The sequence below is a fragment of the Struthio camelus genome, chromosome 1 (genome assembly GCF_040807025.1).
Source record: "Struthio camelus isolate bStrCam1 chromosome 1, bStrCam1.hap1, whole genome shotgun sequence".
Taxonomy (NCBI): Eukaryota; Metazoa; Chordata; class Aves; order Struthioniformes; family Struthionidae; genus Struthio; species Struthio camelus.
This window is the reverse complement of record NC_090942.1, coordinates 132,534,694-132,605,807: the sequence shown is the minus strand read 5'-3', so window position 1 is coordinate 132,605,807 and position 71,114 is coordinate 132,534,694.

Genomic DNA, 71,114 nt, shown 5'->3' with positions numbered 1-71,114 from the left:
AGCAAATGCGGGGATGCCTCAACACTCCTGCCAGCAACACTTCTTCCTGGAGAACACAAACAGGGCTCCTTCGCACCAATTAAGGCCGTGCCTGACCTCACACTCACGGCTAGGGTTAGGGTTAGGCTTAGGAGGGAGAGGAAGGGTAGAGCAACCCGGGCAGTGCGGCTCCAAAGCACACCCCAAAGCAAATGCGGGGATGCCTCAACACTCCTGCCAGCAACACTTCTTCCTGGAGAACACAAACAGGGCTCCTTCGCACCAATTAAGGCCGTGCCTGACCTCACACTCACGGCTAGGCTTAGGGTTAGGGTTAGGAGGGAGAGGAAGGGTAGAGCAACCCGGGCACTGCGGCTGCAAAGGACACCCCAAAGCAAATGCGGTGACGCCTCAACACCCCTGCCACCACCTCTTCTTGATTCAGAAGACGAGCAGGGCTCGTGTGCCCCGATTCAGGCTGCGCCTGACCTCACACTCACGGCTAGGTTTAGAATTAGGGTTAGGGTTAGGGTTAGGAGGGAGAGGAAGGGTAGAGCAACCCGGGCAGTGCGGCTGCAAAGGACACCCCAAAGCAAATGCGGGGATGCCTCAACTCCCCTTTAACCACCTCTTCTTGATTCAGAAGATGAACAGGGCTCGTGCGCCCCGATTCAGGCTGTGCCTGACCTCACACTCACGCTTAAGGTTACGCTTAGGGTTAGGGTTAGGGTTAGGAGGGAGAGGAAGAGTAAAGTAACCCGGGCAGTGCGGCTGCAAAGGACACCCCAAAGCAAATGCGGGGATGCCTCAACACCCCTGCAACCACCTCTTCTTCCTGGAGAACACAAACAGGGCTCCTTCGCACCAATTAAGGCCGTGCCTGACCTCACACTCACGGCTAGGGTTAGGGTAAGGCTTAGGAGGGAGAGGAAGGGTAGAGCAACCCGGGCAGTGCGGCTCCAAAGCACACCCCAAAGCAAATGCGGGGATGCCTCAACACTCCTGCCACCACCTCTTCTTGATTCAGAAGATGAACAGGGCTCGTGCGCCCCGATTCAGGCCGTGCCTGACCTCACACTCATGCTTAGGGTTAGGGTTACGCTTAGTGTTAGGGTTAGGGTTAGGAGGGAGAGGAAGGGTAGAGCAACCCGGGCAGTGCGGCTCCAAAGCACACCCCAAAGCAAATGCGGGGATGCCTCAACACCCCTGCAACCACCTCTTCTTCCTGGAGAACACAAACAGGGCTCCTTCGCACCAAGTAAGGCCGTGCCTGACCTCACACTCACGGCTACGGTTAGGGTTAGGGTTAGGAGGGAGAGGAAGGGTAGAGCAACCCGGGCAGTGCGGCTGCAAAGGACACCCCAAAGCAAATGTGGGGATGCCTCCACACCCCTGCAACAACCTCTTCCTGATTCAAAAGATGAACAGGGCTCCTTCGCACCGATTCAGGCCGTGCCTGACCTCACACTCATGCTTACGGTTAGGGTTAGGGCTAGGGTTAGGAGGGAGAGGAAGGGTAGAGCAACCCGGGCAGTGCGGCTGCAAAGGACACCCCAAAGCAAATGCGGGGATGCCTCCACACTCCTGCCACCACCTCTTCTTGATTCAGAAGATGGACAGGGCTCGTGCGCCCCGATTCAGGCTGTGCCTGACCTCACACTCACGCTTAGGGTTACGCTTAGGGTTAGGGTTAGGGTTAGGGTTAGGAGGGAGAGGAAGGGTAGAGCAACCCGGGCAGTGCGGCTGCAAAGGACACCCCAAAGCAAATGCGGGGATGCCTCAACACTCCTGCAACCACCACTTCTTCCTGGAGAACACAAAAAGGGCTCCTTCGCAGCGATTCAGGCCGGGCCTGACATCACACTCACGGCTAGAGTTAAGGTTAGGGTTAGGGTTAGGGTTAGGAGGGAGAGGAAGGGTAGAGCAACCCGGGCAGTGCGGCTGCAAAGGACACCCCAAAGCAAATGCGGGGATGCCTCAACACCCCTGATACCACCACTTCTTCCTGGAGAAGACAAACAGGGCTCCTTCGCACCGATTCAGGCCGTGACCGACCTCACACTCACGCTTAGGATTACGCTTAGGGTTACGGTTAGGGTTAGGGTTAGGAGGGAGAGGAAGGGTAGAGCAACCCGGGCAGTGCGGCTGCAAAGGACACCCCAAAGCAAATGCGGGGATGCCTCAACACCCCTGCCAACACCTCTTCTTGATTCAGAAGATGGACAGGGCTCGTGCGCCCCGATTCAGGCCCTGCCTGACCTCACACTCATGCTTACGGTTAGGGTTAGGGTTAGGAAGGAGAGGAGGGGTAGAGCAACCCGGGCAGAGCGGCTGCAAAGGACACGCCAAAGGAAATATGGGGCTACCTCAACACCCCTGCCACCACCACTTCCTAATTCACAAGACAAACAGGGCTCGTGTGCTCTGGTTTGGGCCGTACCTGAGATCAGTGTCAGGCTGCGGGTTAGGGTTAGGGTTAGGGTTAGGGTTAGAGTTAGGGTTAGGGTTATGAGGGAGAGGAAGGGTAGAGCAACCCGGGCAGTGCGGCTGCAAAGGACACCCCAAAGCAAATGCGGGGATGCCTCAACACCCCTGATACCACCACTTCTTCCTGGAGAAGACAAACAGGGCTCCTTCGCACCGATTCAGGCCGTGACCGACCTCACACTCATGCTTAGGATTACGCTTAGGGTTAGGGTTAGGGTTAGGAGGGAGAGGAAGGGTAGAGCAACCCGGGCAGTGCGGCTGCAAAGGACACCGCAAAGTAAATGCGGGGATGCCTCAACACCCCTGCAACCACCTCTTCTTGATTCAGACGATGAACAGGGCTCGTGCGCCCCGATTCAGGCCGCGCCTGACCTCACACTCACGCTTACGGTTAGGGTTAGGGTTAGGAGGGAGAGGAAGGGTAGAGCAACCCGGGCAGAGCGGCTGCAAAGGACACGCCAAAGGAAATATGGGGATGCCTCAACACCCCTGCCACCACCACTTCCTAATTCACAAGACAAACAGGGCTCGTGTGCTCTGGTTTGGGCCGTACCTGAGATCAGTGTCAGGTTGCGGGTTAGGGTTAGGGTTAGGGTTAGGGTTATGAGGGAGAGGAAGGGTAGAGCAACCCGGGCAGTGCGGCTGCAAAGGACACCCCAAAGCAAATGCGGGGATGCCTCCACACTCCTCCCAGCACCACTTCTTTCTGCAGAAGAGGAACAGGGCTCCTTCACACCGATTCAGGCCGTGACTGACCTCACACTCACGCTTTGGGTTAGGGTTAGGCTTAGGGTTAGGGTTAGGGTTAGGGTTAGGAGGGAGAGGAAGGGTAGAGCAACCCGGGCAATGCGGCTGCAAAGGACACCCCAAAGCAAATGCGGGGATGCCTCAACACCCCTGCAACCACCACTTCCTATTTCAGAAGATGAATAGGGCTCGTCCGTCCCAATTCAGGTTGTGCCTGACCTCACATTCACGCTTAGGGTTACGCTTAGGGTTAGGGTTAGGGTTAGGAGGGAGAGGAAGGGTAGAGCAACCCGGGCAGTGCGGCTGCAAAGGACACCCCAAAGCAAATGCGGGGATGCCTCAACACTCCTGCAACCACCACTTCTTCCTGGAGAACACAAACAGGGCTCCTTCGCACCAATTAAGGCCGTGCCTGACCTCACACTCACGGCTAGGGTTAGGGTTAGGGTTAGGGGGGAGAGGAAGGGTAGAGCAACCCGGGCAGTGCGGCTGCAAAGGACACCCCAAAGCAAATGCGGGGATGCCTCCACACTCCTGCCACCACCTCTTCCTGATTCAAAAGATGAACAGGGCTCCTTCGCACCGATTCAGGCCGTGCCTGACCTCACACTCATGCTTACGGTTAGGGTTAGGGTTAGGAGGGAGAGGAAGGGTAGAGCAACCCGGGCAGTGCGGCTGCAAAGGACACCCCAAAGCAAATGCGGGGATGCCTCAACACCCCTGATACCAGCACTTCTTCCTGGAGAAGACAAACAGGGCTCCTTCGCACCGATTCAGGCCGTGACCGACGTCACACTCACGCTTAGGATTACGCTTAGGGTTAGGGTTAGGGTTAGGGTTAGGAGGGAGAGGAAGGGTAGAGCAACCCGGGCAGTGCGGCTGCAAAGGACACCCCAAAGCAAATGTGGGGATGCCTCAACACCCCTGCCACCACCTCTTCTTGATTCAGAAGATGAACAGGGCTCGTGCGCCCCGATTCAGGCCGTGCCTGACCTCACACTCACGCTTAGGGTTACGCTTAGGGTTAGGGTTAGGGTTAGGAGGGAGAGGAAGAGTAAAGTAACCCGGGCAGTGCGGCTGCAAAGGACACCCCAAAGCAAATGCGGGGATGCCTCAACACCCCTGCAACCACCTCTTCTTCCTGGAGAACACAAACAGGGCTCTTTCGCACCAATTAAGGCCGTGCCTGACCTCACACTCACGGCTACGGTTAGGGTTAGGCTTAGGAGGGAGAGGAAGGGTAGAGCAACCCGGGCAGTGCGGCTGCAAAGGACACCACAAAGCAAATGCGGGGATGCCTCAACACTCCTGCCACCACCTCTTCTTGATTCAGAAGATGAACAGGGCTCGTGCGCCCCGATTCAGGCTGCGCCTGACCTCACACTCACGCTTACGGTTAGGTTTAGGGTTAGGGTTAGGGTTAGGGTTAGGAGGGAGAGGAAGGGTAGAGCAACCCGGGCAGTGCGGCTGCAAAGGACACCCCAAAGCAAATGCGGGGATGCCTCAACACTCCTGCAACCACCACTTCTTCCTGGAGAACACAAACAGGGCTCCTTCACACCAATTAAGGCCGTGCCTGATCTCACACTCACGGCTACGGTTAGGGTTAGGGTTAGGAGGGAGAGGAAGGGTAGAGCAACCCGGGCAGTGCGGCTGCAAAGGACACCCCAAAGCAAATGCGGGAACGCCTCCACACTCCTGCCACCACCTCTTCCTGATTCAAAAGATGAACAGGGCTCCTTCGCACCGATTCAGGCCGTGCCTGACCTCACACTCATGCTTACGGTTAGGGTTAGGGTTAGGGTTAGGAGGGAGAGGAAGGGTAGAGCAACCCGGGCAGTGCGGCTGCAAAGGACACCCCAAAGCAAATGCGGGGATGCCTCCACACTCCTGCAACCACCACTTCTTCCTGGAGAACACAAAAAGGGCTCCTTCGCAGCGATTCAGGCCGTGCCTGACATCACACTCACGGCTAGAGTTAAGGTAAGGGTTAGGGTTAGGGTTAGGAGGCAGAGGAAGGGTAGAGCAACCCGGGCAGTGCGGCTGCAAAGGACACCCCAAAGCAAATGCGGGGATGCCTCAACACCCCTGATACCACCTCTTCTTGATTCAGAAGATAGACAGGGCTCGTGCGCCCCGATTCAGGCCGCGCCTGACCTCACACTCATGCTTACGGTTAGGGTTAGGGTTAGGAGGGAGAGGAGGGGTAGAGCAACCCGGGCAGAGCGGCTGCAAAGGACACGCCAAAGGAAATATGGGGCTACCTCAACACACCTGCCACCACCACTTCCTAATTCACAAGACAAACAGGGCTCGTGTGCTCTGGTTTGGGCCGTACCTGAGATCAGTGTCAGGCTGCGGGTTAGGGTTAGGGTTAGGGTTAGAGTTAGGGTTAGGGTTAGGAGGGAGAGGAAGGGTAGAGCAACCCGGGCAGTGCGGCTGCAAAGGACACCCCAAAGCAAATGCGGGGATGCCTCAACACTCCTGCCAGCAACACTTCTTCCTGGAGAACACAAACAGGGCTCCTTCGCACCAATTAAGGCCGTCCCTGACCTCACACTCACGGCTAGGGTTAGGGTTAGGCTTAGGAGGGAGAGGAAGGGTAGAGCAACCCGGGCAGTGCGGCTGCAAAGGACACCCCAAAGCAAATGCGGGGATGCCTCAACACTCCTGCCAGCAACACTTCTTCCTGGAGAACACAAACAGGGCTCCTTCGCACCAATTAAGGCCGTGCCTGACCTCTCACTCACGGCTAGGCTTAGGGTTAGGGTTAGGAGGGAGAGGAAGGGTAGAGCAACCCGGGCAGTGCGGCTGCAAAGGACACCCCAAAGCAAATGCGGTGACGCCTCAACACCCCTGCCACCACCTCTTCTTGATTCAGAAGACGAGCAGGGCTCGTGTGCCCCGATTCAGGCTGCGCCTGACCTCACACTCACGGCTAGGTTTAGAATTAGGGTTAGGGTTAGGGTTAGGAGGGAGAGGAAGGGTAGAGCAACCCGGGCAGTGCGGCTGCAAAGGACACCCCAAAGCAAATGCGGGGATGCCTCAACTCCCCTTCAACCACCTCTTCTTGATTCAGAAGATGAACAGGGCTCGTGCGCCCCGATTCAGGCTGTGCCTGACCTCACACTCACGCTTAAGGTTACGCTTAGGGTTAGGGTTAGGGTTAGGAGGGAGAGGAAGAGTAAAGTAACCCGGGCAGTGCGGCTGCAAAGGACACCCCAAAGCAAATGCGGGGATGCCTCAACACCCCTGCAACCACCTCTTCTTCCTGGAGAACACAAACAGGGCTCCTTCGCACCGATTCAGGCCGTGCCTGACCTCACACTCACGGCTAGGGTTAGGGTAAGGCTTAGGAGGGAGAGGAAGGGTAGAGCAACCCGGGCAGTGCGGCTGCAAAGGACACCCCAAAGCAAATGCGGGGATGCCTCAACACTCCTGCCACCACCTCTTCTTGATTCAGAAGATGAACAGGGCTCGTGCGCCCCGATTCAGGCCGTGCCTGACCTCACACTCATGCTTAGGGTTAGGGTTACGCTTAGTGTTAGGGTTAGGGTTAGGAGGGAGAGGAAGGGTAGAGCAACCCGGGCAGTGCGGCTCCAAAGCACACCCCAAAGCAAATGCGGGGATGCCTCAACATTCCTGCAACCACCTCTTCTTCCTGGAGAACACAAACAGGGCTCCTTCGCACCAATTAAGGCCGTGCCTGACCTCACACTCACGGCTAGGGTTAGGGTTAGGGTTAGGAGGGAGAGGAAGGGTAGAGCAACCCGGGCAGTGCGGCTGCAAAGGACACCCCAAAGCAAATGTGGGGATGCCTCCACACCCCTGCAACAACCTCTTCCTGATTCAAAAGATGAACAGGGCTCCTTCGCACCGATTCAGGCCGTGCCTGACCTCACACTCATGCTTACGGTTAGGGTTAGGGCTAGGGTTAGGAGGGAGAGGAAGGGTAGAGCAACCCGGGCAGTGCGGCTGCAAAGGACACCCCAAAGCAAATGCGGGGATGCCTCCACACTCCTGCCACCACCTCTTCTTGATTCAGAAGATGGACAGGGCTCGTGCGCCCCGATTCAGGCTGTGCCTGACCTCACACTCACGCTTAGGGTTACGCTTAGGGTTAGGGTTAGGGTTAGGGTTAGGAGGGAGAGGAAGGGTAGAGCAACCCGGGCAGTGCGGCTGCAAAGGACACCCCAAAGCAAATGCGGGGATGCCTCAACACTCCTGCAACCACCACTTCTTCCTGGAGAACACAAAAAGGGCTCCTTCGCAGCGATTCAGGCCGGGCCTGACATCACACTCACGGCTAGAGTTAAGGTTAGGGTTAGGGTTAGGGTTAGGAGGGAGAGGAAGGGTAGAGCAACCCGGGCAGTGCGGCTGCAAAGGACACCCCAAAGCAAATGCGGGGATGCCTACACACCCCTGATACCACCACTTCTTCCTGGAGAAGACAAACAGGGCTCCTTCGCACCGATTCAGGCCGTGACCGACCTCACACTCACGCTTAGGATTACGCTTAGGGTTACGGTTAGGGTTAGGGTTAGGAGGGAGAGGAAGGGTAGAGCAACCCGGGCAGTGCGGCTGCAAAGGACACCCCAAAGCAAATGCGGGGATGCCTCAACACCCCTGCCAACACCTCTTCTTGATTCAGAAGATGGACAGGGCTCGTGCGCCCCGATTCAGGCCCTGCCTGACCTCACACTCATGCTTACGGTTAGGGTTAGGGTTAGGAAGGAGAGGAGGGGTAGAGCAACCCGGGCAGAGCGGCTGCAAAGGACACGCCAAAGGAAATATGGGGCTACCTCAACACCCCTGCCACCACCACTTCCTAATTCACAAGACAAACAGGGCTCGTGTGCTCTGGTTTGGGCCGTACCTGAGATCAGTGTCAGGCTGCGGGTTAGGGTTAGGGTTAGGGTTAGAGTTAGGGTTAGGGTTATGAGGGAGAGGAAGGGTAGAGCAACCCGGGCAGTGCGGCTGCAAAGGACACCCCAAAGCAAATGCGGGGATGCCTCAACACCCCTGATACCACCACTTCTTCCTGGAGAAGACAAACAGGGCTCCTTCGCACCGATTCAGGCCGTGACCGACCTCACACTCATGCTTAGGATTACGCTTAGGGTTAGGGTTAGGGTTAGGGTTAGGAGGGAGAGGAAGGGTAGAGCAACCCGGGCAGTGCGGCTGCAAAGGACACCGCAAAGTAAATGCGGGGATGCCTCAACACCCCTGCAACCACCTCTTCTTGATTCAGACGATGAACAGGGCTCGTGCGCCCCGATTCAGGCCGCGCCTGACCTCACACTCACGCTTACGGTTAGGGTTAGGGTTAGGAGGGAGAGGAAGGGTAGAGCAACCCGGGCAGAGCGGCTGCAAAGGACACGCCAAAGGAAATATGGGGCTACCTCAACACCCCTGCCACCACCACTTCCTAATTCACAAGACAAACAGGGCTCGTGTGCTCTGGTTTGGGCCGTACCTGAGATCAGTGTCAGGTTGCGGGTTAGGGTTAGGGTTAGGGTTAGGGTTATGAGGGAGAGGAAGGGTAGAGCAACCCGGGCAGTGCGGCTGCAAAGGACACCCCAAAGCAAATGCGGGGATGCCTCCACACTCCTCCCAGCACCACTTCTTTCTGCAGAAGAGGAACAGGGCTCCTTCACACCGATTCAGGCCGTGACTGACCTCACACTCACGCTTTGGGTTAGGGTTAGGCTTAGGGTTAGGGTTAGGGTTAGGGTTAGGAGGGAGAGGAAGGGTAGAGCAACCCGGGCAATGCGGCTGCAAAGGACACCCCAAAGCAAATGCGGGGATGCCTCAACACCCCTGCAACCACCACTTCCTATTTCAGAAGATGAATAGGGCTCGTCCGTCCCAATTCAGGTTGTGCCTGACCTCACATTCACGCTTAGGGTTACGCTTAGGGTTAGGGTTAGGGTTAGGAGGGAGAGGAAGGGTAGAGCAACCCGGGCAGTGCGGCTGCAAAGGACACCCCAAAGCAAATGCGGGGATGCCTCAACACTCCTGCAACCACCACTTCTTCCTGGAGAACACAAACAGGGCTCCTTCGCACCAATTAAGGCCGTGCCTGACCTCACACTCACGGCTAGGGTTAGGGTTAGGCTTAGGAGGGAGAGGAAGGGTAGAGCAACCCGGGCAGTGCGGCTGCAAAGGACACCCCAAAGCAAATGCGGGGATGCCTCCACACTCCTGCCACCACCTCTTCCTGATTCAAAAGATGAACAGGGCTCCTTCGCACCGATTCAGGCCGTGCCTGACCTCACACTCATGCTTACGGTTAGGGTTAGGGTTAGGAGGGAGAGGAAGGGTAGAGCAACCCGGGCAGTGCGGCTGCAAAGGACACCCCAAAGCAAATGCGGGGATGCCTCAACACTCCTGCAAGCACCACTTCTTCCTGGAGAACACAAAAAGGGCTCCTTCGCACCGATTCAGGCCGTGCCTGACATCACACTCACGGATAGAGTTACGGTTAGGGTTAGGGTTAGGGTTAGGAGGCAGAGGAAGGGTAGAGCAACCCGGGCAGTGCGGTTGCAAAGGACACCCCAAAGCAAATGCGGGGATGCCTCAACACCCCTGATACCACCACTTCTTCCTGGAGAAGACAAACAGGGCTCCTTCGCACCGATTCAGGCCGTGACCGACCTCACACTCACGCTTAGGATTACGCTTAGGGTTAGGGTTAGGGTTAGGGTTAGGAGGGAGAGGAAGGGTAGAGCAACCCGGGCAGTGCGGCTGCAAAGGACACCCCAAAGCAAATGCGGGGATGCCTCAACACCCCTGCAACCACCTCTTCTTCCTGGAGAACACAAACAGGGCTCCTTCGCACCGATTCAGGCCGTGCCTGACCTCACACTCACGGCTAGGGTTAGGGTTAGGGTTAGGAGGGAGAGGAAGGGTAGAGCAACCCGGGCAGTGCGGCTGCAAAGGACACCCCAAAGCAAATGCGGGGATGCCTCAACACTCCTGCCACCACCTCTTCTTGATTCAGAAGATGAACAGGGCTCGTGCGCCCCGATTCAGGCTGCGCCTGACCTCACACTCACGCTTACGGTTAGGTTTAGGGTTAGGGTTAGGGTTAGGGTTAGGAGGGAGAGGAAGGGTAGAGCAACCCGGGCAGTGCGGCTGCAAAGGACACCCCAAAGCAAATGCGGGGATGCCTCAACACTCCTGCAACCACCACTTCTTCCTGGAGAACACAAACAGGGCTCCTTCACACCAATTAAGGCCGTGCCTGATCTCACACTCACGGCTACGGTTAGGGTTAGGGTTAGGAGGGAGAGGAAGGGTAGAGCAACCCGGGCAGTGCGGCTGCAAAGGACACCCCAAAGCAAATGCGGGAACGCCTCCACACTCCTGCCACCACCTCTTCCTGATTCAAAAGATGAACAGGGCTCCTTCGCACCGATTCAGGCCGTGCCTGACCTCACACTCATGCTTACGGTTAGGGTTAGGGTTAGGGTTAGGAGGGAGAGGAAGGGTAGAGCAACCCGGGCAGTGCGGCTGCAAAGGACACCCCAAAGCAAATGCGCGGATGCCTCAACACTCCTGCAACCACCACTTCTTCCTGGAGAACACAAAAAGGGCTCCTTCGCAGCGATTCAGGCCGTGCCTGACATCACACTCACGGCTAGAGTTAAGGTAAGGGTTAGGGTTAGGGTTAGGAGGCAGAGGAAGGGTAGAGCAACCCGGGCAGTGCGGCTGCAAAGGACACCCCAAAGCAAATGCGGGGATGCCTCAACACCCCTGATACCACCTCTTCTTGATTCAGAAGATAGACAGGGCTCGTGCGCTCCGATTCAGGCCCTGCCTGACCTCACACTCATGCTTACGGTTAGGGTTAGGGTTAGGAGGGAGAGGAGGGGTAGAGCAACCCGGGCAGAGCGGCTGCAAAGGACACGCCAAAGGAAATATGGGGCTACCTCAACACCCCTGCCACCACCACTTCCTAATTCACAAGACAAACAGGGCTCGTGTGCTCTGGTTTGGGCCGTACCTGAGATCAGTGTCAGGCTGCGGGTTAGGGTTAGGGTTAGGGTTAGGGTTAGGGTTAGGGTTAGGAGGGAGAGGAAGGGTAGAGCAACCCGGGCAGTGCGGCTGCAAAGGACACCCCAAAGCAAATGCGGGGATGCCTCAACACTCCTGCCAGCAACACTTCTTCCTGGAGAACACAAACATGGCTCCTTCGCACCAATTAAGGCCGTGCCTGACCTCACACTCACGGCTAGGGTTAGGGTTAGGGTTAGGAGGGAGAGGAAGGGTAGAGCAACCCGGGCAGTGCGGCTGCAAAGGACACCCCAAAGCAAATGCGGGGATGCCTCAACACTCCTGCCAGCAACACTTCTTCCTGGAGAACACAAACAGGGCTCCTTCGCACCAATTAAGGCCGTGCCTGACCTCACACTCACGGCTAGGCTTAGGGTTAGGGTTAGGAGGGAGAGGAAGGGTAGAGCAACCCGGGCAGTGCGGCTGCAAAGGACACCCCAAAGCAAATGCGGTGACGCCTCAACACTCCTGCCACCACCTCTTCTTGATTCAGAAGACGAGCAGGGCTCGTGTGCCCCGATTCAGGCTGCGCCTGACCTCACACTCACGGCTAGGTTTAGAATTAGGGTTAGGGTTAGGGTTAGGAGGGAGAGGAAGGGTAGAGCAACCCGGGCAGTGCGGCTGCAAAGGACACCCCAAAGCAAATGCGGGGATGCCTCAACTCCCCTTCAACCACCTCTTCTTGATTCAGAAGATGAACAGGGCTCGTGCGCCCCGATTCAGGCTGTGCCTGACCTCACACTCACGCTTAAGGTTACGCTTAGGGTTAGGGTTAGGGTTAGGAGGGAGAGGAAGAGTAAAGTAACCCGGGCAGTGCGGCTGCAAAGGACACCCCAAAGCAAATGCGGGGATGCCTCAACACCCCTGCAACCACCTCTTCTTCCTGGAGAACACAAACAGGGCTCCTTCGCACCAATTAAGGCCGTGCCTGACCTCACACTCACGGCTAGGGTTAGGGTAAGGCTTAGGAGGGAGAGGAAGGGTAGAGCAACCCGGGCAGTGCGGCTGCAAAGGACACCCCAAAGCAAATGCGGGGATGCCTCAACACTCCTGCCACCACCTCTTCTTGATTCAGAAGATGAACAGGGCTCGTTCGCCCCGATTCAGGCCGTGCCTGACCTCACACTCATGCTTAGGGTTAGGGTTACGCTTAGTGTTAGGGTTAGGGTTAGGAGGGAGAGGAAGGGTAGAGCAACCCGGGCAGTGCGGCTCCAAAGCACACCCCAAAGCAAATGCGGGGATGCCTCAACATTCCTGCAACCACCTCTTCTTCCTGGAGAACACAAACAGGGCTCCTTCGCACCAATTAAGGCCGTGCCTGACCTCACACTCACGGCTACGGTTAGGGTTAGGGTTAGGAGGGAGAGGAAGGGTAGAGCAACCCGGGCAGTGCGGCTGCAAAGGACACCCCAAAGCAAATGCGGGGATGCCTCCACACTCCTGCCACCACCTCTTCTTGATTCAGAAGATGGACAGGGCTCGTGCGCCCCGATTCAGGCTGTGCCTGACCTCACACTCACGCTTAGGGTTACGCTTAGGGTTAGGGTTAGGGTTAGGGTTAGGAGGGAGAGGAAGGGTAGAGCAACCCGGGCAGTGCGGCTGCAAAGGACACCCCAAAGCAAATGCGGGGATGCCTCAACACTCCTGCAACCACCACTTCTTCCTGGAGAACACAAAAAGGGCTCCTTCGCAGCGATTCAGGCCGGGCCTGACATCACACTCACGGCTAGAGTTAAGGTTAGGGTTAGGGTTAGGGTTAGGAGGGAGAGGAAGGGTAGAGCAACCCGGGCAGTGCGGCTGCAAAGGACACCCCAAAGCAAATGCGGGGATGCCTCAACACCCCTGATACCACCACTTCTTCCTGGAGAACACAAACAGGGCTCCTTCGCACCGATTCAGGCCGTGACCGACCTCACACTCACGCTTAGGATTACGCTTAGGGTTACGGTTAGGGTTAGGGTTAGGAGGGAGAGGAAGGGTAGAGCAACCCGGGCAGTGCGGCTGCAAAGGACACCCCAAAGCAAATGCGGGGATGCCTCAACACACCTGCCAACACCTCTTCTTGATTCAGAAGATGGACAGGGCTCGTGCGCCCCGATTCAGGCCCTGCCTGACCTCACACTCATGCTTACGGTTAGGGTTAGGGTTAGGAAGGAGAGGAGGGGTAGAGCAACCCGGGCAGAGCGGCTGCAAAGGACACGCCAAAGGAAATATGGGGCTACCTCAACACCCCTGCCACCACCACTTCCTAATTCACAAGACAAACAGGGCTCGTGTGCTCTGGTTTGGGCCGTACCTGAGATCAGTGTCAGGCTGCGGGTTAGGGTTAGGGTTAGGGTTAGAGTTAGGGTTAGGGTTATGAGGGAGAGGAAGGGTAGAGCAACCCGGGCAGTGCGGCTGCAAAGGACACCCCAAAGCAAATGCGGGGATGCCTCAACACCCCTGATACCACCACTTCTTCCTGGAGAAGACAAACAGGGCTCCTTCGCACCGATTCAGGCCGTGACCGACCTCACACTCATGCTTAGGATTACGCTTAGGGTTAGGGTTAGGGTTAGGGTTAGGAGGGAGAGGAAGGGTAGAGCAACCCGGGCAGTGCGGCTGCAAAGGACACCGCAAAGTAAATGCGGGGATGCCTCAACACCCCTGCAACCACCTCTTCTTGATTCAGACGATGAACAGGGCTCGTGCGCCCCGATTCAGGCCGCGCCTGACCTCACACTCACGCTTACGGTTAGGGTTAGGGTTAGGAGGGAGAGGAAGGGTAGAGCAACCCGGGCAGAGCGGCTGCAAAGGACACGCCAAAGGAAATATGGGGCTACCTCAACACACCTGCCACCACCACTTCCTAATTCACAAGACAAACAGGGCTCGTGTGCACTGGTTTGGGCCGTACCTGAGATCAGTGTCAGGTTGCGGGTTAGGGTTAGGGTTAGGGTTAGGGTTATGAGGGAGAGGAAGGGTAGAGCAACCCGGGCAGTGCGGCTGCAAAGGACACCCCAAAGCAAATGCGGGGATGCCTCCACACTCCTCCCAGCACCACTTCTTTCTGCAGAAGAGGAACAGGGCTCCTTCACACCGATTCAGGCCGTGACTGACCTCACACTCACGCTTTGGGTTAGGGTTAGGCTTAGGGTTAGGGTTAGGGTTAGGGTTAGGAGGGAGAGGAAGGGTAGAGCAACCCGGGCAATGCGGCTGCAAAGGACACCCCAAAGCAAATGCGGGGATGCCTCAACACCCCTGCAACCACCACTTCCTATTTCAGAAGATGAATAGGGCTCGTCCGTCCCAATTCAGGTTGTGCCTGACCTCACACTCACGCTTAGGGTTACGCTTAGGGTTAGGGTTAGGGTTAGGAGGGAGAGGAAGGGTAGAGCAACCCGGGCAGTGCGGCTGCAAAGGACACCCCAAAGCAAATGCGGGGATGCCTCAACACTCCTGCAACCACCACTTCTTCCTGGAGAACACAAACAGGGCTCCTTCGCACCAATTAAGGCCGTGCCTGACCTCACACTCACGGCTACGGTTAGCGTTAGGGTTAGGAGGGAGAGGAAGGGTAGAGCAACCCGGGCAGTGCGGCTGCAAAGGACACCCCAAAGCAAATGCGGGGATGCCTCCACACTCCTGCCACCACCTCTTCCTGATTCAAAAGATGAACAGGGCTCCTTCGCACCGATTCAGGCCGTGCCTGACCTCACACTCATGCTTACGGTTAGGGTTAGGGTTAGGAGGGAGAGGAAGGGTAGAGCAACCCGGGCAGTGCGGCTGCAAAGGACACCCCAAAGCAAATGCGGGGATGCCTCAACACTCCTGCAAGCACCACTTCTTCCTGGAGAACACAAAAAGGGCTCCTTCGCACCGATTCAGGCCGTGCCTGACATCACACTCACGGATAGAGTTACGGTTAGGGTTAGGGTTAGGGTTAGGAGGCAGAGGAAGGGTAGAGCAACCCGGGCAGTGCGGTTGCAAAGGACACCCCAAAGCAAATGCGGGGATGCCTCAACACCCCTGATACCACCACTTCTTCCTGGAGAAGACAAACAGGGCTCCTTCGCACCGATTCAGGCCGTGACCGACCTCACACTCACGCTTAGGATTACGCTTAGGGTTAGGGTTAGGGTTAGGGTTAGGAGGGAGAGGAAGGGTAGAGCAACCCGGGCAGTGCGGCTGCAAAGGACACCCCAAAGCAAATGCGGGGATGCCTCAACACCCCTGCCACCACCTCTTCTTGATTCAGAAGATGGACAGGGCTCGTGCGCCCCGATTCAGGCCCTGCCTGACCTCACACTCATGCTTACGGTTAGGGGTAGGGTTAGGAGGGAGAGGAGGGGTAGAGCAACCCGGGCAGAGCGGCTGCAAAGGACACGCCAAAGGAAATATGGGGCTACCTCAACACCCCTGCCACCACCACTTCCTAATTCACAAGACAAACAGGGCTCGTGTGCTCTGGTTTGGGCCGTACCTGAGATCAGTGTCAGGCTGCGGGTTAGGGTTAGGGTTAGGGTTAGGGTTAGGGTTAGGGTTATGAGGGAGAGGAAGGGTAGAGCAACCCGGGCAGTGCGGCTGCAAAGGACACCCCAAAGCAAATGCGGGGATGCCTCAACACTCCTGCCACCACCACTTCTTCCTGGAGAACACAAACAGGGCTCCTTCGCACCAATTAAGGCCGTGCCTGACCTCACACTCACGGCTAGGGTTAGGGTTAGGGTTAGGAGGGAGAGGAAGGGTAGAGCAACCCGGGCAGTGTGGCTGCAAAGGACACCCCAAAACAAATGCGGGGATGCCTCAACACCCCTGCCACCCCCTCTTCTTGATTCAGAAGATGAACAGGGCTCGTGCGCCCCGATTCAGGCCGTGCCTGACCTCACACTCACGCTTACGGTTACGCTTAGGGTTAGGGTTAGGAGGGAGAGGAAGGGTAGAGCAACCCGGGCAGTGCGGCTGCAAAGGACACCCCAAAGCAAATGCGGGGATGCCTCAACACCCCTGCCACCACCTCTTCTTCCTGGAGAACACAAACAGGGCTCCTTCGCACCAATTAAGGCCGTGCCTGACCTCACACTCACGCTTAGGGTTACGCTTAGGGTTAGGGTTAGGGTTAGGAGGGAGAGGAAGGGTAGAGCAACGCGGGCAGTGCGGCTGCAAAGGACACCCTAAAGCAAATGCGGGGATGCCTCAACACCCCTGCCAACACCTCTTCTTGATTCAGAAGATGAACAGGGCTCGTGCGCCCCGATTCAGGCTGTGCCTGACCTCACACTCACGCTTAGGGTTACGCTTAGGGTTAGGAGGGAGAGGAAGGGTAGAGCAACCCGGGCAGTGCGGCTGCAAAGGACACCCCAAAGGAAATATGGGGCTACCTCAACACCCCTGCCACCACCACTTCCTAATTCATAAGACAAACAGGGCTCGTGTGCTCGGGTTTGGGCCGTACCTGAGATCAGTGTCAGGCGGCGGGTTAGGGTTAGGGTTAGGGTTAGGAGGGAGAGGAAGGGTAGAGCAACCCGGGCAGTGCGGCTGCAAAGGACATCCCAAAGCAAATGCGGGGATGCCTCAACACCCCTGCCACCACCTCTTCTTGATTCAGAAGATGAACAGGGCTCGTGCGCCCCGATTCAGGCTGCGCCTGACCTCACACTCACGCTTAGGGTTAGGGTTAGGGTTAGGGTTAGGAGGGAGAGGAAGGGTAGAGCAACCCGGGCAGTGCGGCTGCAAAGGACACCCCAAAGCAAATGCGAGTTTGCCTCAACACTCCTCCCAGCACTACTTCCTATTTCAGAAGATGAATAGGGCTCGTCCGCCCCAATTCAGGCCGTGCCTGACCTCACACTCACGCTTAGGGTTACGCTTAGGGTTAGGGTTAGGGTTAGGAGGGAGAGGAAGCGTAAAGTAACCCGGGCAGTGCGGCTGCAAAGGACACCCCAAAGCAAATGCGGGGATGCCTCCACACTCCTGCCACCACCTCTTCCTGATTCAAAAGATGAACAGGGCTCCTTCGCACCGATTCAGGCCGTGCCTGACCTCACACTCACGCTTAGGGTTAGGGTTAGGGTTAGGAGGGAGAGGAAGGGTAGAGCAACCCGGGCAGTGCGGCTGCAAAGGACACCCCAAAGCAAATGCGGGGATGCCTCAACACTCATGCCACCACCACTTCTTCCTGGAGGAGAGGAACAGGGCTTCTGTGCCCCGATTCAGGCTGTGCCTGACCTCACACTCACGATTAGGGTTAGGGTTAGGGTTAGGAGGGAGAGGAAGGGTAGAGCAACCCGGGCAGTGCGGCTGCAAAGGACACCCCAAAGCAAATGCGGGGACGCCTCCACACTCCTGCCACCACCTCTTCTTGATTCAGAAGATGAACAGGGCTCGTGCGCTCCGATTCAGGCCGTGCCTGACCTCACACTCACGCTTAGGGTTACGCTTAGGGTTAGGGTTAGGGTTAGGAGGGAGAGGAAGGGTAGAGCAACCCGGGCAGTGTGGCTGCAAAGGACACCCCAAAGCAAATGCGGGGATGCCTCAACACCCCTGCAACCCCCTCTTCTTGATTCAGAAGATGAACAGGGCTCGTGCGCCCCGATTCAGGCCGTGCCTGACCTCACACTCACGCTTACGGTTACGCTTAGGGTTAGGGTTAGGAGGGAGAGGAAGGGTAGAGCAACCCGGGCAGTGCGGCTGCAAAGGACACCCCAAAGCAAATGCGGGGATGCCTCAACACCCCTGCCACCACCTCTTCTTCCTGGAGAACACAAACAGGGCTCCTTCGCACCAATTAAGGCCGTGCCTGACCTCACACTCACGCTTAGGGTTACGCTTAGGGTTAGGGTTAGGGTTAGGAGGGAGAGGAAGGGTAGAGCAACCCGGGCAGTGCGGCTGCAAAGGACACCCCAAAGCAAATGCGGGGATGCCTCCACACTCCTCCCAGCACCTCTTCTTTATTCAGAAGATGAGCAGGGCTCGTGTGCCCCGATTCAGGCTGTGCCTGACCTCACACTCATGCTTAGGGTTAGAGTTAGGGTTAGGGTTAGGGTTAGGGTTAGGAGGGAGATGAAAGGTAGAGCAACCCAGGCAGTGCGGCTGCAAAGGACACCCCAAAGCAAATGTGGGGATGCCTCAACACCCCTGCCAGCACCACTTCTTCCTGGAGAAGAGGAACAGGGGTCCTGTGCCCTGGTTCAGGCCGTGACCGACCTCATACTCACGGCTAGGGTTAGGGTTAGGGTTAGGGTTAGGGTTAGGGTTAGGAGGGAGAGGAAGGGTAGAGCAACCCGGGCAGTGTGGCTGCAAAGGACACCCCAAAGCAAATGCGGGGATGCCTCAAAACTCCTGCCAGCACCACTTCTTCCTGGAGAACACAAACAGGGCTCCTTCGCACCAATTAAGGCCGTGCCTGACCTCACGCTCACGGCTAGGGTTAGGGTTAGGGTTAGGAGGGAGAGGAAGGGTAGAGCAACCCGGGCAGTGCGGCTGCAAAGGACACCCCAAAGCAAATGCGGGGATGCCTCAACACTCCTCCCAGCACCACTTCCTATTTCAGAAGATGAATAGGGCTCGTTCGCCCCGATTCAGGCCCTGCCTGACCTCACACTCACGCTTAGGGTTAGGGTTAGGGTTAGGGTTAGGGTTAGGACGGAGAGGAAGGGTAGAGCAACCCGGGCAGTGCGGCTCCAAAGCACACCCCAAAGCAAATGCGGGGATGCCTCAACACTCCTGCCTCCACCTCTTCCTGATTCAAAAGATGAACAGGGCTCCTTCGCACCGATTAAGGCCGTGCCTGACCTCACACTCTCGCTTAGGGTTAGGGTTAGGGTTAGGAGGGAGAGGAAGGGTAGAGCAACCCGGGCAGTGCGGCTGCAAAGGACACCCCAAAGCAAATGCGGGGATGCCTCAACACTCCTGCCACTACCACTTCTTCCTGGAGAAGAGGAACAGGGCTTCTGTGCCCCGATTCAGGCTGTGCCTGACCTCACACTCACGCTTAGGGTTACGCTTATGGTTAGGGTTAGGGTTAGGGTTAGGGTTAGGAGGGAGAGGAAGGGTAGAGCAACCCGGGCAGTGCGGCTGCAAAGGACACCCCAAAGCAAATGCGGGGATGCCTCAACACCCCTGATACCACCACTTCTTCCTGGAGAAGAGGAACAGGACTCCTTTGCACGGATTCAGGCTGTGACCGACCTCACACTCACGGCTAGGGTTAGGGTTAGGGTTAGGAGGGAAAGGAAGCGTAAAGTAACCCGTGCAGTGCGGCTGCAAAGGACACCCCAAAGGAAATATGGGGCTACCTCAACACTCCTGCCACCACCACTTCCTAATTCACAAGACAAACAGGGCTCGTGTGCACTGGTTTGGGACGTACCTGAGATCAGTGTCAGGCTGCGGGTTAGGGTTAGGGTTAGGGTTAGGAGGGAGAGGAAGGGTAGAGCAACCCGGGCAGTGCGGCTGCAAAGGACACCCCAAAGCAAATGCGGGGACGCCTCAACACTCCTGCCACCACCTCTTCTTGATTCAGAAGATGAACAGGGCTCGTGCGCCCCAATTCAGGTTGTGCCTGACCTCACACTCACGCTTAGGGTTACGCTTAGGGTTAGGGTTAGGCTTAGGAGGGAGAGGAAGGGTAGAGCAACCCGGGCAGTGTGGCTGCAAAGGACACCCCAAAGAAAAGGCGGGGATGCCTCAACACCCCTGCCACTACCTCTTCTTGATTCAGAAGATGAACAGGGCTCGTGCGCCCCGATTCAGGCCGTGCCTGACCTCACACTCACGCTTAGGGTTACGCTTAGGGTTAGGGTTAGGGTTAGGAGGGAGAGGAAGGGTAGAGCAACCCGGGCAGTGCGGCTGCAAAGGACACCCCAAAGCAAATGCGGGGATGCCTCCACACTCCTCCCAGCACCTCTTCTTTATTCAGAAGATGAGCAGGGCTCGTGTGCCCCGATTCAGGCTGTGCCTGACCTCACACTCATGCTTAGGGTTAGAGTTAGGGTTAGGGTTAGGGTTAGGGTTAGGAGGGAGATGAAAGGTAGAGCAACCCAGGCAGTGCGGCTGCAAAGGACACCCCAATGCAAATGCGGGGATGCCTCAACACCCCTGCCAGCACCACTTCTTCCTGGAGAAGAGGAACAGGGGTCCTGTGCCCTGGTTCAGGCTGTGCCTGACCTCACACTCACGATTAGGGTTAGGGTTAGGGTTAGGAGGGAGAGGAAGCGTAAAGTAACCCGGGCAATGCGGCTGCAAAGGACACGCCAAAGGAAATATGAGGACACCTCAACACTCCTGTAACCACCACTTCCTAATTCACAAGACAAACAGGGCTCGTGTGCACTGGTTTGGGCCGTACCTGAGATCAGTGTCAGGCTGCGGGTTAGGGTTAGGGTTAGGGTTAGGAGGGAGAGGAAGGGTAGAGCAACCCGGGCAGTGCGGCTGCAAAGGACACCCCAAAGCAAATGCGGGGACGCCTCCACACTCCTGCCACCACCTCTTCTTGATTCAGAAGATGAACAGGGCTCGTGCGCTCCGATTCAGGCCGTGCCTGACCTCACACTCACGCTTAGGGTTACGCTTAGGGTTAGGGTTAGGGTTAGGAGGGAGAGGAAGGGTAGAGCAACCCGGGCAGTGTGGCTGCAAAGGACACCCCAAAGCAAATGCGGGGATGCCTCAACACCCCTGCCACCCCCTCTTCTTGATTCAGAAGATGAACAGGGCTCGTGCGCCCCGATTCAGGCCGTGCCTGACCTCACACTCACGCTTACGGTTACGCTTAGGGTTAGGGTTAGGAGGGAGAGGAAGGGTAGAGCAACCCGGGCAGTGCGGCTGCAAAGGACACCCCAAAGCAAATGCGGGGATGCCTCAACACCCCTGCCACCACCTCTTCTTCCTGGAGAACACAAACAGGGCTCCTTCGCACCAATTAAGGCCGTGCCTGACCTCACACTCACGCTTAGGGTTACGCTTAGGGTTAGGGTTAGGGTTAGGAGGGAGAGGAAGGGTAGAGCAACCCGGGCAGTGCGGCTGCAAAGGACACCCCAAAGCAAATGCGGGGATGCCTCCACACTCCTCCCAGCACCTCTTCTTTATTCAGAAGATGAGCAGGGCTCGTGTGCCCCGATTCAGGCTGTGCCTGACCTCACACTCATGCTTAGGGTTAGAGTTAGGGTTAGGGTTAGGGTTAGGGATAGGAGGGAGATGAAAGGTAGAGCAACCCGGGCAGTGCGGCTGCAAAGGACACCCCAAAGCAAATGTGGGGATGCCTCAACACCCCTGCCAGCACCACTTCTTCCTGGAGAAGAGGAACAGGGGTCCTGTGCCCTGGTTCAGGCCGTGACCGACCTCACACTCACGGCTAGGGTTAGGGTTAGGGTTAGGGTTAGGGTTAGGGTTAGGAGGGAGAGGAAGGGTAGAGCAACCCGGGCAGTGTGGCTGCAAAGGACACCCCAAAGCAAATGCGGGGATGCCTCAACACTCCTGCCAGCACCACTTCTTCCTGGAGAACACAAACAGGGCTCCTTCGCACCAATTAAGGCCGTGCCTGACCTCACGCTCACGGCTAGGGTTAGGGTTAGGGTTAGGAGGGAGAGGAAGGGTAGAGCAACCCGGGCAGTGCGGCTGCAAAGGACACCCCAAAGCAAATGCGGGGATGCCTCAACACTCCTCCCAGCACCACTTCCTATTTCAGAAGATGAATAGGGCTCGTTCGCCCCGATTCAGGCCCTGCCTGACCTCACACTCACGCTTAGGGTTAGGGTTAGGGTTAGGGTTAGGGTTAGGAGGGAGAGGAAGGGTAGAGCAACCCGGGCAGTGCGGCTGCAAAGGACACCCCAAAGCAAATGCGGGGATGCCTCAACACTCCTGCCTCCACCTCTTCCTGATTCAAAAGATGAACAGGGCTCCTTCGCACCGATTCAGGCCCTGCCTGACCTCACACTCTCGCTTAGGGTTAGGGTTAGGGTTAGGAGGGAGAGGAAGGGTAGAGCAACCCGGGCAGTGCGGCTGCAAAGGACACCCCAAAGCAAATGCGGGGATGCCTCAACACTCCTGCCACTACCACTTCTTCCTGGAGAAGAGGAACAGGGCTTCTGTGCCCCGATTCAGGCTGTGCCTGACCTCACACTCACGCTTAGGGTTACGCTTAGGGTTAGGGTTAGGGTTAGGGTTAGGGTTAGGGTTAGGAGGGAGAGGAAGGGTAGAGCAACCCGGGCAGTGCGGCTGCAAAGGACACCCCAAAGCAAATGCGGGGATGCCTCAACACCCCTGATACCACCACTTCTTCCTGGAGAAGAGGAACAGGGCTCCTTTGCACGGATTCAGGCTGTGACCGACCTCACACTCACGGCTAGGGTTAGGGTTAGGGTTAGGAGGGAAAGGAAGCGTAAAGTAACCCGTGCAGTGCGGCTGCAAAGGACACCCCAAAGGAAATATGGGGCTACCTCAACACTCCTGCCACCACCACTTCCTAATTCACAAGACAAACAGGGCTCGTGTGCACTGGTTTGGGACGTACCTGAGATCAGTGTCAGGCTGCGGGTTAGGGTTAGGGTTAGGGTTAGGAGGGAGAGGAAGGGTAGAGCAACCCGGGCAGTGCGGCTGCAAAGGACACCCCAAAGCAAATGCGGGGACGCCTCAACACTCCTGCCACCACCTCTTCTTGATTCAGAAGATGAACAGGGCTCGTGCGCCCCAATTCAGGTTGTGCCTGACCTCACACTCACGCTTAGGGTTACGCTTAGGGTTAGGGTTAGGCTTAGGAGGGAGAGGAAGGGTAGAGCAACCCGGGCAGTGTGGCTGCAAAGGACACCCCAAAGAAAAGGCGGGGATGCCTCAACACCCCTGCCACTACCTCTTCTTGATTCAGAAGATGAACAGGGCTCGTGCGCCCCGATTCAGGCCGTGCCTGACCTCACACTCACGCTTAGGGTTACGCTTAGGGTTAGGGTTAGGGTTAGGAGGGAGAGGAAGGGTAGAGCAACCCGGGCAGTGCGGCTGCAAAGGACACCCCAAAGCAAATGCGGGGATGCCTCCACACTCCTCCCAGCACCTCTTCTTTATTCAGAAGATGAGCAGGGCTCGTGTGCCCCGATTCAGGCTGTGCCTGACCTCACACTCATGCTTAGGGTTAGAGTTAGGGTTAGGGTTAGGGTTAGGGTTAGGAGGGAGATGAAAGGTAGAGCAACCCAGGCAGTGCGGCTGCAAAGGACACCCCAATGCAAATGCGGGGATGCCTCAACACCCCTGCCAGCACCACTTCTTCCTGGAGAAGAGGAACAGGGGTCCTGTGCCCTGGTTCAGGCCGTGACCGACCTCACACTCACGGCTAGGGTTAGGGTTAGGCTTAGGGTTAGGGTTACGGTTAGGAGGGAGAGGAAGGGTAGAGCAACCCGGGCAGTGCGGCTGCAAAGGACACCCCAAAGCAAATGCGGGGATGCCTCAAAACTCCTGCCAGCACCACTTCTTCCTGGAGAACACAAACAGGGCTCCTTCGCACCAATTAAGGCCGTGCCTGACCTCACGCTCACGGCTAGGGTTAGGGTTAGGGTTAGGAGGGAGAGGAAGGGTAGAGCAACCCGGGCAGTGCGGCTGCAAAGGACACCCCAAAGCAAATGCGGGGATGCCTCAACACTCCTCCCAGCACCACTTCCTATTTCAGAAGATGAATAGGGCTCGTTCGCCCCGATTCAGGCCCTGCCTGACCTCACACTCACGCTTAGGGTTAGGGTTAGGGTTAGGGTTAGGGTTAGGACGGAGAGGAAGGGTAGAGCAACCCGGGCAGTGCGGCTGCAAAGGACACCCCAAAGCAAATGCGGGGATGCCTCAACACTCCTGCCACCACCTCTTCCTGATTCAAAAGATGAACAGGGCTCCTTCGCACCGATTAAGGCCGTGCCTGACCTCACACTCTCGCTTAGGGTTAGGGTTAGGGTTAGGAGGGAGAGGAAGGGTAGAGCAACCCGGGCAGTGCGGCTGCAAAGGACACCCCAAAGCAAATGCGGGGATGCCTCAACACTCCTGCCACCACCACTTCTTCCTGGAGAAGAGGAACAGGGCTTCTGTGCCCCGATTCAGGCTGTGCCTGACCTCACACTCACGCTTAGGGTTACGCTTAGGGTTAGGGTTAGGGTTAGGGTTAGGGTTAGGAGGGAGAGGAAGGGTAGAGCAACCCGGGCAGTGCGGCTGCAAAGGACACCCCAAAGCAAATGCGGGGATGCCTCAACACCCCTGATACCACCACTTCTTCCTGGAGAAGAGGAACAGGGCTCCTTTGCACGGATTCAGGCTGTGACCGACCTCACACTCACGGCTAGGGTTAGGGTTAGGGTTAGGAGGGAAAGGAAGCGTAAAGTAACCCGTGCAGTGCGGCTGCAAAGGACACCCCAAAGGAAATATGGGGCTACCTCAACACTCCTGCCACCACCACTTCCTAATTCACAAGACAAACAGGGCTCGTTTGCACTGGTTTGGGACGTACATGAGATCAGTGTCAGGCTGCGGGTTACGGTTAGGGTTAGGGTTATGAGGGAGAGGAAGGGTAGAGCAACCCGGGCAGTGCGGCTGCAAAGGACACCCCAAAGCAAATGCGGGGACGCCTCAACACTCCTGCCACCACCTCTTCTTGATTCAGAAGATGAACAGGGCTCGTGCGCCCCAATTCAGGTTGTGCCTGACCTCACACTCACGCTTAGGGTTACGCTTAGGGTTAGGGTTAGGCTTAGGAGGGAGAGGAAGGGTAGAGCAACCCGGGCAGTGTGGCTGCAAAGGACACCCCAAAGAAAAGGCGGGGATGCCTCAACACCCCTGCCACTACCTCTTCTTGATTCAGAAGATGAACAGGGCTCGTGCGCCCCGATTCAGGCCGTGCCTGACCTCACACTCACGCTTAGGGTTACGCTTAGGGTTAGGGTTAGGGTTAGGAGGGAGAGGAAGGGTAGAGCAACCCGGGCAGTGCGGCTGCAAAGGACACCCCAAAGCAAATGCGGGGATGCCTCAACACCCCTGCCACCACCTCTTCTTCCTGGAGAACACAAACAGGGCTCCTTCGCACCAATTAAGGCCGTGCCTGACCTCACACTCACGCTTAGGGTTACGCTTAGGGTTAGGGTTAGGGTTAGGAGGGAGAGGAAGGGTAGAGCAACCCGGGCAGTGCGGCTGCAAAGGACACCCCAAAGCAAATGCGGGGATGCCTCCACACTCCTCCCAGCACCTCTTCTTTATTCAGAAGATGAACAGGGCTCGTGTGCCCCGATTCAGGCTGTGCCTGACCTCACACTCATGCTTAGGGTTAGGGTTAGGGTTAGGGTTAGGGTTAGGGTTAGGAGGGAGAGGAAGGGTAGAGCAACCCGGGCAGTGCGGCTGCAAAGGACACCCCAAAGCAAACGCGGGGATGCCTCAACACCCCTGCAACCACCTCTTCTTCCTGGAGAACAGGAACAGGGCTCCTTCGCACCGATTCAGGCCCTGCCTGACCTCACACTCACGGCTAGGGTTAGGCTTAGGGTTAGGAGGGAGAGGAAGGGTAGAGCAACCCGGGCAGTGCGGCTGCAAAGGACACCCCAAAGCAAATGCGGGGATGACTCAACACCCCTGCAACCACCTCTTCTTCCTGGAGAACACAAACAGGGCTCCTTCGCACCAATTAAGGCTGCGCCTGACCTCACACTCACGCTTAGGTTTAGGGTTAGGGTTAGGGTTAGGCTTAGGAGGGAGAGGAAGGGTAGAGCAACCCGGGCAGTGCGGCTGCAAAGGACACCCCAAAGCAAATGCGGGGATGCCTCCACACTCCTGACACCACCTCTTCCTGATTCAAAAGATGAACAGGGCTCCTTCGCACCGATTCAGGCCGTGCCTGACCTCACACTCATGCTTAGGGTTAGGCTTAGGGTTAGGGTTAGGGTTAGGAGGGAGAGGAAGGGTAGAGCAACCCGGGCAGTGCGGCTGCAAAGGACACCCCAAAGCAAATGCGGGGATGCCTCAACACCCCTGCCACCCCCTCTTCTTGATTCAGAAGATGAACAGGGTTCGTGTGTCCCGATTCCGGCCGCGCCTGACCTCACACTCACGCTTACGGTTAGGGTTAGGGTTAGGAGGGAGAGGAAGGGTAGAGCAACCCGGGCAGTGCGGCTGCAAAGGACACCCCAAAGCAAATGCGGGGATGCCTCCACACTCCTGCCACCACCCCTTCTGGATTCAGAAGATGAGCAGGGCTCGTGTGCTCTGCTTTGGGCCGTACCTGAGATCAGTGTCAGGCTGCGGGTTAGGCTTAGGGTTAGGGTTAGGGTTAGGGTTAGGAGGGAGAGGAAGGGTAGAGCAACCCGGGCAGTGCGGCTGCAAAGGACACCCCAAAGTAAATGCGGGGATGCCTCAACACCCCTGCCACCACCACTTCTTCCTGGAGAACAGGAACAGGGCTCCTGTGCCCCGGTTCAGGCCGTAACCGACCTCACACTCACGCTTAGGGTTACGCTTAGGGTTAGGGTTAGGGTTAGGGTGAGGAGGGAGAGGAAGGGTAGAGCAACCCGGGCAGTGCGGCTGCAAAGGACACCCCAAAGCAAATGCGGGGATGCCTCAATATTCCTGCCACCACCTCTTCCTGATTCAAAAGATGAACAGGGCTCCATCGCCCCGATTCAGGCCCTGCCTGACCTCACACTCACGCTTAGGGTTAGGGTTAGGGTTAGGGTTAGGGTTAGGACGGAGAGGAAGGGTAGAGCAACCCGGGCAGTGCGGCTGCAAAGGACACCCCAAAGCAAATGCGGGGATGCCTCAACACTCCTGCCACCACCTCTTCCTGATTCAAAAGATGAACAGGGCTCCTTCGCACCGATTAAGGCCGTGCCTGACCTCACACTCTCGCTTAGGGTTAGGGTTAGGGTTAGGAGGGAGAGGAAGGGTAGAGCAACCCGGGCAGTGCGGCTGCAAAGGACACCCCAAAGCAAATGCGGGGATGCCTCAACACTCCTGCCACCACCACTTCTTCCTGGAGAAGAGGAACAGGGCTTCTGTGCCCCGATTCAGGCTGTGCCTGACCTCACACTCACGCTTAGGGTTACGCTTACCGTTAGGGTTAGGGTTAGGGTTAGGGTTAGGAGGGAGAGGAAGGGTAGAGCAACCCGGGCAGTGCGGCTGCAAAGGACACCCCAAAGCAAATGCGGGGATGCCTCAACACCCCTGATACCACCACTTCTTCCTGGAGAAGAGGAACAGGGCTCCTTTGCACGGATTCAGGCTGTGACCGACCTCACACTCACGGCTAGGGTTAGGGTTAGGGTTAGGAGGGAAAGGAAGCGTAAAGTAACCCGTGCAGTGCGGCTGCAAAGGACACCCCAAAGGAAATATGGGGCTACCTCAACACTCCTGCCACCACCACTTCCTAATTCACAAGACAAACAGGGCTCGTTTGCACTGGTTTGGGACGTACATGAGATCAGTGTCAGGCTGCGGGTTAGGGTTAGGGTTAGGGTTATGAGGGAGAGGAAGGGTAGAGCAACCCGGGCAGTGCGGCTGCAAAGGACACCCCAAAGCAAATGCGGGGACGCCTCAACACTCCTGCCACCACCTCTTCTTGATTCAGAAGATGAACAGGGCTCGTGCGCCCCAATTCAGGTTGTGCCTGACCTCACACTCACGCTTAGGGTTACGCTTAGGGTTAGGGTTAGGCTTAGGAGGGAGAGGAAGGGTAGAGCAACCCGGGCAGTGTGGCTGCAAAGGACACCCCAAAGAAAAGGCGGGGATGCCTCAACACCCCTGCCACTACCTCTTCTTGATTCAGAAGATGAACAGGGCTCGTGCGCCCCGATTCAGGCCGTGCCTGACCTCACACTCACGCTTAGGGTTACGCTTAGGGTTAGGGTTAGGGTTAGGAGGGAGAGGAAGGGTAGAGCAACCCGGGCAGTGCGGCTGCAAAGGACACCCCAAAGCAAATGCGGGGATGCCTCCACACTCCTCCCAGCACCTCTTCTTTATTCAGAAGATGAGCAGGGCTCGTGTGCCCCGATTCAGGCTGTGCCTGACCTCACACTCATGCTTAGGGTTAGGGTTAGGGTTAGGGTTAGGGTTAGGGTTAGGAGGGAGATGAAAGGTAGAGCAACCCAGGCAGTGCGGCTGCAAAGGACACCCCAATGCAAATGCGGGGATGCCTCAACACCCCTGCCAGCACCACTTCTTCCTGGAGAAGAGGAACAGGGGTCCTGTGCCCTGGTTCAGGCCGTGACCGACCTCACACTCACGGCTAGGGTTAGGGTTAGGGTTAGGGTTAGGGTTACGGTTAGGAGGGAGAGGAAGGGTAGAGCAACCCGGGCAGTGTGGCTGCAAAGGACACCCCAAAGCAAATGCGGGGATGCCTCAAAACTCCTGCCAGCACCACTTCTTCCTGGAGAACACAAACAGGGCTCCTTCGCACCAATTAAGGCCGTGCCTGACCTCACGCTCACGGCTAGGGTTAGGGTTAGGGTTAGGAGGGAGAGGAAGGGTAGAGCAACCCGGGCAGTGCGGCTGCAAAGGACACCCCAAAGCAAATGCGGGGATGCCTCAACACTCCTCCCAGCACCACTTCCTATTTCAGAAGATGAATAGGGCTCGTTCGCCCCGATTCAGGCCCTGCCTGACCTCACACTCACGCTTAGGGTTAGGGTTAGGGTTAGGGTTAGGGTTAGGACGGAGAGGAAGGGTAGAGCAACCCGGGCAGTGCGGCTGCAAAGGACACCCCAAAGCAAATGCGGGGATGCCTCAACACTCCTGCCACCACCTCTTCCTGATTCAAAAGATGAACAGGGCTCCTTCGCACCGATTAAGGCCGTGCCTGACCTCACACTCTCGCTTAGGGTTAGGGTTAGGGTTAGGAGGGAGAGGAAGGGTAGAGCAACCCGGGCAGTGCGGCTGCAAAGGACACCCCAAAGCAAATGCGGGGATGCCTCAACACTCCTGCCACCACCACTTCTTCCTGGAGAAGAGGAACAGGGCTTCTGTGCCCCGATTCAGGCTGTGCCTGACCTCACACTCACGCTTAGGGTTACGCTTAGGGTTAGGGTTAGGGTTAGGGTTAGGGTTAGGAGGGAGAGGAAGGGTAGAGCAACCCGGGCAGTGCGGCTGCAAAGGACACCCCAAAGCAAATGCGGGGATGCCTCAACACCCCTGATACCACCACTTCTTCCTGGAGAAGAGGAACAGGGCTCCTTTGCACGGATTCAGGCTGTGACCGACCTCACACTCACGGCTAGGGTTAGGGTTAGGGTTAGGAGGGAAAGGAAGCGTAAAGTAACCCGTGCAGTGCGGCTGCAAAGGACACCCCAAAGGAAATATGGGGCTACCTCAACACTCCTGCCACCACCACTTCCTAATTCACAAGACAAACAGGGCTCGTTTGCACTGGTTTGGGACGTACATGAGATCAGTGTCAGGCTGCGGGTTACGGTTAGGGTTAGGGTTATGAGGGAGAGGAAGGGTAGAGCAACCCGGGCAGTGCGGCTGCAAAGGACACCCCAAAGCAAATGCGGGGACGCCTCAACACTCCTGCCACCACCTCTTCTTGATTCAGAAGATGAACAGGGCTCGTGCGCCCCAATTCAGGTTGTGCCTGACCTCACACTCACGCTTAGGGTTACGCTTAGGGTTAGGGTTAGGCTTAGGAGGGAGAGGAAGGGTAGAGCAACCCGGGCAGTGTGGCTGCAAAGGACACCCCAAAGAAAAGGCGGGGATGCCTCAACACCCCTGCCACTACCTCTTCTTGATTCAGAAGATGAACAGGGCTCGTGCGCCCCGATTCAGGCCGTGCCTGACCTCACACTCACGCTTAGGGTTACGCTTAGGGTTAGGGTTAGGGTTAGGAGGGAGAGGAAGGGTAGAGCAACCCGGGCAGTGCGGCTGCAAAGGACACCCCAAAGCAAATGCGGGGATGCCTCAACACCCCTGCCACCACCTCTTCTTCCTGGAGAACACAAACAGGGCTCCTTCGCACCAATTAAGGCCGTGCCTGACCTCACACTCACGCTTAGGGTTACGCTTAGGGTTAGGGTTAGGGTTAGGAGGGAGAGGAAGGGTAGAGCAACCCGGGCAGTGCGGCTGCAAAGGACACCCCAAAGCAAATGCGGGGATGCCTCCACACTCCTCCCAGCACCTCTTCTTTATTCAGAAGATGAACAGGGCTCGTGTGCCCCGATTCAGGCTGTGCCTGACCTCACACTCATGCTTAGGGTTAGGGTTAGGGTTAGGGTTAGGGTTAGGGTTAGGAGGGAGAGGAAGGGTAGAGCAACCCGGGCAGTGCGGCTGCAAAGGACACCCCAAAGCAAACGCGGGGATGCCTCAACACCCCTGCAACCACCTCTTCTTCCTGGAGAACAGGAACAGGGCTCCTTCGCACCGATTCAGGCCCTGCCTGACCTCACACTCACGGCTAGGGTTAGGGTTAGGGTTAGGAGGGAGAGGAAGGGTAGAGCAACCCGGGCAGTGCGGCTGCAAAGGACACCCCAAAGCAAATGCGGGGATGACTCAACACCCCTGCAACCACCTCTTCTTCCTGGAGAACACAAACAGGGCTCCTTCGCACCAATTAAGGCTGCGCCTGACCTCACACTCACGCTTAGGTTTAGGGTTAGGGTTAGGGTTAGGCTTAGGAGGGAGAGGAAGGGTAGAGCAACCCGGGCAGTGCGGCTGCAAAGGACACCCCAAAGCAAATGCGGGGATGCCTCCACACTCCTGACACCACCTCTTCCTGATTCAAAAGATGAACAGGGCTCCTTCGCACCGATTCAGGCCGTGCCTGACCTCACACTCACGCTTAGGGTTACGCTTAGGGTTAGGGTTAGGGTTAGGAGGGAGAGGAAGGGTAGAGCAACCCGGGCAGTGCGGCTGCAAAGGACACCCCAAAGCAAATGCGGGGATGCCTCAACACCCCTGCCACCCCCTCTTCTTGATTCAGAAGATGAACAGGGTTCGTGTGTCCCGATTCCGGCCGCGCCTGACCTCACACTCACGCTTACGGTTAGGGTTAGGGTTAGGAGGGAGAGGAAGGGTAGAGCAACCCGGGCAGTGCGGCTGCAAAGGACACCCCAAAGCAAATGCGGGGATGCCTCCACACTCCTGCCACCACCCCTTCTGGATTCAGAAGATGAGCAGGGCTCGTGTGCTCTGCTTTGGGCCGTACCTGAGATCAGTGTCAGGCTGCGGGTTAGGCTTAGGGTTAGGGTTAGGGTTAGGGTTAGGAGGGAGAGGAAGGGTAGAGCAACCCGGGCAGTGCGGCTGCAAAGGACACCCCAAAGCAAATGCGGGGATGCCTCAACACCCCTGCCACCACCACTTCTTCCTGGAGAACAGGAACAGGGCTCCTGTGCCCCGGTTCAGGCCGTAACCGACCTCACACTCACGCTTAGGGTTACGCTTAGGGTTAGGGTTAGGGTTAGGGTGAGGAGGGAGAGGAAGGGTAGAGCAACCCGGGCAGTGCGGCTGCAAAGGACACCCCAAAGCAAATGCGGGGATGCCTCAATATTCCTGCCACCACCTCTTCCTGATTCAAAAGATGAACAGGGCTCCATCGCCCCGATTCAGGCCCTGCCTGACCTCACACTCACGCTTAGGGTTAGGGTTAGGGTTAGGGTTAGGGTTAGGACGGAGAGGAAGGGTAGAGCAACCCGGGCAGTGCGGCTGCAAAGGACACCCCAAAGCAAATGCGGGGATGCCTCAACACTCCTGCCACCACCTCTTCCTGATTCAAAAGATGAACAGGGCTCCTTCGCACCGATTAAGGCCGTGCCTGACCTCACACTCTCGCTTAGGGTTAGGGTTAGGGTTAGGAGGGAGAGGAAGGGTAGAGCAACCCGGGCAGTGCGGCTGCAAAGGACACCCCAAAGCAAATGCGGGGATGCCTCAACACTCCTGCCACCACCACTTCTTCCTGGAGAAGAGGAACAGGGCTTCTGTGCCCCGATTCAGGCTGTGCCTGACCTCACACTCACGCTTAGGGTTACGCTTAGGGTTAGGGTTAGGGTTAGGGTTAGGGTTAGGAGGGAGAGGAAGGGTAGAGCAACCCGGGCAGTGCGGCTGCAAAGGACACCCCAAAGCAAATGCGGGGATGCCTCAACACCCCTGATACCACCACTTCTTCCTGGAGAAGAGGAACAGGGCTCCTTTGCACGGATTCAGGCTGTGACCGACTTCACACTCACGGCTAGGGTTAGGGTTAGGGTTAGGAGGGAAAGGAAGCGTAAAGTAACCCGTGCAGAGCGGCTGCAAAGGACACCCCAAAGGAAATATGGGGCTACCTCAACACTCCTGCCACCACCACTTCCTAATTCACAAGACAAACAGGGCTCGTTTGCACTGGTTTGGGACGTACATGAGATCAGTGTCAGGCTGCGGGTTAGGGTTAGGGTTAGGGTTATGAGGGAGAGGAAGGGTAGAGCAACCCGGGCAGTGCGGCTGCAAAGGACACCCCAAAGCAAATGCGGGGACGCCTCAACACTCCTGCCACCACCTCTTCTTGATTCAGAAGATGAACAGGGCTCGTGCGCCCCAATTCAGGTTGTGCCTGACCTCACACTCACGCTTAGGGTTACGCTTAGGGTTAGGGTTAGGCTTAGGAGGGAGAGGAAGGGTAGAGCAACCCGGGCAGTGCGGCTGCAAAGGACACCCCAAAGCAAATGCGGGGATGCCTCAACACCCCTGCCACCACCTCTTCTTCCTGGAGAACACAAACAGGGCTCCTTCGCACCAATTAAGGCCGTGCCTGACCTCACACTCACGCTTAGGGTTACGCTTAGGGTTAGGGTTAGGGTTAGGAGGGAGAGGAAGGGTAGAGCAACCCGGGCAGTGCGGCTGCAAAGGACACCCCAAAGCAAATGCGGGGATGCCTCCACACTCCTCCCAGCACCTCTTCTTTATTCAGAAGATGAACAGGGCTCGTGTGCCCCGATTCAGGCTGTGCCTGACCTCACACTCATGCTTAGGGTTAGGGTTAGGGTTAGGGTTAGGGTTAGGGTTAGGAGGGAGAGGAAGGGTAGAGCAACCCGGGCAGTGCGGCTGCAAAGGACACCCCAAAGCAAACGCGGGGATGCCTCAACACCCCTGCAACCACCTCTTCTTCCTGGAGAACAGGAACAGGGCTCCTTCGCACCGATTCAGGCCCTGCCTGACCTCACACTCACGGCTAGGGTTAGGGTTAGGGTTAGGAGGGAGAGGAAGGGTAGAGCAACCCGGGCAGTGCGGCTGCAAAGGACACCCCAAAGCAAATGCGGGGATGACTCAACACCCCTGCAACCACCTCTTCTTCCTGGAGAACACAAACAGGGCTCCTTCGCACCAATTAAGGCTGCGCCTGACCTCACACTCACGCTTAGGTTTAGGGTTAGGGTTAGGGTTAGGCTTAGGAGGGAGAGGAAGGGTAGAGCAACCCGGGCAGTGCGGCTGCAAAGGACACCCCAAAGCAAATGCGGGGATGCCTCCACACTCCTGACACCACCTCTTCCTGATTCAAAAGATGAACAGGGCTCCTTCGCACCGATTCAGGCCGTGCCTGACCTCACACTCATGCTTAGGGTTACGCTTAGGGTTAGGGTTAGGGTTAGGAGGGAGAGGAAGGGTAGAGCAACCCGGGCAGTGCGGCTGCAAAGGACACCCCAAAGCAAATGCGGGGATGCCTCAACACCCCTGCCACCCCCTCTTCTTGATTCAGAAGATGAACAGGGTTCGTGTGTCCCGATTCCGGCCGCGCCTGACCTCACACTCACGCTTACGGTTAGGGTTAGGGTTAGGAGGGAGAGGAAGGGTAGAGCAACCCGGGCAGTGCGGCTGCAAAGGACACCCCAAAGCAAATGCGGGGATGCCTCCACACTCCTGCCACCACCCCTTCTGGATTCAGAAGATGAGCAGGGCTCGTGTGCTCTGCTTTGGGCCGTACCTGAGATCAGTGTCAGGCTGCGGGTTAGGCTTAGGGTTAGGGTTAGGGTTAGGGTTAGGAGGGAGAGGAAGGGTAGAGCAACCCGGGCAGTGCGGCTGCAAAGGACACCCCAAAGTAAATGCGGGGATGCCTCAACACCCCTGCCACCACCACTTCTTCCTGGAGAACAGGAACAGGGCTCCTGTGCCCCGGTTCAGGCCGTAACCGACCTCACACTCACGCTTAGGGTTACGCTTAGGGTTAGGGTTAGGGTTAGGGTGAGGAGGGAGAGGAAGGGTAGAGCAACCCGGGCAGTGCGGCTGCAAAGGACACCCCAAAGCAAATGCGGGGATGCCTCAATATTCCTGCCACCACCTCTTCCTGATTCAAAAGATGAACAGGGCTCCATCGCACCAATTAAGGCCGTGGCTGACCTCACACTCATGCTTAGGGTTAGGGTTAGGATTAGGAGGGAGAGGAAGGGTAGAGCAACCCGGGCAGTGCGGCTGCAAAGGACACCCTAAAGCAAATGCGCGGATGCCTCCACACTCCTGCCACCACCTCTTCTTTATTCAGAAGATGAGCAGGGCTCGTGCGCCCCGATTCAGGCTGTGCCTGACCTCGCACTCATGCTTAGGGTTAGGGTTAGGGTTAGGGGTAGGGTTAGGAGGGAGATGAAAGGTAGAGCAACCCGGGCAGTGCGGCTGCAAAGGACACCCCAAAGCAAATGCGGGGATGCCTCAACACCCCTGCCAGCACCACTTCTTCCTGGAGAACACAAACAGGGGTCCTGTGCCCTGGTTCAGGCCGTGACCGACCTCACACTCACGGCTAGGGTTAGGTTTAGGGTTAGGGTTAGGGTTAGGGTTAGGAGGGAGAGGAAGGGTAGAGCAACCCGGGCAGTGCGGCTGCAAAGGACACCCCAAAGCAAATGCGGGGATGCCTCAACACTCCTGCCAGCAACACTTCTTCCTGGAGAACACAAACAGGGCTCCTTCGCACCAATTAAGGCCATGCCTGACCTCACACTCACGGCTAGGGTTAGGGTTAGGGTTAGGAGGGAGAGGAAGGGTAGAGCAACCCGGGCAGTGCGGCTGCAAAGGACACCCCAAAGCAAATGCGGGGATGCCTCCACACTCCTGCCACCACCTCTTCCTGATTCAAAAGATGAACAGGGCTCCTTCGCACCGATTCAGGCCGTGCCTGACCTCACACTCATGCTTAGGGTTAGGGTAACGGTTAGGGTTAGGGTTAGGAGGGAGAGGAAGGGTAGAGCAACCCGGGCAGTGCGGCTGCAAAGGACACCCCAAAGCAAATGCGGGGATGCCTCCACACTCCTGCCACCACCCCTTCTGGATTCAGAAGATGAGCAGGGCTCGTGTGCTCTGCTTTGGGCCGTACCTGAGATCAGTGTCAGGCTGCGGGTTAGGCTTAGGGTTAGGGTTAGGGTTAGGAGGGAGAGGAAGCGTAAAGTAACCCGGGTAGTGCGGCTGCAAAGGACACCCAAAAGCAAATGCGGGGATGCCTCAACACCCCTGCAACCACCACTTCTTCCTGGAGAACACAAACAGGGCTCCTTCGCTCCAATTAAGGCCGTGCCTGACCTCACACTCACGCTTAGGGTTAGGGTTAGGGTTAGGAGGGAGAGGAAGGGTAGAGCAACCCGGGCAGTGCGGCTGCAAAGGACACCCCAAAGCAAATGCGGGGATGCCTCCAAACTCCTGCCACCACCTCTTCCTGATTCAAAAGATGAACAGGGCTCCTTCGCACCGATTCAGGCCGTGCCTGACCTCACACTCATGCTGAGGGTTAGGGTTAGGGTTAGGAGGGAGAGGAAGGGTAGAGCAACCCGGGCAGTGCGGCTCCAAAGCACACCCCAAAGCAAATGCGGGGATGCCTCCACACTCCTGCCACCACCTCTTCTTTATTCAGAAGATGAGCAGGGCTCGTGCGCCCCGATTCAGGCTGTGCCTGACCTCACACTCATGCTTAGGGTTAGGGTTAGGGTTAGGGGTAGGGTTAGGAGGGAGATGAAAGGTAGAGCAACGCGGGCAGTGCGGCTGCAAAGGACACCCCAAAGCAAATGCGGGGATGCCTCAACACCCCTGCAACCACCTCTTCTTCCTGGAGAAGACGAACAGGGGTCCTGTGCCCTGGTTCAGGCCGTGACCGACCTCACACTCACGCTTAGGGTTAGGTTTAGGGTTAGGGTTAGGGTTAGGGTTAGGAGGGAGAGGAAGGGTAGAGCAACCCGGGCAGTGCGGCTGCAAAGGACACCCCAAAGCAAATGCGGGGATGCCTCAACACTCCTGCCAGCAACACTTCTTCCTGGAGAACACAAACAGGGCTCCTTCGCACCAATTAAGGCCATGCCTGACCTCACACTCACGGCTAGGGTTAGGGTTAGGCTTAGGAGGGAGAGGAAGGGTAGAGCAACCCGGGCAGTGCGGCTGCAAAGGACACCCCAAAGCAAATGCGGGGACGCCTCAACACTCCTGCCACCACCTCTTCTTGATTCAGAAGATGAACAGGGCTCGTGCGCCCCGATTCAGGCTGCGCCTGACCTCACACTCACGCTTAGGGTTAGGGTTAGGCTTAGGGTTAGGTTTAGGAGGGAGAGGAAGGGTAGAGCAACCCGGGCAGTGCGGCTGCAAAGGACACCCCAAAGCAAATGCGGGGATGCCTCAACACCCCTGATACCACCTCTTCTTGATTCAGAAGATCAACAGCGCTCATGCGCCCTGATTCAGGCCGTGCCTGACCTCACACTCACGGTTAGGGTTACGCTTAGGGTTAGGGTTAGGGTTAGGAGGGAGAGGAAGCGTAAAGTAACCCGGGCAGTGCGGCTGCAAAGGACACCCCAATGCAAATGCGGGGATGCCTCAACACCCCTGCAACCACCACTTCTTCCTGGAGAACACAAACAGGGCTCCTTCGCTCCAATTAAGGCCGTGCCTGACCTCACACTCACGGCTAGGGTTAGGGTTAGGGTTAGGAGGGAGAGGAAGGGTAGAGCAACCCGGGCAGTGCGGCTGAAAAGGACACCCCAAAGCAAATGCGGGGATGCCTCAACACCCCTGCCACCACCACTTCTTCCTGGAGAACACAAACAGGGCTCCTTCGCACCAATTAAGGCCGTGCCTGACCTCACACTCACGGCTAGGGTTAGGGTTAGGGTTAGGGTTAGAAGGGAGAGGAAGGGTAGAGCAACCCGGGCAGTGCGGCTGCAAAGGACACCCCAAAGCAAATGCGGGGATGCCTCCACACTCCTGCCACCACCTCTTTCTGATTCAAAAGATGAACAGGGCTCCTTCGCAACGATTCAGGCTGTGCCTGACCTCACACTCATGCTTACGGTTAGGGTTAGGGTTAGGGTTAGGGTTAGGGTTAGGGTTAGGGTTAGGGTTAGGAGGGAGAGGAAGGGTAGAGCAACCCGGGCAGTGCGGCTGCAAAGGACACCCCAAAGCAAATATGGGGCTACCTCAACACCCCTGCCACCACCACTTCCTAATTCACAAGACAAACAGGGCTCGTGTGCTCGGGTTTGGGCCGTACCAGAGATCAGTGTATGGCTGCGGGTTAGGGTTAGGGTTAGGGTTAGGAGGGAGAGGAAGGGTAGAGCAACCCGGGCAGTGCGGCTGCAAAGGACACCCCAAAGCAAATGCGCGGATGCCTCAACACCCCTGATACCACCACTTCTTCCTGGAGAACACAAAAAGGGCTCCTTCGCACCGATTCAGGCCGTGCCTGACCTCACACTCACGCTTAGGGTTAGGCTTAGGGTTAGGCTTAGGGTTAGGGTTAGGAGGGAGAGGAAGGGTAGAGCAACCCGGGCAGTGCGGCTGCAAAGGACACCCCAAAGCAAATGCGGGGATGCCTCAACACCCCTGCCAACACCTCTTCATCCTGGAGAACACAAACAGGGCTCCTTCGCACCAATTAAGGCCGTACCTGACCTCACACTCACGGCTAGGGTTCGGGTTAGGGTTAGGAGGGAGAGGAAGGGTAGAGCAACCCGGGCAGTGCGGCTGCAAAGGACACCCCAAAGCAAATGCGGGGATGCCTCCACACCCCTGCCAGGACCGCTTCTTCCTGGAGAACAGGAACAGGGCTCCTTCGAACCGATTCAGGCCGTGCCTGACCTCACACTCACGGCTAGAGTTAGGGTTAGGTTTAGGGTTAGGGTTAGGGTTAGGGTTAGGAATGAGAGGAAGGGTTGAGCAACCCGGGCAGTGCGGCTGCAAAGGACACCCCAAAGCAAATGCGGGGATGCCTCAACACCCCTGATACCACCACTTCTTCCTGGAGAAGACAAACAGGGCTCCTTCGCACCGATTCAGGCCGTGACCGACCTCACACTCATGCTTAGGATTACGCTTAGGGTTAGGGTTAGGGTTAGGGTTAGGAGGGAGAGGAAGGGTAGAGCAACCCGGGCAGTGCGGCTGCAAAGGACACCGCAAAGTAAATGCGGGGATGCCTCAACACCCCTGCAACCACCTCTTCTTGATTCAGACGATGAACAGGGCTCGTGCGCCCCGATTCAGGCCGCGCCTGACCTCACACTCACGCTTACGGTTAGGGTTAGGGTTAGGAGGGAGAGGAAGGGTAGAGCAACCCGGGCAGAGCGGCTGCAAAGGACACGCCAAAGGAAATATGGGGCTACCTCAACACACCTGCCACCACCACTTCCTAATTCACAAGACAAACAGGGCTCGTGTGCTCTGGTTTGGGCCGTACCTGAGATCAGTGTCAGGCTGCGGGTTAGGGTTAGGGTTAGGGTTAGGGTTATGAGGGAGAGGAAGGGTAGAGCAACCCGGGCAGTGCGGCTGCAAAGGACACCCCAAAGCAAATGCGGGGATGCCTCCACACTCCTCCCAGCACCACTTCTTTCTGCAGAAGAGGAACAGGGCTCCTTCACACCGATTCAGGCCGTGACTGACCTCACACTCACGCTTTGGGTTAGGGTTAGGCTTAGGGTTAGAGTTAGGGTTAGGGTTAGGAGGGAGAGGAAGGGTAGAGCAACCCGGGCAATGCGGCTGCAAAGGACACCCCAAAGCAAATGCGGGGATGCCTCAACACCCCTGCAACCACCACTTCCTATTTCAGAAGATGAATAGGGCTCGTCCCTCCCAATTCAGGTTGTGCCTGACCTCACACTCACGCTTAGGGTTACGCTTAGGGTTAGGGTTAGGGTTAGGAGGGAGAGGAAGGGTAGAGCAACCCGGGCAGTGCGGCTGCAAAGGACACCCCAAAGCAAATGCGGGGATGCCTCAACACTCCTGCAACCACCTCTTCTTCCTGGAGAACACAAACAGGGCTCCTTCGCACCAAGTAAGGCCGTGCCTGACCTCACACTCACGGCTACGGTTAGGGTTAGGGTTAGGAGGGAGAGGAAGGGTAGAGCAACCCGGGCAGTGCGGCTGCAAAGGACACCCCAAAGCAAATGCGGGGATGCCTCCACACTCCTGCCACCACCTCTTCCTGATTCAAAAGATGAACAGGGCTCCTTCGCACCGATTCAGGCCGTGCCTGACCTCACACTCATGCTTACGGTTAGGGTTAGGGTTAGGAGGGAGAGGAAGGGTAGAGCAACCCGGGCAGTGCGGCTGCAAAGGACACCCCAAAGCAAATGCGGGGATGCCTCAACACTCCTGCAAGCACCACTTCTTCCTGGAGAACACAAAAAGGGCTCCTTCGCACCGATTCAGGCCGTGCCTGACATCACACTCACGGCTAGAGTTAAGGTTAGGGTTAGGGTTAGGGTTAGGAGGCAGAGGAAGGGTAGAGCAACCCGGGCAGTGCGGCTGCAAAGGACACCCCAAAGCAAATGCGGGGATGCCTCAACACCCCTGCCACCACCTCTTCTTGATTCAGAAGATGGACAGGGCTCGTGCGCCCCGATTCAGGCCCTGCCTGACCTCACACTCATGCTTACGGTTAGGGTTAGGGTTAGGAGGGAGAGGAGGGGTAGAGCAACCCGGGCAGAGCGGCTGCAAAGGACACGCCAAAGGAAATATGGGGCTACCTCAACACACCTGCCACCACCACTTCCTAATTCACAAGACAAACAGGGCTCGTGTGCTCTAGTTTGGGCCGTACCTGAGATCAGTGTCAGGCTGCGGGTTAGGGTTAGGGTTAGGGTTAGAGTTAGGGTTAGGGTTATGAGGGAGAGGAAGGGTAGAGCAACCCGGGCAGTGCGGCTGCAAAGGACACCCCAAAGCAAATGCGGGGATGCCTCAACACTCCTGCCAGCAACACTTCTTCCTGGAGAACACAAACAGGGCTCCTTCGCACCGATTCAGGCCGTGCCTGACCTCACACTCACGGCTAGGGTTAGGGTTAGGGTTAGGAGGGAGAGGAAGGGTAGAGCAACCCGGGCAGTGCGGCTGCAAAGGACACCCCAAAGCAAATGCGGGGATGCCTCAACACTCCTGCCACCACCACTTCTTCCTGGAGAACACAAACAGGGCTCCTTCGCACCAATTAAGGCCGTGCCTGACCTCACACTCACGGCTAGGGTTAGGGTTAGGGTTAGGAGGGAGAGGAAGGGTAGAGCAACCCGGGCAGTGCGGCTGCAAAGGACACCCCAAAGCAAATGCGGGGACGCCTCAACACTCCTGCCACCACCTCTTCTTGATTCAGAAGATGAACAGGGCTCGTGTGCCCCGATTCAGGCCGTGCCTGACCTCACACTCACGGCTAGGATTAGAATTAGGGTTAGGGTTAGGGTTAGGAGGGAGAGGAAGGGTAGAGCAACCCGGGCAGTGCGGCTGCAAAGGACACCCCAAAGCAAATGTGGAGATGCCTCAACACCCCTGCAACCACCTCTTCTTGATTCAGAAGATGAACAGGGCTCGTGCGCCCCGATTCAGGCCGTGCCTGACCTCACACTCACGCTTAGGGTTACGCTTAGGGTTAGGGTTAGGGTTAGGAGGGAGAGGAAGAGTAAAGTAACCCGGGCAGTGCGGCTGCAAAGGACACCCCAAAGCAAATGCGGGGATGCCTCAACACCCCTGCCACCACCTCTTCTTGATTCAGAAGATGAACAGGGCTCGTGCGCCCCAATTCAGGCCGCGCCTGACCTCACACTCACGCTTAGGGTTACGCTTAGGGTTAGGGTTAGGGTTAGGAGGGAGAGGAAGGGTAGAGCAACCCGGGCAGTGCGGCTGCAAAGGACACCCCAAAGCAAATATGGGGCTACCTCAACACCCCTGCCACCACCACTTCCTAATATACAAGACAAACAGGGCTCGTGTGCTCGGGTTTGGGCCGTACCAGAGATCAGTGTCAGGCTGCGGGTTAGGGTTAGGGTTAGGAGGGAGAGGAAGGGTAGAGCAACCCGGGCAGTGCGGCTGCAAAGGACACCCCAAAGCAAATGCGGGGATGCCTCAACACCCCTGATACCACCACTTCTTCCTGGAAAACACAAACAGGGCTCCTTCGCACCGATTCAGGCCGTGCCTGACCTCACACTCACGCTTAGGGTTAGGGTTAGGTTTAGGCTTAGGCTTAGGGTTAGGAGGGAGAGGAAGGGTAGAGCAACCCGGGCAGTGCGGCTGCAAAGGACACCCCAAAGCAAATGCGGGGATGCCTCAACACCCCTGCAACCACCACTTCCTATTTCAGAAGATGAATAGGGCTCGTCCGTCCCAATTCAGGTTGTGCCTGACCTCACACTCACGGCTAGGTTTAGAGTTAGGGTTAGGGTTAGGGTTAGGAGGGAGAGGAAGGGTAGAGCAACCCGGGCAGTGCGGCTGCAAAGGACACCCCAAAGCAAACGCGGGGATGCCTCAACACTCCTGCCACCACCTCTTCTTGATTCAGAAGATGAACAGGGCTCGTGCGCCCCGATTCAGGCCGTGCCTGACCTCATACTCACGCTTAGGGTTAGGGTTAGGGTTAGGGTTAGGGTTAGGGTTAGGAGGGAGAGGAAGGGTAGAGCAACCCGGGCAGTGCGGCTGCAGAGGACACCCCAAAGCAAATGCGGGGATGCCTCAACACTCCTGCAAAAACCATTTCTTCCTGGAGAACACAAACAGGGCTCCTTCGCATCGATTCAGGCCGTGCCTGACCTCACACTCACGCTTAGGGTTAGGGTTAGGGTTAGGAGGGAGAGGAAGGGTAGAGCAACCCGGGCAGTGCGGCTGCAAAGGACACCCCAAAGCAAATGCGAGTTTGCCTCAACACTCCTCCCAGCACCACTTCCTATTTCAGAAGATGAATAGGGCTCGTCCGCCCCAATTCAGGCCGTGCCTGACCTCACACTCACGCTTACGGTTACGCTTAGGGTTAGGGTTAGGGTTAGGAGGGAGAGGAAGCGTAAAGTAACCCGGGCAGTGCGGCTGCAAAGGACACCCCAAAGCAAATGCGGGGATGCCTCCACACTCCTGCCACCACCTCTTCCTGATTCAAAAGATGAACAGGGCTCCTTCGCACCGATTCAGGCCGTGCCTGACCTCACACTCACGCTTAGGGTTAGGGTTAGGGTTAGGAGGGAGAGGAAGGGTAGAGCAGCCCGGGCAGTGCGAATGCAAAGGACACCCCAAAGCAAATGCGGGGATGCCTCAACACTCCTGCCACCACCACTTCTTCCTGGAGGAGAGGAACAGGGCTTCTGTACCCCGATTCAGGCTGTGCCTGACCTCACACTCACGATTAGGGTTACGCTTAGGGTTAGGGTTAGGGTTAGGGTTAGGGTTAGGGTTACGCTTAGGGTTAGGGTTAGGGTTAGGGTTAGGGTTAGGAGGGAGAGGAAGGGTAGAGCAACCCGGGCAGTGCGGCTGCAAAGGACACCCCAAAGCAAATACGGGGATGCCTCAACACCCCTGATACCACCACTTCTTCCTGGAGAAGAGGAACAGGGCTCCTTTGCACCTATTCAGGCCGTGACCGACCTCACACTCACGGCTAGGGTTAGGGTTAGGGTTAGGAGGGAGAGGAAGCGTAAAGTAACCCGGGCAGTGCGGCTGCAAAGGACACCCCAAAGCAAATGCGGGGATGCCTCCACACTCCTGCCACCACCTCTTCCTGATTCAAAAGATGAACAGGGCTCCTTCGCACCGATTCAGGCCGTGCCTGACCTCACACTCACGCTTAGGGTTAGGGTTAGGGTTAGGAGGGAGAGGAAGGGTAGAGCAACCCGGGCAGTGCGGCTGCAAAGGACACCCCAAAGCAAATGCGGGGATGCCTCAACACCCCTGCCACCACCCCTTCTGGATTCAGAAGATGAACAGGGCTCGTGCGCCCCAATTCAGGCCGCGCCTGACCTCACACTCACGCTTAGGGTTACGCTTAGGGTTAGGGTTAGGGTTAGGAGGGAGAGGAAGGGTAGAGCAACCCGGGCAGTGCGGCTGCAAAGGACACCCCAAAGCAAATATGGGGCTACCTCAACACCCCTGCCACCACCACTTCCTAATATACAAGACAAACAGGGCTCGTGTGCTCGGGTTTGGGCCGCACCAGAGATCAGTGTCAGGCTGCGGGTTAGGGTTAGGGTTAGGAGGGAGAGGAAGGGTAGAGCAACCCGGGCAGTGCGGCTGCAAAGGACACCCCAAAGCAAATGCGGGGATGCCTCAACACCCCTGATACCACCACTTCTTCCTGGAAAACACAAACAGGGCTCCTTCGCACCGATTCAGGCCGTGCCTGACCTCACACTCACGCTTAGGGTTAGGGTTAGGTTTAGGCTTAGGCTTAGGGTTAGGAGGGAGAGGAAGGGTAGAGCAACCCGGGCAGTGCGGCTGCAAAGGACACCCCAAAGCAAATGCGGGGATGCCTCAACACCCCTGCAACCACCACTTCCTATTTCAGAAGATGAATAGGGCTCGTCCGTCCCAATTCAGGTTGTGCCTGACCTCACACTCACGGCTAGGTTTAGAGTTAGGGTTAGGGTTAGGGTTAGGAGGGAGAGGAAGGGTAGAGCAACCCGGGCAGTGCGGCTGCAAAGGACACCCCAAAGCAAACGCGGGGATGCCTCAACACTCCTGCCACCACCTCTCCCTGATTCAGAAGATGAACAGGGCTCGTGCGCCCCGATTCAGGCCGTGCCTGACCTCATACTCACGCTTAGGGTTAGGGTTAGGGTTAGGGTTAGGGTTAGGGTTAGGAGGGAGAGGAAGGGTAGAGCAACCCGGGCAGTGCGGCTGCAGAGGACACCCCAAAGCAAATGCGGGGATGCCTCAACACTCCTGCAAAAACCATTTCTTCCTGGAGAACACAAACAGGGCTCCTTCGCATCGATTCAGGCCGTGCCTGACCTCACACTCACGCTTAGGGTTAGGGTTAGGGTTAGGAGGGAGAGGAAGGGTAGAGCAACCCGGGCAGTGCGGCTGCAAAGGACACCCCAAAGCAAATGCGAGTTTGCCTCAACACTCCTCCCAGCACCACTTCCTATTTCAGAAGATGAATAGGGCTCGTCCGCCCCAATTCAGGCCGTGCCTGACCTCACACTCACGCTTACGGTTACGCTTAGGGTTAGGGTTAGGGTTAGGAGGGAGAGGAAGCGTAAAGTAACCCGGGCAGTGCGGCTGCAAAGGACACCCCAAAGCAAATGCGGGGATGCCTCCACACTCCTGCCACCACCTCTTCCTGATTCAAAAGATGAACAGGGCTCCTTCGCACCGATTCAGGCCGTGCCTGACCTCACACTCACGCTTAGGGTTAGGGTTAGGGTTAGGAGGGAGAGGAAGGGTAGAGCAGCCCGGGCAGTGCGAATGCAAAGGACACCCCAAAGCAAATGCGGGGATGCCTCAACACTCCTGCCACCACCACTTCTTCCTGGAGGAGAGGAACAGGGCTTCTGTACCCCGATTCAGGCTGTGCCTGACCTCACACTCACGATTAGGGTTACGCTTAGGGTTAGGGTTAGGGTTAGGGTTAGGGTTAGGGTTAGGGTTAGGGTTAGGGTTAGGAGGGAGAGGAAGGGTAGAGCAACCCGGGCAGTGCGGCTGCAAAGGACACCCCAAAGCAAATACGGGGATGCCTCAACACCCCTGATACCACCACTTCTTCCTGGAGAAGAGGAACAGGGCTCCTTTGCACCTATTCAGGCCGTGACCGACCTCACACTCACGGCTAGGGTTAGGGTTAGGGTTAGGAGGGAGAGGAAGCGTAAAGTAACCCGGGCAATGCGGCTGCAAAGGACACGCCAAAGGAAATATGGGGACACCTCAACACTCCTGCCACCACCACTTCCTAATTCACAAGACAAACAGGGCTCGTGTGCACTGGTTTGGGCCGTACCTGAGATCAGTGTCAGGCTGCGGGTTAGGGTTAGGGTTAGGGTTATGAGGGAGAGGAAGGGTAGAGCAACCCGGGCAGTGCGGCTGCAAAGGACACCCCAAAGCAAATGCGGGGACGCCTCAACACTCCTGCCACCACCTCTTCTTGATTCAGAAGATGAACAGGGCTCGTGCGCTCCGATTCAGGCCGTGCCTGACCTCACACTCACGCTTAGGGTTACGCTTAGGGTTAGGGTTAGGGTTAGGAGGGAGAGGAAGGGTAGAGCAACCCGGGCAGTGTGGCTGCAAAGGACACCCCAAAGAAAAGGCGGGGATGCCTCAACACCCCTGCCACCACCTCTTCTTGATTCAGAAGATGAACAGGGCTCGTGCGCCCCGATTCAGGCCGTGCCTGACCTCACACTCACGCTTACGGTTACGCTTACGGTTAGGGTTAGGAGGGAGAGGAAGGGTAGAGCAACCCGGGCAGTGCGGCTGCAAAGGACACCCCAAAGCAAATGCGGGGATGCCTCAACACCCCTGCCACCACCTCTTCTTCCTGGAGAACACAAACAGGGCTCCTTCGCACCAATTAAGGCCGTGCCTGACCTCACACTCACGCTTAGGGTTACGCTTAGGGTTAGGGTTAGGGTTAGGAGGGAGAGGAAGGGTAGAGCAACCCGGGCAGTGCGGCTGCAAAGGACACCCCAAAGCAAATGCGGGGATGCCTCAACACTCCTCCCAGCACCTCTTCTTTATTCAGAAGATGAACAGGGCTCGTGTGCCCCGATTCAGGCTGTGCCTGACCTCACACTCATGCTTAGGGTTAGGGTTAGGGTTAGGGTTAGGGTTAGGAGGGAGAGGAAGGGTAGAGCAACCCGGGCAGTGCGGCTGCAAAGGACACCCCAATGCAAATGCGGGGATGCCTCAACACCCCTGCCAGCACCACTTCTTCCTGGGGAAGAGGAACAGGGGTCCTGTGCCCTGGTTCAGGCCGTGACCGACCTCACACTCACGGCTAGGGTTAGCGTTAGGGTTAGGGTTAGGGTTAGGGTTAGGAGGGAGAGGAAGGGTAGAGCAACCCGGGCAGTGCGGCTGCAAAGGACACCCCAAAGCAAATGCGGGGATGCCTCAACACTCCTGCCAGCAACACTTCTTCCTGGAGAACACAAACAGGGCTCCTTCGCACCAATTAAGGCCGTGCCTGACCTCACACTCACGGCTAGGGTTAGGCTTAGGGTTAGGAGGGAGAGGAAGGGTAGAGCAACCCGGGCAGTGAGGCTGCAAAGGACACCCCAAAGCAAATGCGGGGATGCCTCAACACCCCTGCCAACACCTCTTCATCCTGGAGAACACAAACAGGGCTCCTTCGCACCAATTAAGGCCGTGCTTGACCTCACACTCACGGCTAGGGTTAGGGTTAGGCTTAGCAGGGAGAGGAAGGGTAGAGCAACCCGGGCAGTGCGGCTGCAAAGGACACCCCAAAGCAAATGCGGGGATGCCTCCACACCCCTGCCAGGACCGCTTCTTCCTGGAGAACAGGAACAGGGCTCCTTCGAACCGATTCAGGCCGTGCCTGACCTCACACTCACGGCTAGAGTTAGGGTTAGGTTTAGGGTTAGGGTTAGGGTTAGGGTTAGGAGGGAGAGGAAGGGTAGAGCAACCCGGGCAGTGCGGCTGCAAAGGACACCCCAAAGCAAATGCGGGGATGCCTCAACACCCCTGATACCACCACTTCTTCCTGGAAAACACAAACAGGGCTCCTTCGCACCGATTCAGGCCGTGACCGACCTCACACTCATGCTTAGGATTACGCTTAGGGTTAGGGTTAGGGTTAGGGTTAGGAGGGAGAGGAAGGGTAGAGCAACCCGGGCAGTGCGGCTGCAAAGGACACCGCAAAGTAAATGCGGGGATGCCTCAACACCCCTGCAACCACCTCTTCTTGATTCAGACGATGAACAGGGCTCGTGCGCCCCGATTCAGGCCGCGCCTGACCTCACACTCACGCTTACGGTTAGGGTTAGGGTTAGGAGGGAGAGGAAGGGTAGAGCAACCCGGGCAGAGCGCCTGCAAAGGACACGCCAAAGGAAATATGGGGCTACCTCAACACACCTGCCACCACCACTTCCTAATTCACAAGACAAACAGGGCTCGTGTGCTCTGGTTTGGGCCGTACCTGAGATCAGTGTCAGGTTGCGGGTTAGGGTTAGGGTTAGGGTTAGGGTTATGAGGGAGAGGAAGGGTAGAGCAACCCGGGCAGTGCGGCTGCAAAGGACACCCCAAAGCAAATGCGGGGATGCCTCCACACTCCTCCCAGCACCACTTCTTTCTGCAGAAGAGGAACAGGGCTCCTTCACACCGATTCAGGCCGTGACTGACCTCACACTCACGCTTTGGGTTAGGGTTAGGCTTAGGGTTAGGGTTAGGGTTAGGGTTAGGAGGGAGAGGAAGGGTAGAGCAACCCGGGCAATGCGGCTGCAAAGGACACCCCAAAGCAAATGCGGGGATGCCTCAACACCCCTGCAACCACCACTTCCTATTTCAGAAGATGAATAGGGCTCGTCCCTCCCAATTCAGGTTGTGCCTGACCTCACACTCACGCTTAGGGTTACGCTTAGGGTTAGGGTTAGGGTTAGGAGGGAGAGGAAGGGTAGAGCAACCCGGGCAGTGCGGCTGCAAAGGACACCCCAAAGCAAATGCGGGGATGCCTCCACACTCCTGCCACCACCTCTTCCTGATTCAAAAGATGAACAGGGCTCCTTCGCACCGATTCAGGCCGTGCCTGACCTCACACTCATGCTTAGGGTTAGGGTAACGGTTAGGGTTAGGGTTAGGAGGGAGAGGAAGGGTAGAGCAACCCGGGCAGTGCGGCTGCAAAGGACACCCCAATGCAAATGCGGGGATGCCTCAACACCCCTGCCAGCACCACTTCTTCCTGGGGAAGAGGAACAGGGGTCCTGTGCCCTGGTTCAGGCCGTGACCGACCTCACACTCACGGCTAGGGTTAGGGTTAGGGTTAGGGTTAGGGTTAGGGTTAGGAGGGAGAGGAAGGGTAGAGCAACCCGGGCAGTGCGGCTGCAAAGGACACCCCAAAGCAAATGCGGGGATGCCTCAACACTCCTGCCAGCAACACTTCTTCCTGGAGAACACAAACAGGGCTCCTTCGCACCAATTAAGGCCGTGCCTGACCTCACGCTCACGGCTAGGGTTAGGGTTAGGGTTAGGAGGGAGAGGAAGGGTAGAGCAACCTGGGCAGTGCGGCTGCAAAGGACACCCCAAAGCAAATGCGGGGATGCCTCAACACCCCTGCCAACACCTCTTCATCCTGGAGAACACAAACAGGGCTCCTTCGCACCAATTAAGGCCGTGCCTGACCTCACACTCACGGCTAGGGTTCGGGTTAGGGTTAGGAGGGAGAGGAAGGGTAGAGCAACCCGGGCAGTGCGGCTGCAAAGGACACCCCAAAGCAAATGCGGGGATGCCTCCACACCCCTGCCAGCACCGCTTCTTCGTGGAGAACAGGAACAGGGCTCCTTCGAACCGATTCAGGCCGTGCCTGACCTCACACTCACGGCTAGAGTTAGGGTTAGGTTTAGGGTTAGGGTTACGGTTAGGGTTAGGAATGAGAGGAAGGGTTGAGCAACCCGGGCAGTGCGGCTGCAAAGGACACCCCAAAGCAAATGCGGGGATGCCTCAACACCCCTGATACCACCACTTCTTCCTGGAGAAGTCAAACAGGGCTCCTTCGCACCGATTCAGGCCGTGACCGACCTCACACTCATGCTTAGGATTACGCTTAGGGTTAGGGTTAGGGTTAGGGTTAGGAGGGAGAGGAAGGGTAGAGCAACCCGGGCAGTGCGGCTGCAAAGGACACCGCAAAGTAAATGCGGGGATGCCTCAACACCCCTGCAACCACCTCTTCTTGATTCAGACGATGAACAGGGCTCGTGCGCCCCGATTCAGGCCGCGCCTGACCTCACACTCACGCTTACGGTTAGGGTTAGGGTTAGGAGGGAGAGGAAGGGTAGAGCAACCCGGGCAGAGCGCCTGCAAAGGACACGCCAAAGGAAATATGGGGCTACCTCAACACCCCTGCCACCACCACTTCCTAATTCACAAGACAAACAGGGCTCGTGTGCTCTGGTTTGGGCCGTACCTGAGATCAGTGTCAGGTTGCGGGTTAGGGTTAGGGTTAGGGTTAGGGTTATGAGGGAGAGGAAGGGTAGAGCAACCCGGGCAGTGCGGCTGCAAAGGACACCCCAAAGCAAATGCGGGGATGCCTCCACACTCCTCCCAGCACCACTTCTTTCTGCAGAAGAGGAACAGGGCTCCTTCACACCGATTCAGGCCGTGACTGACCTCACACTCACGCTTTGGGTTAGGGTTAGGCTTAGGGCTAGGGTTAGGGTTAGGGTTAGGAGGGAGAGGAAGGGTAGAGCAACCCGGGCAATGCGGCTGCAAAGGATACCCCAAAGCAAATGCGGGGATGCCTCAACACCCCTGCAACCACCACTTCCTATTTCAGAAGTTGAATAGGGCTCGTCCCTCCCAATTCAGGTTGTGCCTGACCTCACACTCACGCTTAGGGTTACGCTTAGGGTTAGGGTTAGGGTTAGGAGGGAGAGGAAGGGTAGAGCAACCCGGGCAGTGCGGCTGCAAAGGACACCCCAAAGCAAATGCGGGGATGCCTCAACACTCCTGCAACCACCACTTCTTCCTGGAGAACACAAACAGGGCTCCTTCGCACCGATTCAGGCCGTGCCTGACCTCACACTCATGCTTACGGTTAGGGTTAGGGTTAGGAGGGAGAGGAAGGGTACAGCAACCCGGGCAGTGCGGCTGCAAAGGACACCCCAAAGCAAATGCGGGGATGCCTCAACACTCCTGCAAGCACCACTTCTTCCTGGAGAACACAAAAAGGGCTCCTTCGCACCGATTCAGGCCGTGCCTGACATCACACTCACGGCTAGAGTTAAGGTTAGGGTTAGGGTTAGGGTTAGGAGGGAGAGGAAGGGTAGAGCAACCCGGGCAGTGCGGCTGCAAAGGACACCCCAAAGCAAATGCGGGGATGCCTCAACACCCCTGATACCACAACTTCTTCCTGGAGAAGAGGAACAGGGCACCTTCGCACCGATTCAGGCCGTGACCGACCTCACACTCACGCTTAGGATTACGCTTAGGGTTAGGGTTAGGGTTAGGGTTAGGAGGGAGAGGAAGGGTAGAGCAACCCGGGCAGTGCGGCTGCAAAGGACACCCCAAAGCAAATGCGGGGATGCCTCAACACTCCTGCCAGCACCACTTCTTCCTGGAGAACACAAACAGGGCTCCTTCGCACCGATTCAGGCCGTGCCTGACCTCACACTCACGGCTAGGGTTAGGGTTAGGGTTAGGAGGGAGAGGAAGGGTAGAGCAACCCGGGCAGTGCGGCTGCAAAGGACACCCCAAAGCAAATGCGGGGATGCCTCAACACTCCTGCCACCACCACTTCTTCCTGGAGAACACAAACAGGGCTCCTTCGCACCAATTAAGGCCGTGCCTGACCTCACACTCACGGCTAGGGTTAGGGTTAGGGTTAGGAGGGAGAGGAAGGGTAGAGCAACCCGGGCAGTGCGGCTGCAAAGGACACCCCAAAGCAAATGCGGGGACGCCTCAACACTCCTGCCACCACCTCTTCTTGATTCAGAAGATGAACAGGGCTCGTGTGCCCCGATTCAGGCCGTGCCTGACCTCACACTCACGGCTAGGATTAGAATTAGGGTTAGGGTTAGGGTTTGGAGGGAGAGGAAGGGTAGAGCAACCCGGGCAGTGCGGCTGCAAAGGACACCCCAAAGCAAATGTGGAGATGCCTCAACACCCCTGCCACCACCTCTTCTTGATTCAGAAGATGAACAGGGCTCGTGCGCCCCGATTCAGGCCGTGCCTGACCTCACACTCACGCTTAGGGTTACGCTTAGGGTTAGGGTTAGGGTTAGGAGGGAGAGGAAGAGTAGAGCAACCCGGGCAGTGCGGCTGCAAAGGACACCCCAAAGCAAATGCGGGGATGCCTCAACACCCCTGCCACCACCTCTTCTTGATTCAGAAGATGAACAGGGCTCGTGCGCCCCGATTCAGGCCGCGCCTGACCTCACACTCACGCTTAGGGTTACGCTTAGGGTTAGGGTTAGGGTTAGGAGGGAGAGGAAGGGTAGAGCAACCCGGGCAGTGCGGCTGCAAAGGACACCCCAAAGCAAATATGGGGCTACCTCAACACCCCTGCCACCACCACTTCCTAATGTACAAGACAAACAGGGCTCGTGTGCTCGGGTTTGGGCCGTACCAGAGATCAGTGTCAGGCTGCGGGTTAGGGTTAGGGTTAGGAGGGAGAGGAAGGGTAGAGCAACCCGGGCAGTGCGGCTGCAAAGGACACCCCAAAGCAAATGCGGGGATGCCTCAACACCCCTGATACCACCACTTCTTCCTGGAAAACACAAACAGGGCTCCTTCGCACCGATTCAGGCCGTGCCTGACCTCACACTCACGCTTAGGGTTAGGGTTAGGTTTAGGCTTAGGCTTAGGGTTAGGAGGGAGAGGAAGGGTAGAGCAACCCGGGCAGTGCGGCTGCAAAGGACACCCCAAAGCAAATGCGGGGATGCCTCAACACCCCTGCAACCACCACTTCCTATTTCAGAAGATGAATAGGGCTCGTCCGTCCCAATTCAGGTTGTGCCTGAACTCACACTCACGGCTAGGTTTAGAATTAGGGTTAGGGTTAGGGTTAGGAGGGAGAGGAAGGGTAGAGCAACCCGGGCAGTGCGGCTGCAAAGGACACCCCAAAGCAAACGCGGGGATGCCTCCACACTCCTGCCACCACCTCTTCTTGATTCAGAAGATGAACAGGGCTCGTGCGCCCCGATTCAGGCCGTGCCTGACCTCATACTCACGCTTAGGGTTAGGGTTAGGGTTAGGGTTAGGGTTAGGGTTAGGAGGGAGAGGAAGGGTAGAGCAACCCGGGCAGTGCGGCTGCAGAGGACACCCCAAAGCAAATGCGGGGATGCCTCAACACTCCTGCAAAAACCACTTCTTCCTGGAGAACACAAACAGGGCTCCTTCGCATCGATTCAGGCCGTGCCTGACCTCACACTCACGCTTAGGGTTAGGGTTAGGGTTAGGAGGGAGAGGAAGGGTAGAGCAACCCGGGCAGTGCGGCTGCAAAGGACACCCCAAAGCAAGTGCGAGTTTGCCTCAACACTCCTCCCAGCACCACTTCCTATTTCAGAAGATGAATAGGGCTCGTCCGCCCCAATTCAGGCCGTGCCTGACCTCACACTCACGCTTAGGGTTACGCTTAGGGTTAGGGTTAGGGTTAGGAGGGAGAGGAAGCGTAAAGTAACCCGGGCAGTGCGGCTGCAAAGGACACCCCAAAGCAAATGCGGGGATGCCTCCACACTCCTGCCACCACCTCTTCCTGATTCAAAAGATGAACAGGGCTCCTTCGCACCGATTCAGGCCGTGCCTGACCTCACACTCACGCTTAGGGTTAGGGTTAGGGTTAGGAGGGAGAGGAAGGGTAGAGCAGCCCGGGCAGTGCGGCTGCAAAGGACACCCCAAAGCAAATGCGGGGACGCCTCAACACTCCTGCCACCACCACTTCTTCCTGGAGGAGAGGAACAGGGCTTCTGTACCCCGATTCAGGCTGTGCCTGACCTCACACTCACGATTAGGGTTACGCTTAGGGTTAGGGTTAGGGTTAGGGTTAGGGTTAGGGTTAGGGTTAGGAGGGAGAGGAAGGGTAGAGCAACCCGGGCAGTGCGGCTGCAAAGGACACCCCAAAGCAAATACGGGGATGCCTCAACACCCCTGATACCACCACTTCTTCCTGGAGAAGAGGAACAGGGCTCCTTTGCACCTATTCAGGCCGTGACCGACCTCACACTCACGGCTAGGGTTAGGGTTAGGGTTAGGAGGGAGAGGAAGCGTAAAGTAACCCGGGCAATGCGGCTGCAAAGGACACGCCAAAGGAAATATGGGGACACCTCAACACTCCTGCCACCACCACTTCCTAATTCACAAGACAAACAGGGCTCGTGTGCACTGGTTTGGGCCGTACCTGAGATCAGTGTCAGGCTGCGGGTTAGGGTTAGGGTTAGGGTTATGAGGGAGAGGAAGGGTAGAGCAACCCGGGCAGTGCGGCTGCAAAGGACACCCCAAAGCAAATGCGGGGACGCCTCAACACTCCTGCCACCACCTCTTCTTGATTCAGAAGATGAACAGGGCTCGTGCGCCCCGATTCAGGCCGTGCCTGACCTCACACTCACGCTTACGGTTACGCTTACGGTTAGGGTTAGGAGGGAGAGGAAGGGTAGAGCAACCCGGGCAGTGCGGCTGCAAAGGACACCCCAAAGCAAATGCGGGGATGCCTCAACACCCCTGCCACCACCTCTTCTTCCTGGAGAACACAAACAGGGCTCCTTCGCACCAATTAAGGCCGTGCCTGACCTCACACTCACGCTTAGGGTTACGCTTAGGGTTAGGGTTAGGGTTAGGAGGGAGAGGAAGGGTAGAGCAACCCGGGCAGTGCGGCTGCAAAGGACACCCCAAAGCAAATGCGGGGATGCCTCCACACTCCTCCCAGCACCTCTTCTTTATTCAGAAGATGAGCAGGGCTCGTGTGCCCCGATTCAGGCTGTGCCTGACCTCACACTCATGCTTAGGGTTAGGGTTAGGGTTAGGGTTAGGGTTAGGAGGGAGAGGAAGGGTAGAGCAACCCGGGCAGTGCGGCTGCAAAGGACACCCCAATGCAAATGCGGGGATGCCTCAACACCCCTGCCAGCACCACTTCTTCCTGGGGAAGAGGAACAGGGGTCCTGTGCCCTGGTTCAGGCCGTGACCGACCTCACACTCACGGCTAGGGTTAGCGTTAGGGTTAGGGTTAGGGTTAGGAGGGAGAGGAAGGGTAGAGCAACCCGGGCAGTGCGGCTGCAAAGGACACCCCAAAGCAAATGCGGGGATGCCTCAACACTCCTGCCAGCAACACTTCTTCCTGGACAACACAAACAGGGCTCCTTCGCACCAATTAAGGCCGTGCCTGACCTCACGCTCACGGCTAGGGTTAGGGTTAGGGTTAGGAGGGAGAGGAAGGGTAGAGCAACCCGGGCAGTGAGGCTGCAAAGGACACCCCAAAGCAAATGCGGGGATGCCTCAACACCCCTGCCAACACCTCTTCATCCTGGAGAACACAAACAGGGCTCCTTCGCACCAATTAAGGCCGTGCCTGACCTCACACTCACGGCTAGGGTACGGGTTAGGGTTAGGAGGGAGAGGAAGGGTAGAGCAACCCGGGCAGTGCGGCTGCAAAGGACACCCCAAAGCAAATGCGGGGATGCCTCCACACCCCTGCCAGGACCGCTTCTTCCTGGAGAACAGGAACAGGGCTCCTTCGAACCGATTCAGGCCGTGCCTGACCTCACACTCACGGCTAGAGTTAGGGTTAGCTTTAGGGTTAGGGTTAGGATTAGGGTTAGGAATGAGAGGAAGGGTTGAGCAACCTGGGCAGTGCGGCTGCAAAGGACACCCCAAAGCAAATGCGGGGATGCCTCAACACCCCTGATACCACCACTTCTTCCTGGAGAAGACAAACAGGGCTCCTTCGCACCGATTCAGGCCGTGACCGACCTCACACTCATGCTTAGGATTACGCTTAGGGTTAGGGTTAGGGTTAGGGTTAGGAGGGAGAGGAAGGGTAGAGCAACCCGGGCAGTGCGGCTGCAAAGGACACCGCAAAGTAAATGCGGGGATGCCTCAACACCCCTGCAACCACCTCTTCTTGATTCAGACGATGAACAGGGCTCGTGCGCCCCGATTCAGGCCGCGCCTGACCTCACACTCACGCTTACGGTTAGGGTTAGGGTTAGGAGGGAGAGGAAGGGTAGAGCAACCCGGGCAGAGCGCCTGCAAAGGACACGCCAAAGGAAATATGGGGCTACCTCAACACACCTGCCACCACCACTTCCTAATTCACAAGACAAACAGGGCTCGTGTGCTCTGGTTTGGGCCGTACCTGAGATCAGTGTCAGGTTGCGGGTTAGGGTTAGGGTTAGGGTTAGGGTTATGAGGGAGAGGAAGGGTAGAGCAACCCGGGCAGTGCGGCTGCAAAGGACACCCCAAAGCAAATGCGGGGATGCCTCCACACCCCTGCAAGCACCGCTTCTTCCTGGAGAACAGGAACAGGGCTCCTTCGAACCGATTCAGGCCGTGCCTGACCTCACACTCACGGCTAGAGTTAGGGTTAGGTTTAGGGTTAGGGTTAGGGTTAGGGTTAGGAATGAGAGGAAGGGTTGAGCAACCCGGGCAGTGCGGCTGCAAAGGACACCCCAAAGCAAATGCGGGGATGCCTCAACACCCCTGATACCACCACTTCTTCCTGGAGAAGACAAACAGGGCTCCTTCGCACCGATTCAGGCCGTGACCGACCTCACACTCATGCTTAGGATTACGCTTAGGGTTAGGGTTAGGGTTAGGGTTAGGAGGGAGAGGAAGGGTAGAGCAACCCGGGCAGTGCGGCTGCAAAGGACACCGCAAAGTAAATGCGGGGATGCCTCAACACCCCTGCAACCACCTCTTCTTGATTCAGACGATGAACAGGGCTCGTGCGCCCCGATTCAGGCCGCGCCTGACCTCACACTCACGCTTACGGTTAGGGTTAGGGTTAGGAGGGAGAGGAAGGGTAGAGCAACCCGGGCAGAGCGCCTGCAAAGGACACGCCAAAGGAAATATGGGCCTACCTCAACACACCTGCCACCACCACTTCCTAATTCACAAGACAAACAGGGCTCGTGTGCTCTGGTTTGGGCCGTACCTGAGATCAGTGTCAGGTTGCGGGTTAGGGTTAGGGTTAGGGTTAGGGTTATGAGGGAGAGGAAGGGTAGAGCAACCCGGGCAGTGCGGCTGCAAAGGACACCCCAAAGCAAATGCGGGGATGCCTCCACACTCCTCCCAGCACCACTTCTTTCTGCAGAAGAGGAACAGGGCTCCTTCACACCGATTCAGGCCGTGACTGACCTCACACTCACGCTTTGGGTTAGGGTTAGGCTTAGGGTTAGGGTTAGGGTTAGGGTTAGGAGGGAGAGGAAGGGTAGAGCAACCCGGGCAATGCGGCTGCAAAGGACACCCCAAAGCAAATGCGGGGATGCCTCAACACCCCTGCAACCACCACTTCCTATTTCAGAAGATGAATAGGGCTCGTCCCTCCCAATTCAGGTTGTGCCTGACCTCACACTCACGCTTAGGGTTACGCTTAGGGTTAGGGTTAGGGTTAGGAGGGAGAGGAAGGGTAGAGCAACCCGGGCAGTGCGGCTGCAAAGGACACCCCAAAGCAAATGCGGGGATGCCTCAACACTCCTGCAACCACCACTTCTTCCTGGAGAACACAAACAGGGCTCCTTCGCACCAATTAAGGCCGTGCCTGACCTCACACTCACGCTTAGGATTAGGGTTAGGGTTAGGAGGGAGAGGAAGGGTAGAGCAACCCGGGCAGTGCGGCTGCAAAGCACACCCCAAAGCAAATGCGGGGATGCCTCCACACTCCTGCCACCACCTCTTCCTGATTCAAAAGATGAACAGGGCTCCTTCGCACCGATTCAGGCCGTGCCTGACCTCACACTCATGCTTACGGTTAGGGTTAGGGTTAGGAGGGAGAGGAAGGGTAGAGCAACCCGGGCAGTGCGGCTGCAAAGGACACCCCAAAGCAAATGCGGGGATGCCTCAACACTCCTGCAAGCACCACTTCTTCCTGGAGAACACAAAAAGGGCTCCTTCGCACCGATTCAGGCCGTGCCTGACATCACACTCACGGCTAGAGTTAAGGTTAGGGTTAGGGTTAGGGTTAGGAGGCAGAGGAAGGGTAGAGCAACCCGGGCAGTGCGGCTGCAAAGGACACCCCAAAGCAAATGCGGGGATGCCTACACACCCCTGATACCACAACTTCTTCCTGGAGAAGAGGAACAGGGCACCTTCGCACCGATTCAGGCCGTGACCAACCTCACACTCACGCTTAGGATTACGCTTAGGGTTAGGGTTAGGGTTAGGGTTAGGAGGGAGAGGAAGGGTAGAGCAACCCGGGCAGTGCGGCTGCAAAGGACACCCCAAAGCAAATGCGGGGATGCCTCAACACCCCTGCCACCACCTCTTCTTGATTCAGAAGATGGACAGGGCTCGTGCGCCCCGATTCAGGCCCTGCCTGACCTCACACTCATGCTTACGGTTAGGGTTAGGGTTAGGAGGGAGAGGAGGGGTAGAGCAACCCGGGCAGAGCGGCTGCAAAGGACACGCCAAAGGAAATATGGGGCTACCTCAACACCCCTGCCACCACCACTTCCTAATTCACAAGACAAACAGGGCTCGTGTGCTCTAGTTTGGGCCGTACCTGAGATCAGTGTCAGGCTGCGGGTTAGGGTTAGGGTTAGGGTTAGAGTTAGGGTTAGGGTTATGAGGGAGAGGAAGGGTAGAGCAACCCGGGCAGTGCGGCTGCAAAGGACACCCCAAAGCAAATGCGGGGATGCCTCAACACTCCTGCCAGCAACACTTCTTCCTGGAGAACACAAACAGGGCTCCTTCGCACCGATTCAGGCCGTGCCTGACCTCACACTCACGGCTAGGGTTAGGGTTAGGGTTAGGAGGGAGAGGAAGGGTAGAGCAACCCGGGCAGTGCGGCTGCAAAGGACACCCCAAAGCAAATGCGGGGATGCCTCAACACTCCTGCCACCACCACTTCTTCCTGGAGAACACAAACAGGACTCCTTCGCACCAATTAAGGCCGTGCCTGACCTCACACTCACGGCTAGGGTTAGGGTTAGGGTTAGGAGGGAGAGGAAGGGTAGAGCAACCCGGGCAGTGCGGCTGCAAAGGACACCCCAAAGCAAATGCGGGGACGCCTCAACACTCCTGCCACCACCTCTTCTTGATTCAGAAGATGAACAGGGCTCCTGTGCCCCGATTCAGGCCGTGCCTGACCTCACACTCACGGCTAGGATTAGAATTAGGGTTAGGGTTAGGGTTTGGAGGGAGAGGAAGGGTAGAGCAACCCGGGCAGTGCGGCTGCAAAGGACACCCCAAAGCAAATGTGGAGATGCCTCAACACCCCTGCAACCACCTCTTCTTGATTCAGAAGATGAACAGGGCTCGTGCGCCCCGATTCAGGCCGTGCCTGACCTCACACTCACGCTTAGGGTTACGCTTAGGGTTAGGGTTAGGGTTAGGAGGGAGAGGAAGAGTAAAGTAACCCGGGCAGTGCGGCTGCAAAGGACACCCCAAAGCAAATGCGGGGATGCCTCAACACCCCTGCCACCACCTCTTCTTGATTCAGAAGATGAACAGGGCTCGTGCGCCCCAATTCAGGCCGCGCCTGACCTCACACTCACGCTTAGGGTTACGCTTAGGGTTAGGGTTAGGGTTAGGAGGGAGAGGAAGGGTAGAGCAACCCGGGCAGTGCGGCTGCAAAGGACACCCCAAAGCAAATATGGGGCTACCTCAACACCCCTGCCACCACCACTTCCTAATATACAAGACAAACAGGGCTCGTGTGCTCGGGTTTGGGCCGTACCAGAGATCAGTGTCAGGCTGCGGGTTAGGGTTAGGGTTAGGAGGGAGAGGAAGGGTAGAGCAACCCGGGCAGTGCGGCTGCAAAGCACACCCCAAAGCAAATGCGGGGATGCCTCAACACCCCTGATACCACCACTTCTTCCTGGAAAACACAAACAGGGCTCCTTCGCACCGATTCAGGCCGTGCCTGACCTCACACTCACGCTTAGGGTTAGGGTTAGGTTTAGGCTTAGGCTTAGGGTTAGGAGGGAGAGGAAGGGTAGAGCAACCCGGGCAGTGCGGCTGCAAAGGACACCCCAAAGCAAATGCGGGGATGCCTCAACACCCCTGCAACCACCACTTCCTATTTCAGAAGATGAATAGGGCTCGTCCGTCCCAATTCAGGTTGTGCCTGACCTCACACTCACGGCTAGGTTTAGAGTTAGGGTTAGGGTTAGGGTTAGGAGGGAGAGGAAGGGTAGAGCAACCCGGGCAGTGCGGCTGCAAAGGACACCCCAAAGCAAACGCGGGGATGCCTCAACACTCCTGCCACCACCTCTTCTTGATTCAGAAGATGAACAGGGCTCGTGCGCCCCGATTCAGGCCGTGCCTGACCTCATACTCACGCTTAGGGTTAGGGTTAGGGTTAGGGTTAGGGTTAGGGTTAGGGTTAGGAGGGAGAGGAAGGGTAGAGCAACCCGGGCAGTGCGGCTGCAAAGGACACCCCAAAGCAAATGCGGGGATGCCTCAACACTCCTGCAAAAACCACTTCTTCCTGGAGAACACAAACAGGGCTCCTTCGCATCGATTCGGGCCGTGCCTGACCTCACACTCACGCTTAGGGTTAGGGTTAGGGTTAGGAGGGAGAGGAAGGGTAGAGCAACCCGGGCAGTGCGGCTGCAAAGGACACCCCAAAGCAAATGCGAGTTTGCCTCAACACTCCTCCCAGCACCACTTCCTATTTCAGAAGATGAATAGGGCTCGTCCGCCCCAATTCAGGCCGTGCCTGACCTCACACTCACGCTTACGGTTACGCTTAGGGTTAGGGTTAGGGTTAGGAGGGAGAGGAAGCGTAAAGTAACCCGGGCAGTGCGGCTGCAAAGGACACCCCAAAGCAAATGCGGGGATGCCTCCACACTCCTGCCACCACCTCTTCCTGATTCAAAAGATGAACAGGGCTCCTTCGCACCGATTCAGGCCGTGCCTGACCTCACACTCACGCTTAGGGTTAGGGTTAGGGTTATGAGGGAGAGGAAGGGTAGAGCAACCCGGGCAGTGCGGCTGCAAAGGACACCCCAAAGCAAATGCGGGGACGCCTCAACACTCCTCCCAGCACCACTTCCTATTTCAGAAGATGAATAGGGCTCGTGCTCTCCGATTCAGGCCGTGCCTGACCTCACACTCACGCTTAGGGTTACGCTTAGGGTTAGGGTTAGGGTTAGGAGGGAGAGGAAGGGTAGAGCAACCCGGGCAGTGTGGCTGCAAAGGACACCCCAAAGAAAAGGCGGGGATGCCTCAACACCCCTGCCACCACCTCTTCTTGATTCAGAAGATGAACAGGGCTCGTGCGCCCCGATTCAGGCCGTGCCTGACCTCACACTCACGCTTACGGTTACGCTTACGGTTAGGGTTAGGAGGGAGAGGAAGGGTAGAGCAACCCGGGCAGTGCGGCTGCAAAGGACACCCCAAAGCAAATGCGGGGATGCCTCAACACCCCTGCCACCACCTCTTCTTCCTGGAGAACACAAACAGGGCTCCTTCGCACCAATTAAGGCCGTGCCTGACCTCACACTCACGCTTAGGGTTACGCTTAGGGTTAGGGTTAGGGTTAGGAGGGAGAGGAAGGGTAGAGCAACCCGGGCAGTGCGGCTGCAAAGGACACCCCAAAGCAAATGCGGGGATTCCTCCACACTCCTCCCAGCACCTCTTCTTTATTCAGAAGATGAGCAGGGCTCGTGTGCCCCGATTCAGGCTGTGACTGACCTCACACTCATGCTTAGGGTTAGGGTTAGGGTTAGGGTTAGGGTTAGGAGGGAGAGGAAGGGTAGAGCAACCCGGGCAGTGCGGCTGCAAAGGACACCCCAAAACAAATGCGGGGATGCCTCAACACCCCTGCCAGCACCACTTCTTCCTGGGGAAGAGGAACAGGGGTCCTGTGCCCTGGTTCAGGCCGTGACCGACCTCACACTCACGGCTAGGGTTAGGGTTAGGGTTAGGGTTAGGGTTAGGGTTAGGAGGGAGAGGAAGGGTAGAGCAACCCGGGCAGTGCGGCTGCAAAGGACACCCCAAAGCAAATGCGGGGATGCCTCAACACTCCTGCCAGCAACACTTCTTCCTGGACAACACAAACAGGGCTCCTTCGCACCAATTAAGGCCGTGCCTGACCTCACGCTCACGGCTAGGGTTAGGGTTAGGGTTAGGAGGGAGAGGAAGGGTAGAGCAACCCGGGCAGTGCGGCTGCAAAGGACACCCCAAAGCAAATGCGGGGATGCCTCAACACTCCTCCCAGCATCACTTCCTATTTCAGAAGATGAATAGGGCTCGTTCGCCCCGATTCAGGCTACGCCTGACCTCACACTCACGCTTAGGGTTAGGGTTAGGGTTAGGGTTAGGGTTAGGAGGGAGAGGAAGGGTAGAGCAACCCGGGCAGTGTGGCTGCAAAGGACACCCCAAAGCAAATGCGGGGATGCCTCAACACCCCTGCCACCACCTCTTCTTGATTCAGAAGATGAACAGGGCTCGTGCGCCCCGATTCAGGCCGTGCCTGACCTCACACTCACGCTTAGGGTTAGGGTTAGGCTTAGGTTAGGGTTAGGACGGAGAGGAAGGGTAGAGCAACCCGGGCAGTGCGGCTGCAAAGGACACCCCAAAGCAAATGCGGGGATGCCTCAACACTCCTGCCACCACCTCTTCCTGATTCAAAAGATGAACAGGGCTCCTTCGCACCGATTAAGGCCGTGCCTGACCTCACACTCTCGCTTAGGGTTAGGGTTAGGGTTAGGAGGGAGAGGAAGGGTAGAGCAACCCGGGCAGTGCGGCTGCAAAGGACACCCCAAAGCAAATGCGGGGATGCCTCAACACTCCTGCCACCACCACTTCTTCCTGGAGAAGAGGAACAGGGCTTCTGTGCCCCAATTCAGGCTGTGCCTGACCTCACACTCACGCTTAGGGTTACGCTTATGGTTAGGGTTAGGGTTAGGGTTAGGGTTAGGAGGGAGAGGAAGGGTAGAGCAACCCGGGCAGTGCGGCTGCAAAGGACACCCCAATGCAAATGCGGGGATGCCTCAACACCCCTGCCAGCACCGCTTCGTCCTGGAGAAGAGGAACAGGGCTCCTTTGCACCGATTCAGGCCGTGATCGACCTCACACTCACGGCTAGGGTTAGGGTTAGGGTTAGGAGGGAAAGGACGCGTAAAGTAACGCGGGCAGTGCGGCTGCAAAGGACACCCCAAAGGAAATATGGGGCTACCTCAACACTCCTGCCACCACCACTTCCTAATTCACAAGACAAACAGGGCTCGTGTGCACTGGTTTGGGACGTACCTGAGATCAGTGTCAGGCTGCGGGTTAGGGTTAGGTTTAGGGTTAGGAGGGAGAGGAAGGGTAGAGCAACCCGGGCAGTGCGGCTGCAAAGGACACCCCAAAGCAAATGCGGGGACGCCTCAACACTCCTGCCACCACCTCTTCTTGATTCAGAAGATGAACAGGGCTCGTGCGCCCCAATTCAGGTTGTGCCTGACCTCACACTCACGCTTAGGGTTACGCTTAGGGTTAGGGTTAGGCTTAGGAGGGAGAGGAAGGGTAGAGCAACCCGGGCAGTGCGGCTGCAAAGGACACCCCAAAGAAAAGGCGGGGATGCCTCAACACCCCTGCCACTACCTCTTCTTGATTCAGAAGATGAACAGGGCTCGTGCGCCCCGATTCAGGCCGTTCCTGACCTCACACTCACGCTTACAGTTACGCTTAGGGTTAGGGTTAGGGTTAGGAGGGAGAGGAAGGGTAGAGCAACCCGGGCAGTGCGGCTGCAAAGGACACCCCAAAGCAAATGCGGGGATGCCTCAACACCCCTGCCAACACCTCTTCTTCCTGGAGGACACAAACAGGGCTCCTTCGCACCAATTAAGGCCGTGCCTGACCTCACACTCACGGCTAGGCTTGGGGTTAGGGTTAGGGTTAGGAGGGAGAGGAAGGGTAGAGCAACCCGGGCAGTGCGGCTGCAAAGGACACCCCAAAGCAAATGCGGGGATGCCTCAACACCCCTGCAACCACCTCTTCTTCCTGGAGAACAGGAACAGGGCTCCTTCGCACCGATTCAGGCCGTGCTTGACCTCACACTCACGGCTAGGGTTAGGGTTAGGGTTAGGAGGGAGAGGAAGGGTAGAGCAACCCGGGCAGTGCGGCTGCAAAGGACACCCCAAAGCAAATGCGGGGATGCCTCAACACCCCTGCAACCACCTCTTCTTCCTGGAGAACACAAACAGGGCTCCTTCGCACCAATTAAGGCCGTGCCTGACCTCACACTCACGGCTAGGCTTGGGGTTAGGGTTAGGGTTAGGAGGGAGAGGAAGGGTAGAGCAACCCAGGCAGTGCGGCTGCAAAGGACACCCCAAAGCAAATGCGGGGATGCCTCAACACCCCTGCAACCACCTCTTCTTCCTGGAGAACAGGAACAGGGCTCCTTCGCACCGATTCAGGCCGTGCTTGACCTCACACTCACGGCTAGGGTTAGGGTTAGGGTTAGGAGGGAGAGGAAGGGTAGAGCAACCCGGGCAGTGCGGCTGCAAAGGACACCCCAAAGCAAATGCGGGGATGCCTCAACACCCCTGCAACCACCTCTTCTTCCTGGAGAACACAAACAGGGCTCCTTCGCACCAATTAAGGCTGCGCCTGACCTCACACTCACGCTTAGGGTTACACTTAGGGTTAGGGTTAGGCTTAGGAGGGAGAGGAAGGGTAGAGCAACCCGGGCAGTGCGGCTGCAAAGGACACCCCAAAGCAAATGCGGGGATGCCTCCACACTCCTGCCACCACCTCTTCCTGATTCAAAAGATGAACAGGGCTCCTTCGCACCGATTCAGGCCGTGCCTGACCTCACACTCATGCTTAGGGTTACGCTTAGGGTTAGGGTTAGGGTTAGGAGGGAGAGGAAGGGTAGAGCAACCCGGGCAGTGCGGCTGCAAAGGACACCCCAAAGCAAATGCGGGGATGCCTCAACACCCCTGCCACCCCCTCTTCTTGATTCAGAAGATGAACAGGGCTCGTGTGTCCCGATTCAGGCCGCGCCTGACCTCACACTCACGCTTACGGTTAGGGTTAGGGTCAGGAGGGAGAGGAAGGGTAGAGCAACCCGGGCAGTGCGGCTCCAAAGCACACCCCAAAGCAAATGCGGGGATGCCTCCACACTCCTGCCACCACGCCTTCTGGATTCAGAAGATGAGCAGGGCTCGTGTGCTCTGCTTTGGGCCGTACCTGAGATCAGTGTCAGGCTGCGGGTTAGGCTTAGGGTTAGGGTTAGGGTTAGGGTTAGGAGGGAGAGGAAGGGTAGAGCAACCCGGGCAGTGCGGCTGCAAAGGACACCCCAAAGTAAATGCGGGGATGCCTCAACACCCCTGCCACCACCACTTCTTCCTGGAGAACAGGAACAGGGCTCCTGTGCCCCAGTTCAGGCCGTAACCGACCTCACACTCACGGCTAGGGTTAGGGTTAGGCTTAGGGTTATGGTTAGGGTTAGGGTGAGGAGGGAGAGGAAGGGTAGAGCAACCCGGGCAGTGCGGCTGCAAAGGACACCCCAAAGCAAATGCGGGGATGCCTCAACACTCCTGCCACCACCTCTTCCTGATTCAAAAGATGAACAGGGCTCCATCGCACCAATTAAGGCCGTGCCTAACCTCACACTCATGCTTAGGGTTAGGGTTAGGATTAGGAGGGAGAGGAAGGGTAGAGCAACCCGGGCAGTGCGGCTGCAAAGCACACCCTAAAGCAAATGCGCGGATGCCTCCACACTCCTGCCACCACCTCTTCCTGATTCAAAAGATGAACAGGGCTCGTGCGCCCTGATTCAGGCTGTGCCTGACCTCACACTCATGCTTAGGGTTAGGGTTAGGGTTAGGGTTAGGGTTAGGAGGGAGATGAAAGGTAGAGCAACCCGGGCAGTGCGGCTGCAAAGGACACCCCAAAGCAAATGCGGGGATGCCTCAACACCCCTGCCAGCACCACTTCTTCCTGGAGAACACAAACAGGGGTCCTGTGCCCTGGTTCAGGCTGTGACCGACCTCACACTCACGGCTAGGGTTAGGTTTAGGGTTAGGGTTAGGGTTAGGGTTAGGAGGGAGAGGAAGGGTAGAGCAACCCGGGCAGTACGGCTGCAAAGGACACCCCAAAGCAAATGCGGGGATGCCTCAACACTCCTGCCAGCAACACTTCTTCCTGGAGAACACAAACAGGGCTCCTTCGCACCAATTAAGGCCATGCCTGACCTCACACTCACGGCTAGGGTTAGGGTTAGGGTTAGGAGGGAGAGGAAGGGTAGAGCAACCCGGGCAGTGCGGCTGCAAAGGACACCCCAAAGCAAATGCGGGAACGCCTCAACACTCCTGCCACCACCTCTTCTTTATTCAGAAGATGAACAGGGCTCGTGCGCCCCGATTCAGGCTGCGCCTGACCTCACACTCACGCTTAGGGTTAGGGTTAGGGTTAGGGTTAGGTTTAGGAGGGAGAGGAAGGGTAGAGCAACCCGGGCAGTGCGGCTGCAAAGGACACCCCAAAGCAAATGCGGGGACGCCTCAACACCCCTGCCACCACCTCTTCTTGATTCAGAAGATGAACAGGGCTCCTTCGCACCGATTCAGGCCGTGCCTGACCTCACACTCAGGCTTAGGGTTAGGGTTAGAGTTAGGGTTAGGGTTAGGAGGGAGAGGAAGAGTAAAGTAACCCGGGCAGTGTGGCTGCAAAGGACACCCAAAAGCAAATGCGGGGATGCCTCAACACACCTGCAACCACCACTTCTTCCTGGAGAACACAAACAGGGCTCCTTCGCTCCAATTAAGGCCGTGCCTGACCTCACACTCACGGCTAGGGTTAGGGTTAGGCTTAGGAGGGAGAGGAAGGGTAGAGCAACCCGGGCAGTGCGGCTGCAAAGGACACCCCAAAGCAAATGCGGGGATGCCTCCACACTCCTGCCACCACCTCTTCCTGATTCAAAAGATGAACAGGGCTCCTTCGCACCGATTCAGGCCGTGCCTGACCTCACACTCATGCTTAGGGTTAGGGTTAGGGTTAGGGTTAGGGTTAGGAGGGAGAGGAAGGGTAGAGCAACCCGGGCAGTGCGGCTGCAAAGGACACCCCAAAGCAAATGCGGGGATGCCTCAACACCCCTGCCACCACCCCTTCTGGATTCAGAAGATGAACAGGGCTCGTGTGTCCCGATTCAGGCCGCGCCTGACCTCACACTCACGCTTAGGGTTAGGGTTAGGGTTAGGAGGGAGAGGAAGGGTAGAGCAACCCGGGCAGTGCGGCTGCAAAGGACACCCCAAAGCAAATGCGGGGATGCCTCAACACTCCTGCCACCACCCCTTCTGGATTCAGAAGATGAGCAGGGCTCGTGTGCTCTGCTTTGGGCCGTACCTGAGATCAGTGTCAGGCTGCGGGTTAGGGTTAGGGTTAGGGTTAGGGTTAGGGTTAGGGTTAGGAGGGAGAGGAAGGGTAGAGCAACCTGGGCAGTGCGGCTGCAAAGGACACCCCAAAGCAAATGCGGGGATGCCTCAACACTCCTGCCACCACCTCTTCCTGATTCAAAAGATGAACAGGGCTCCATCGCATCGATTCAGGCCGTGCCTGACCTCACACTCACGCTTAGGGTTAGGGTTAGGATTAGGAGGGAGAGGAAGGGTAGAGCAACCCGGGCAGTGCGGCTCCAAAGCACACCCCAAAGCAAATGCGGGGATGCCTCCACACTCCTGCCACCACCTCTTCTTTATTCAGAAGATGAGCAGGGCTCGTGCGCCCCGATTCAGGCTGTGCCTGACCTCACACTCATGCTTAGGGTTAGGGTTAGGGTTAGGGGTAGGGTTAGGAGGGAGATGAAAGGTAGAGCAACCCGGGCAGTGCGGCTGCAAAGGACACCCCAAAGCAAATGCGGGGATGCCTCAACACCCCTGCCAGCACCACTTCTTCCTGGAGAAGACGAACAGGGGTCCTGTGCCCTGGTTAAGGCCGTGACCGACCTCACACTCACGCTTAGGGTTAGGCTTAGGGTTAGGCTTAGGGTTAGGGTTAGGAGGGAGAGGAAGGGTAGAGCAACCCGGGCAGTGCGGCTGCAAAGGACACCCCAAAGCAAATGCGGGGATGCCTCAACACTCCTGCCAGCAACACTTCTTCCTGGAGAACACAAACAGGGCTCCTTCGCACCAATTAAGGCCATGCCTGACCTCACACTCACGGCTAGGGTTAGGGTTAGGGTTAGGAGGGAGAGGAAGGGTAGAGCAACCCGGGCAGTGCGGCTGCAAAGGACACCCCAAAGCAAATGCGGGGACGCCTCAACACTCCTGCCACCACCTCTTCTTTATTCAGAAGATGAACAGGGCTCGTGTGCCCCGATTCAGGCTGCGCCTGACCTCACACTCACGGCTAGGTTTAGAATTAGGGTTAGGGTTAGGGTTAGGAGGGAGAGGAAGGGTAGAGCAACCCGGGCAGTGCGGCTGCAAAGGACACCCCAAAGCAAATGCGGGGACGCCTCAACACCCCTGCCACCACCTCTTCTTGATTCAGAAGATGAACAGGGCTCCTTCGCACCGATTCAGGCCGTGCCTGACCTCACACTCACGCTTTGGGTTACGCTTAGGGTTAGGGTTAGGGTTAGGAGGGAGAGGAAGAGTAAAGTAACCCGGGCAGTGTGGCTGCAAAGGACACCCAAAAGCAAATGCGGGGATGCCTCAACACACCTGCAACCACCACTTCTTCCTGGAGAACACAAACAGGGCTCCTTCGCTCCAATTAAGGCCGTGCCTGACCTCACACTCACGGCTAGGGTTAGGGTTAGGCTTAGGAGGGAGAGGAAGGGTAGAGCAACCCGGGCAGTGCGGCTGCAAAGGACACCCCAAAGCAAATGCGGGGATGCCTCCACACTCCTGCCACCACCTCTTCCTGATTCAAAAGATGAACAGGGCTCCTTCGCACCGATTCAGGCCGTGCCTGACCTCACACTCATGCTTAGGGTTAGGGTTAGGGTTAGGGTTAGGGTTAGGGTTAGGAGGGAGAGGAAGGGTAGAGCAACCCGGGCAGTGCGGCTGCAAAGGACACCCCAAAGCAAATGCGGGGATGCCTCAACACCCCTGCCACCACCCCTTCTGGATTCAGAAGATGAACAGGGCTCGTGTGTCCCGATTCAGGCCGCGCCTGACCTCACACTCACGCTTAGGGTTAGGGTTAGGGTTAGGAGGGAGAGGAAGGGTAGAGCAACCCGGGCAGTGCGGCTGCAAAGGACACCCCAAAGCAAATGCGGGGATGCCTCAACACTCCTGCCACCACCCCTTCTGGATTCAGAAGATGAGCAGGGCTCGTGTGCTCTGCTTTAGGCCGTACCTGAGATCAGTGTCAGGCTGCGGGTTAGGGTTAGGGTTAGGGTTAGGGTTAGGAGGGAGAGGAAGGGTAGAGCAACCCGGGCAGTGCGGCTGCAAAGGACACCCCAAAGCAAATGCGGGGATGCCTCAACACTCCTGCCACCACCTCTTCCTGATTCAAAAGATGAACAGGGCTCCTTCGCACCGATTCAGGCCGTGCCTGACCTCACACTCATGGTTACGGTTAGGGTTAGGGTTAGGAGGGAGAGGAAGGGTAGAGCAACCCGGGCAGTGCGGCTCCAAAGCACACCCCAAAGCTAATGCGGGGATGCCTCCACACTCCTGCCACCACCTCTTCTTTATTCAGAAGATGAGCAGGGCTCGTGCGCCCCGATTCAGGCTGTGCCTGACCTCACACTCATGCTTAGGGTTAGGGTTAGGGTTAGGGGTAGGGTTAGGAGGGAGATGAAAGGTAGAGCAACCCGGGCAGTGCGGCTGCAAAGGACACCCCAAAGCAAATGCGGGGATGCCTCAACACCCCTGCCAGCACCACTTCTTCCTGGAGAAGACGAACAGGGGTCCTGTGCCCTGGTTAAGGCCGTGACCGACCTCACACTCACGCTTAGGGTTAGGCTTAGGGTTAGGCTTAGGGTTAGGGTTAGGAGGGAGAGGAAGGGTAGAGCAACCCGGGCAGTGCGGCTGCAAAGGACACCCCAAAGCAAATGCGGGGATGCCTCAACACTCCTGCCAGCAACACTTCTTCCTGGAGAACACAAACAGGGCTCCTTCGCACCAATTAAGGCCATGCCTGACCTCACACTCACGGCTAGGGTTAGGGTTAGGGTTAGGAGGGAGAGGAAGGGTAGAGCAACCCGGGCAGTGCGGCTGCAAAGGACACCCCAAAGCAAATGCGGGGACGCCTCAACACTCCTGCCACCACCTCTTCTTTATTCAGAAGATGAACAGGGCTCGTGCGCCCCGATTCAGGCTGCGCCTGACCTCACACTCACGCTTAGGGTTAGGGTTAGGCTTAGGGTTAGGTTTAGGAGGGAGAGGAAGGGTAGAGCAACCCGGGCAGTGCGGCTGCAAAGGACACCCCAAAGCAAATGCGGGGATGCCTCAACACCCCTGATACCACCTCTTCTTGATTCAGAAGATGAACAGCGCTCATGCGCCCTGATTCAGGCCGTGCCTGACCTCACACTCACGGTTAGGGTTACGCTTAGGGTTAGGGTTAGGGTTAGGAGGGAGAGGAAGGGTAGAGCAACCCGGGCAGTGCGGCTGCAAAGGACACCCCAATGCAAATGCGGGGATGCCTCAACACCCCTGCAACCACCACTTCTTCCTGGAGAACACAAACCGGGCTCCTTTGCTCCAATTAAGGCCGTGCCTGACCTCACACTCACGGCTAGGGTTAGGGTTAGGGTTAGGAGGGAGAGGAAGGGTAGAGCAACCCGGGCAGTGCGGCTGAAAAGGACACCCCAAAGCAAATGCGGGGATGCCTCAACACCCCTGCCACCACCACTTCTTCCTGGAGAACACAAACAGGGCTCCTTCGCACCAATTAAGGCCGTGCCTGACCTCACATTCACGGCTAGGGTTAGGGTTAGGGTTAGGGTTAGGAGGGAGAGGAAGGGTAGAGCAACCCGGGCAGTGCGGCTGCAAAGGACACCCCAAAGCAAATGCGGGGATGCCTCCACACTCCTGCCACCACCTCTTTCTGATTCAAAAGATGAACAGGGCTCCTTCGCACCGATTCAGGCTGTGCCTGACCTCACACTCATGCTTACGGTTAGGGTTAGGGTTAGGGTTAGGGTTAGGGTTAGGGTTAGGGTTAGGAGGGAGAGGAAGGGTAGAGCAACCCGGGCAGTGCGGCTGCAAAGGACACCCCAAAGCAAATGCGGGGATGCCTCAACACCCCTGCCACCACCTCTTCTTGATTCAGAAGATGAACAGGGCTCGTGTGTCCCGATTCAGGCCACGCCTGACCTCACACTCACGCTTACGGTTAGGGTTAGGGTGAGGAGGGAGAGGAAGGGTAGAGCAACCCGGGCAGTGCGGCTGCAAAGGACACCCCAAAGCAAATGCGGGGATGCCTCAACACTCCTGCCACCACCTCTTCCTGATTCAAAAGATGAACAGGGCTCCATCGCACCAATTAAGGCCGTGCCTAACCTCACACTCATGCTTAGGGTTAGGGTTAGGATTAGGAGGGAGAGGAAGGGTAGAGCAACCCGGGCAGTGCGGCTCCAAAGCACACCCCAAAGCAAATGCGGGGATGCCTCCACACTCCTGCCACCACCTCTTCTTTATTCAGAAGATGAGCAGGGCTCGTGCGCCCCGATTCAGGCTGTGCCTGACCTCACACTCATGCTTAGGGTTAGGGTTAGGGTTAGGGGTAGGGTTAGGAGGGAGATGAAAGGTAGAGCAACCCGGGCAGTGCGGCTGCAAAGGACACCCCAAAGCAAATGCGGGGATGCCTCAGCACCCCTGCCAGCACCACTTCTTCCAGGATAACACAAACAGGGGTCCTGTGCCCTGGTTCAGGCCGTGACCGACCTCACACTCACGGCTAGGGTTAGGTTTAGGGTTAGGGTTAGGGTTAGGGTTAGGAGGGAGAGGAAGGGTAGAGCAACCCGGGCAGTGCGGCTGCAAAGGACACCCCAAAGC